At 40.7% G+C, this 72,089-nt stretch overlaps 1 protein-coding gene and 1 pseudogene across 1 annotated transcript; both read left to right on the top strand.

Moving 5' to 3' along the window:
- Positions 1-29,290: 29,290 nt before the first annotated feature.
- On the top strand, positions 29,291-29,602 carry LOC149261936 (uncharacterized). Its single transcript, XM_089372380.1, has one exon. The coding sequence runs from the start codon at positions 29,291-29,293 to the stop codon at positions 29,600-29,602; it is 312 nt and encodes a 103-aa protein (XP_089228506.1).
- Positions 29,603-34,034: 4,432 nt separating this feature from the next.
- Positions 34,035-34,559, top strand: LOC149261935 (uncharacterized; annotated as a pseudogene).
- The last annotated feature ends 37,530 nt before the right edge of the window (positions 34,560-72,089 follow it).

Genomic DNA, 72,089 nt, shown 5'->3' with positions numbered 1-72,089 from the left:
TTTTCTTAAATCTATAGGAACTTTTATAGGCCAATGATAGTTTTTGAAATGTCCAAAGATGCACCTACATCACTCTCACTCTTTTTCTCTCTCCCCTCTTTACCCCTCACTCCCTTCTCCCTTCCCTCCCCCCTCTCTCCTTCCTTCCTCTCTCTTTTGTCTCTCACTACCTTATACTCCCTCTTTCTCTCCATGTCTCCCTTATCAATCTCTCTCCCTCTCTTCCTCATTACACACACTCCATCTTTATCTCTCTCTCTCTCTCTCTTTGATCCAAGTGGATGTTGGTGGCCACCTGCCTATTCCACTTGGACCCCCACCATTGTCTCTTTCAGTTTTTCAGTTTCCTTATTTGTAGCACAATTTACTATTTTTGGCAGTTTTTCGGGTCCTGAACTTCTGGAGCCATTTTGAGGCCCTAAACGAAGTTTTTAGGGAAGCCTGAGGCCAACATGGGTCAACGACCATGTTGGCCACTTGAAAGTTGTATTTCTCGGATAGATCTTTCTAACGAGGTATTGTGTGCATCAAACGAAGATCGTATGCCAAAGTTACGACCCCCGGAAGTTGATGTACCGATTTACCCAAACGGGGCCCATAGTTTGGTGCTTCATCTCCTAGGATTAGGTTTTTGGATGTTTAGGGTTTTCCATTGTTTCTCAATAATAAATAGGACTTTGAGCCTCATTGTAACATAGTACAGAGGCATGTTTCCGCCACATCTTCTCAGAGATAAGCTACCATTGCCCGAGCTAGTCTTATTTCCATTCTGTTTGTAAGCATATTTCAGTATTTGATATTAATGAGATGAAGTGTTATTTTTGCTGCATCTTTGTATTTATGTTTATATCTATAATTTGTTGTGTTCATGTTTAAATTTGGATCAATCTCTCTCTTAGTTAGTCAGTCCCTCATCCCTCTCTCCCTCCTCTCTCCCTCTCCCCCTCATCTCTCTCTCTCTCTCGCTCACTATCTCTCTCCCCCATCATCCCTGTCTCTCTCTATCCTGCTATTCTCTCTCTTTATTCTTCCCTCTCTATCCCCCTTTAATCTCTATCTCTTTAAGCCTCCCTCTCTCCTTCTCCACCTCTCTGTCTCACCCTCCCACCTACTCTCTCTCTCTCTCTCTCTCTCTCTCTCTCTCTTCCTTACCCCATGTCTCTCCCTCAATCCCATCCCTCCTCTTCATCCTTCCCTCTCTCCCTATCCTTGTCTCTCTCTGTTTTTATGTCTCCCTTCTATATCCATTAGTTTCTCCTTTATTAAGCCCACCTCTCTCCCCTTAACCCCCCCCCTCTCTCTCCATATTTCCCTCTTATTTCTCCCCCTTTTACTATCCATTCCTTTCTCTCTCTCTAAACTCATGACTCATTTTTTCTATCTCTCTCTCTAAGCTCATGACTCATTTTTCTACCTCTCTCTCTAAACTCACGACTCATTTTTTCTATCTCTCTCCGCTTTTCCTTATTTCCTCCTCCTCCTCCTCCTCCTACTCTCTCTCTCTCTTTCTCTATCCATCCCAACATCTCTCTCTCTCTCTCTCTCTCTCTCTCTCTTCCACCTTGTATGTCTCCCTCCCATACCCCTCTTCTCCTGTCTCACTACTTGTTGTCCCCTTCCTAAATCCCTCTCTCTCTATCACTCTCTCACACACTCTCTCTTTGCCTTGCTATATGTATCCCTCCAACATCCTTATCTTTCCTTTTCTCACTCTCTCTCCATCTTTGTATATAATTATCTCCCTTAGAAAACTCTCTCTCTCTCTCTCTCTCTCTCTCTCTCTCTCCATGTATGTATCCTTCCTACATACCTCTGTTTCTCTCCCCCTCCCCTTGTATGTCTCTCTCCTACATCCTTCTCTCTCTTTATCTCCCTCCATCTCACTCCCCTTTGCCCCATCTCTTCCCATGTATCTCCCCCCTTATATGTGTCCCTTCTACATCCATCTCTTTCTCTCTCCCTCTCTCTCTCTATCTCTCTCTATATGTCCCTCCATATCTAGCCTCTCTCCCTCTATATATCTCCCTTCTACATCCCTCCCCCCCCACACACACTCCCTCTCTCTCCCCCTGTCTCTCTCTGCCCCTCCATCTCCCCATCTCTCCCTCCCTACCTCCTTCCCTCTCCCCCCCCTCTCTTCCACACCCTATTTCTCTCTCTTTCTCTCTCTCCCTCTCTCCCTCTCTCCCCATCTCCCTTTTCCTACATTCCCCCCTCTCTCTCCATCCCTCCCTCACACACTCTCTCACCCACCTTTGTCCCTCTCTCCATCCCTCTTTACCCCCTACCTCCCTCTCTCTCTCCTTCTGTCACTCTCTCCCACCTTGAAGCTCCCTCCACTCCTCTCCTCTCCTCTCCCTCTCCCTCTGCCCCTCTTCTCTCTCTCTCCCCTTCCCACACTCCCCCCAAATCTCTCTCTCCCTCCCTCCCCCTTCCTATACCCGCCCACACTCTCTCTTCCTCCCTTTCCCTTCCTGACCACTACTCTCTTTCTTGTGATCCATCACAAGCTCTCCTCTCCTCTTGGATTGTCGGCTCCAATCAAAGCTTCGATCACTATAATTAGAACCTACACAAACAAACAACACAAGCCAAAGATCTACGACATCTATGTAGCATTATCCAATCACTCTATTCAATGGATCAAAATAACATTGAAATATATGAATGTAAACATAACATAACACATATAGGAAAACAATATACTCTTTGTATTAATATGAAAGGGAGAGAGTTTACAACCAAAAGTGGAAGTTGATATTGTATAGATCCTCCCAAGTTGACTTGTCCTTCCTTGCCACAATGTACACCTTAAAGGCAACCTAATGCATGGGAACATCACAAGGAAGTAGGGGCTTGTAGGCTCAAAATTTTGGCTAAGTATTGGCCAAGGTAGGTCAGTTAGGCAGAGGATAGAAGATACAGGTGCAGGTTGAGCTCAAGCTTGAGAAAAGCATATTGTATTCATCCAGATTCCTTGATAAATGCAATACAAATATTAAGGGGTATTGAGCAATTTATTTCCCCTAGATAAATCTCTGTGTATATGTGTTGAATATTGATGCATGTTAATGATTTGTGTTCTCGATCATGAATTTACTTCCATAGATTAATAGAGTAGCTTCTAGCCCCGTGATTTAGAAAATTTCATGAGAAGTTTAGAATCTACACATTAATTTCTATAGCAGGGACTAGGAATTTTTTATATGACAATCCCTTTTCAAAAGTTTATTTATATTTTGTATACAAGCCCAACCTTTCAGGCTGAAAAGCGCAACCTTAAACTATATAAAAGTGGGCTCGAAACTTTTATAAATTGGAAATTAAAGCACACACAAGTTTGGGGTCAGATCGTCGCTAATTGGAATCATCACTAGGAATCAAGGTTTTCTGTTAGGGTAAAATAATCAAAAGTTACGGGATGAAGACCCATCAAAAATAAGAATAGCTAAATAACCCATCTCCAAATAAACGACCATGATTCATTCTGATAGGTCCCTTCCGCTTTTCACGAACCACTATGGGGGACCCCTTGGAAGTGGTTAATGTTTTTTTATGAAAACCATGCATTGGAAGTTGGTGACAACTCATGTACCCATTTGGTGAGTCATGTAAGTGAGTAGACTCTTACGCATCATCAATCCACCTCACATCTACATGTCATCTCTTGTACACCCATGTCACCCTTGGACCTTTTGGAGATTCAAAAGGACATTCTTGACCATTCTAGTGAACCATATATTTTTTTTCGAGTCATTCAATCTGACCTTTATCATGTAATTGTCCCACATACCTAAAATTTCCCTGAATTTTTCAGTTGGTTAGTGTCTTCCCTTGTCCCATAGAGGAATTTTGTTATGTCTAATTTAAGGGAGACTATTTTTGAGGTCACTTCACAACTAATACACAAAGATTTTAATTGTACTATAGTCGAGAATCCCAAGAGATTTTTAAATGAGTCCTTACACCTCACTTATAGATATCTTTCTAAAGAGAATAAGGAAGGTCTGTTTAAACTCATTTTTCCACCAAAATCCCAAATTCCTCCACCTATAGTGAATTATCCAATAACCGTATTTTCTGACGCTGCACAACATGTCATAGTTATAATTTTGTCTCTTTTGGGAGAAGATGATACTGTGATGGTAAGTGAATAAGCCCTAGGGTTTTTGAGTTTGATGTTGCAACCTGATATTGTTTAGGATATCCCTTCTTACCTAGCCAAGTCTATCAATTTTCAATTTCAAAACTATCATATTTATGGTTATTTTAGATATCCCTCTGTCCTTATCGATATGTTCTTATATGTACATGCTGATAGGTTTGGCCATCTCGATCTAAATATGTGGGTTTCAAGGAATCCAATGAACTCTGTGATTGAATGGAATAGTGTTGTTAGGAAGAAGGAAAATAATGAGGGATTTTCTTATTACTTATCATTCAAGACCACTGTATATACTATTTTGAACAATCAACAACCTCTAAGGATTTTTCCTGAAGCAAAAGTGTTGTTGCAGCTCAACAAGGACACCAAAGTGGGGACTAGTATATTTTTCAAGATTACACTGAGATAAGACTATCTGGGGTTGAAGTACCACCATATCATTTGCTAATATTTTTTCCTATGAGGATATTTTCTCTTAAATTTATAAGGCATAGTCTAAATGTTGACCAAGTTCATTTTGTTCCTGCACATAAAGGGTATATTTTTTACGTTGGAAAGACTTGTTGGGCCATACATTGTGAATAACAGACAAACACTCCTACAAGTTGAAGAAATGATGAAGGATTTTGGCTTGATCAAGGAGGGAAGTGGAAATATGACCCTTATCATGTAATTTCAAATAAAAGAGGGGAAATAATTTCTGCACCTTATATTCATGAAAGCAAGCCAGAAATTGAGAAAATGGAAAATGAAGAAACATGGTGAGGCAACAATATGCAACAAAGAGTAGATGTCCAAACCCCCACAATGAGGGAGAAGAGCTTGACTAGAAATATACCTAATAAAATTGATGTTGAGATATAAGACTCACAATTGCAAAATAGAGCAAACGTTCAAAGAGAAGAAGAAGCAAAGGTACATGTTAAGTTAATAGAGGGACCCTCAAATCAACCAGGTTTTCAAATGTAGTTGGAAAAACTATAGTGTTCTACCTCCTCCTCTATTTCCACTGATTTGGTAGCATTCTCAATTGAAGAAACTCCCTCCACCACAAAAGTGTTACAGAGGAATATTAACAAATTGAAGAAATAATTCATAAGGTGAGAAACAACATGGCAACTCAACTAGCAGCACAAACAACTCCAACTTATCAAACATGACTACTCTTTACTTTGGATTTAGAAAGGAACCAATTAAAATTCTCTCTCATGCATCCAACTATTTAGTCTCTTCCTTCAAGACCATATTTTAAAACATTACATCTATCCATAAATGTAGGTGACATCCCATTTCGTGACAAGATTAATTTGCATGACAAGCAGGGGAAATGCTCTATAGTGACCTAAGAAAAATATTTTTGATAGTAAGTAAAGAAGAAAAGCTTTTGGATAATTTTTCAAATCAGCTTAAGCAAGAAAAGGAAAATTTTGTAGCACTGCATATTCAAAATGAGGACTATAAGAAGCTAATTGTTAATTGGGAATAGATCTAGAAAATAGGGAAACTATCAAAACCCTATTGAAAACATAGAATATTAGATGCACTCACTAAGGTTGAGAAAGAGAAGGAAGTGTTGATGAGAGAGTTAGTGGACATAAACAAATAAATTGTCATTTTGTAGGAACAAGTGTATGGCTTACAACAATAAATAAAAATCCATGTTTTGCACTTTTGTGGTCCTAAGTGAGTGAAATGAACCCTCAGAGAAGCTTAAAATTTTTATGGCAAAACTCAAAATTTCAGAGGATGAACTAAAGAAAATTTAGGATGACCTAACATAGATAAAGGAACAACTTGATATCAAGGAGAGGAAACTAAATAAAACAAAAGAAAACAATGATCAATTCACCACCAAGAACAAGGAACACATGATGAGATCAAGGAGTTAATTTTTTTTTTTGAAAGGAAATATCTCTCTAATTGAAACTAGACAAATTGTTTGGGATGATATCATCCAGGAGGTCCGTTCTATATGGGAGTATATTCATATAATTCATCAACAAAAGATTATGTCGAATGGGTCTAAATTAAGCATTGATGCATGCAAAAAACTATACAGAAAGAAGTAGTGAAGGCTAAAAAGATGATCAAATATTTAAATGGAAAATATTCAACTAAACTAAGGGCATCAGATATCATAGACTAAGTTGGAGTAATTATGGAAATCAATAAAATGAATGAGAAAAACCTACTTCGTATCCAGGCTGAGAACAAATTAAAGGAGGTTCATAAGTCATTATCTTTGTTTGATTTCAAATTTGACGAGAGGACGAGCAAGGAAATCTGGTTTCTAGGAACTATATGAAAAGGAAATAGTGGTTGTTAAAGGTAGAGTAAATACAACACATGAAAAGACTGGAATTCTAAAGGGAAGAATTGTAGTGAATTATTTACAGAGGGACTTCCAACTTCTTTGGCTGATGAAGACACTATTTGTTGCAAAACTTAATTATACAAAGCTTTCAAATTTGAAAGTTTCATTCGAGAAAATGAACCAATGTAAGCTCCCAGATGAAGCACTTTAGAGGAAGTGTGAAAGGTTGATTACTCCTATTGAATCAAAGTTCAAATGGCGGAACCAAGCACTAATCCTCAAAGTCAATGTTCCACTAGTCATCAAACTTCTCAAAAATGAGAAAAAAACATTTTTTAACGTTGTAAAAGACTTTTTAGTTACATATAGTTAAGTAGTAATGGGATGTATTGACAATTACCATTGTAACTGATTTTGATGTAATATTTAAAATACATGAGAGCCACTAGAAAATGGTTCAAATTTTTGGCATTTTGAGTAATTTCATAATCATTTTGGCTTCCCTGAAGATAATAATAAAAGTCACAAGGTTGATTCTAGTATGTATGGTACATTTTAGTATGTGTTGTTTCCCTCATGTGTTTTTCATATTCATTTTCCTTCTTTGAAACACGTGTATGATCATAGTAGATTTATTTGAGCAAGTTGCAAATTTATTTTATGTATCTTTAATAGTTACAATGAATACCTGTAAGTTATATTCAAAGACATATTAATAGGCTCTCCACTGCTTCTGCACTTCCATTCTTAATGTAAATCATTCATACTTTCATCTTAGAGTTTTAAATTTGGATTCTATTAAAGGTCTCAAGTTATAAACCCTAGCCTCTTATCAGTTCTCTTTTCCAGCGAAATAATTAAAGTCTTGCTAATATAAGGCCAATTTGGGCATAAAGATTCATCTCCAAAATTAAGTTCTGTTACAAAAGGGAATGTATCACCTCTGGGCTCATTTTAATAAATGTTTAACAATATTTTAAAAGTTTTGAAATAGTTCTGTGGATGTCCTAAGAACTAGTTCCCTTTCAGCCAAGAATTGTCTCTAGGGTGACAACACAAGGTATGGTGCAAAATGTTACCCACGAAAAGTGAGTGACCCCATAGGAGAATTTTTCTTCCATCTTTGTCTTCAGCCGGGAGCCAACAACCCCTGACAACCGCTAGTGTAATCGATGTATTGTGCCACTTGATCTCCGCTCCCTGAGCTAGTTGTATGTCCCCTCACCCATCTATCAAGAGCATGTGTTTGAAGGTGGGAAATCAAATCCTAAAGGTATGTTTTTAATTGTATAATCAGGTGCTTATGCTTGTTTCTCTTTGGACACTTTGGGCATGGATTATTGGGTGACTTGGAAGAAGGAATGGTTTTGACTATAGTCTTGTTTTGTCACCCTAAATGGGGGCTTTATCTTCAATCCTAGTCCCATGGGATATCCCCTAATGGATTATAGCTTTAGGAAGGGCACAGCTTGGAAAACCCCATTTTTGGTAGCGTAGTCCTCAGATGCCTCACATAGGTGAAAGTTCATAAAGAGCAGGGGACCTTTACTAAATTGATATTGGGACATTATCCCATTGTTTTCACTTATTCTAGTAGTTGTACCTTTGGTTTTCCCTTCCTTAGGGCCCTTCTAGATTGTGTAGTAATAGGAAACATTCCATTGATATGGTGGGAAACATTTGACTGATATATTTCCCTAGGAGGATGTCATTTATCCTATCATGTTCTAACCATCTTCCAACCAATTTTACAATTAGAATGTACAACATTTTTCCTTGGCTAAATATGGAAAACAAGGGTATGTTGCCTCTACTCTAAGTTGCAAGAAATGCAAATTGACATCTAAATAAAATAATATCCAACTAACTTATTGAAAGTCAACTATTGATACCTCGTTCTCCATCAAGATAACAAATTCGATCCACTTTTTTTTTGCAACATGTCCTTTTCGAAGTTTGTTGGATGATGGCCATATTTGTCCTCTTGTCAAAACATGACACATGGACTAGTTAAACTAATTAATATGCAATCATTTAGTTTTTTCTAGGAAATAAAAAAATATCATTTCACATATTAAATATAATTATAAAGGTAGAAATCAAGGCCTGTATACCTTTTTGGCCACCGTGATGGGTGGAACTTCATTTTGAAAGCCTAGGCTTGGAGGCCTTGTCCTGAAACATATACTATTTGAATTTAACTATGAGAAAATAAAATACGACTTTTTTTAAAGAAATTTGATATAATCTTATGAGAAAATTCAATTACTTGGGTACTCTCCTCACCGGGCTTCGTTCATTCATCCAACTTCTCATACGTTTTTACAAGTTCTTTCCATACTTTTGTACTTACATCAACTGACCTTCTTTTGAGCCTTTGCTTGGGCGAGAGTTTTTTGATCTTCTTTGTTTGATTGCATCTAAATCTCTTGCAGTTATGAGACATTTTTAGTTTAAACTTTTTTATGGAACAACCTGTGCCAAATTTAGTCTCCATGTCATGAATTACTACTTTCTGTAAGTGCAACGCATCTTTGAGAATGGAAAATGGAGATGGGATTTGAACTGTTGAAGGTATGATTTCTTCAACCTATTCAAAACATATTTCCTAGCATTTGTTCTACATATTTCGCTTGAAACCACATCATATTTTATCCTTATATCATAGCTACCAATGCAAGATTCATAATGTGGCGTGGTGGAAGAAGCGATTTGTGTCTCAAGAGTGGATTGGGCATTGGAAGACTTTGTTTCCCATTCCAAATTCTTAGTGGTTATGCTTAATTATTTCCTCCTTAATCTTCTGCTCGATCCATGAGTGGTTGGGGAATCAATTGATTCCCTTTGAGTTGGTTGACATGCTAGCAATGTTTCAATGGTTTTAGTTGATCATTTGGCCCCAATATCTTGTTAACAAATTGTCGGGTTTAGATTTTTCCCTAATCTCACTTCAAGTATCATATTATATGACATTTGGACCTTGATTTCACTTATATGATGAGCTAGGAATCACATTACAACATCAATTTAAAGGAATAATTAATATGTCTCTTCTAATATAAACTTGAACTTAATTTTGAATTCGAATTGCAACTTCACATTTTCAAATTACATCATAACAACAAAATAGAAATCAACCAAATTATATGCGATTACTAAATTAAAGGTCTATACTACACATTTCTCAAACACACAAGATTTCCTACTCTAATATCACTTAACACAAGGGTGAAACTAAAAATCACCACTTGATGTAGAGGTGATAGTAAAAATTGTAGCCTATACAAAGGAACTCTGCATGCTCATGCTTTATTAAAGAAAATGAGATCATTTTTTTACATTCATGCCACTCCACTACCTCCTTTCACATTACATTATATTTTAATTTACACATATGAGGACATAGTTCTTATATCCCCTATTATTAGTGATGATAAGCTTAAATCCCAACATAAACATATTTTATCCCTAAAAATCTTCTAAATTCCTATCCAATGAATAAATTTAAAAAATTGCATTTTAATTAAGGGAACCAACTCCTTTTCTTAAATCTCTAGGAACTTTTATAGGCTAATGATAGGTTTTTACATGTCCAAAGATGCACCTACATCACTCTCAATTTTTGTCTCTCTCTCCCCTCTCTCCTCCCTCCTTCTCTCCTCTGTCTCTCACTACCTTATACTCCCTCTTTCTCTCTATCTCTCCCTTATCAATCTCTCTCCCTCTATTCCTCATTACACACACTCCCTCTCTATCTCTCCATCATCTCTCTCTCTCTCTCAGTTAATCAATCCCTCATCACTCTCTCCCTCTCCCCCTCTGTCCCCCTCATCTCTCTCTCTCTCACTCACTCACTATCTCTCTTCCCCCTCATCCCTATCTCTCTCTATCCCCATATTCTCTCTCTCTCTCTATTCTTCCCTCTATATCCCCCTTCAATCTCTATCTCTTTCACCCTCCCTCTCTCCTTCTCCGCCTCTCTGTCTCACCCACCCACCCACTCTCTTTCTCTATATACCCCTCTACCTTCTCTCTCTCTCTCTCTTCCTTACCCCATGTCTCTCCCTTAATCCGATCCTTCCTCTTCATCCTTCCCTCTCTTCCTATTCTTGTCTCTATGTGTTTTTATGTATCCCTTCTATATCCATCCATATCACCTTTATTAATCCCACCTCTCTCTCCTTAATCCCCCCACCCTTTCTCTCTCTTTCCCTATCCCTTACTCTATCTCACTCTCTCCATATTTCCCTCCTATTTCTCCCCCTTTTCCTATCCATTCCTTTCTCTCTCTCTAAACTCATGACTCCCTTTTTCTATCTCTCTCCCATTTTCCTTATTTCCTCCTCGTCCTCCTACTCTCTCTTTCTCTATCCCTCCAAACGTCTCTCTCTCTCTCTCCCTCCCAACGTCTCTCTCTCTCTCTCTCTCTCTCTCTCTCTCTCTCTCTCTCTCTCTCTCTCTCCCCCCCCAACCTTGTATGTCTCCCTCCCATACCCCTCTTCTTTTGTCTCTCTTCTTGTACGTCCCCTTCCTAAATCCCTCTCTCTCTATCTCTCTCTCACACACTCTCTCTCCGCCCTGCTATATGTATCCCTCCAACATCCTTATCTTTCCTTCCCTCACTCTCTCTCCATATTTCTCTCTCCTTATGTCACTTAGAAAATTATCTCTCTCCCTCCCTATATGTATCCCTCCTACATACCTCTGTTCCTCTCCCCCTCCTACATCCCTCCCTCTCCTTCTCTCCCTCTATCTCACTCCTCTTTTCCCTGTCTCTCCCCATGTCCCCCCCCCCTTATGTGTCCCTTCTACATCCCTCTCTTTCTCTCCCCCCCATCTCTCTCTCTCACTCTCCCTCCCTCTCTCTCTGCCCCTCCATATCCACCCTCTCTCCATCTATATGTCTCCCTTCTACATCCCTCTACCCCCCCACACTATCTCTCTCTCTCTCCATGTCTCTCTCTATCCCTCCCTCCCTCCTTTCCTGTCCCCCCCCCTCTCTCTTCCACCCCCTACTTCTCTCTCTTTCTTTCTCTTATTCTCCCCCCCTTCCCTTTTCCTTCATGCCCCACTCTCTCTCCAACCCTCCCTCACTCACTCTCTCACCCCCTTTTGTCCTTCTCTCCACCCCTCTCTATCCCCCTACCTCCATCTCTCTCTCCTTCTGTCACTCTATCCCACCTTGACTCTCCCTCCATCCACTCTCCTCTACCTCTCCCTCTGCCCCTCCTCTCTCTCTCTCCTACCCACACTCCCCCCAACCCTCTCTCTCTATCTCTATTTGCCCCCTTTCTCTCTCCCTCCCCCCCTTCCTAAATCCCCCCACATTCTCTCTTCCTCCCTTTCCCTTCCCAAACACTGCTTTCTTACTTGTGATCTGTCACAAGCTCTTCTCTCCTCTTGGTTTGTCAACTCCAATCGTAGCTTCGATCCCTATAATTAGAACCTACACAAACACACAATGCAAGCCAATGATCTACAACATCTATGTAGCATTATCCAATCACTCTCTTCAATGGATTAGCATAACATTGAAATATATGAATATAAACATAACATAAAACATATAGGAAAACAATATACTCTTTGTATTAATATGAAAGGGAGAGAGTTTACAACCAAAAGTGGAAGCTGATCTTGTATAGATCCTCCCAAGTTGACTTGTCATTCCTTACCACAATGTACACCTCAAAGCCACCCTAATGCATGGGAATGATAACTCTCTTATGATCAAAGCAACAACATAAGGGTATGATTAGTCTCAAAAATCCAACCCCTAGCTTGCGGATGACAATAAATATATAGGAGAGGATGGTAGTTTATGGATTCCTATCCATTTACAAGTCTAGGCTTGAGATCCACTCTTGATGGGAGGATGAGCTCAAGGGATAAGAGGTGAAAACTCGAAGGTAGGGAAAATAAGATTCAAAGTTCTTATCCAAGGTAAATGGTTTTAACAACTCCTGGAAGCTTCTTGAAGAGGAAGCTTCAAGATTCTTTTATTTTTCCTGAATTTTTAGAATCAGCTCACCCCTAGCAAGGGACAACCTTCCCTAATCAAAGTAGGTGTAGAATTGAGCAACCTGTTGCTGAACGCAGGTCCCTAAAGGGCCAGGATACGCTGGGCCTTAAAAGATAATAAAATGAAGCACTAAAGGTCATAAACTCAGGGATTTGAGAGAGTCATGCTTAGGGATTTGTGTAGGGATGATGACAAGGTGTCCATGGATGTTGATTGATCCAGTTTGTAGGCATATTGACCAATTGTGACAAAATGGCTTATAACACTCTCTTTCTCTCCTCCTTTCCTCCTCCTCCTCTTCCTCTTCTCTCTCTCTCTTACCCACTCCCTCCCTCTCCTTCTCTCTCTCTCTCTCTCTCTCTCTCTCTCTCTCTCTCTCTCCCTCTCCCCATCCCCTCTCCCTCTCCATCCATTGGCCCCACATGCCCCCCTCTCTCCCCCTCTATATCTTCCTCCCTCCCTACCTCCCCTTCCCTCTCTATCCCTCGCCCCTCTCCCTCTCCCTCTCTCCCCATCCCCTCTTTCTCCCTCCATATATATCTCTTTGATCCTCTCCCTCCCTCTCCTTCTCCTTATCCCCCTCTCTCCCTCTCTCTCCCTTCCTCTCCTTCTCTCTCCCTCTCCTTCTCTCTCTATCTCTCTCCCCTTCCCCCTTCTCTCCCCGCACCTCTCTCCCACCCTTTATCTCTCTCTACTCCCTCTATTGGCCCCACATGTCCCCCTCTCTTCCTCTATCTCTCTGTCTTCCTCCTCTCTCTCTCTCTCTCTCTCTCTCTCTCTCTCTCTCTCTCTCTCTCTATCGCTCACCCCCTCTCCCCCTCCCTCCATTGGCCCCACATGTCCCCTCTCTCCCTCCCTCTCTCCGTTTGTCTCTCCACCCCCTCTCTCCCTCCCTCTCTATCTCTCCCTCTCCCTCTGCCTCCCTCTCCTTCTCTCTCTCTTTCTCTCTCCCTCTCCTCTCTCTTACTCTATCTCTCTCTCTCCCCCCTTCCCCTTCTCTCTCTCCTGCTCCCTCCCTCTCCTCTCTCTTACTCTATCTCCCTCTCTCTCCTCTTCCCCGTTATCTCTCTCCTGCTCCCTCCCTCTCCTCTCTCTTACTCTATCTCTCTCTCTCTCCCCTTCCCCCTTCTCTCCTACCACCTCTCACCCACCTTTCCTATCTCTCTACTCCCTCTTCTTCTCTCTCGCTCTCCCTCGCTCCCTCTCTCATCACTCCCTCTCTAATTTCCTCCTCCTCTCTCCCTCTCCCCCTCATTCTCCCTCCCTTCCCATCTCTCCCTCCATCCTACTCCGCATCTCTATGTGTCCCTCCATCCATCCCACTTCTTCTCTCCTTATCTACCTCTTACTCCTAGTCTCTCTCTCCCTTATTCCCTCTTATGTACTCCTCTCCTCTCTTCCCCAAGACCTCTTTCTACCATGCATGCTTTTTCCCATTCGCCCTTGCCCCACCCCCTCCTCTCCTCCCCCAACTTCTCTTTCTTGCTCTCACCCAACTCTTCTTTCCCTCCCTCTCTCTTTCTTTCTCTCCCTAACACAAGCATCAAAATGTAGGTGTGTTGGTTCCACTTTGGCTAGCTCTCTCTAACCCAAGCATGACAAAAGAAGTTTGTTCATCCCTCTCTCTCTTCCCTAGTAAAAACTAAAAAAACATTGATCTAAAACTCCATGCTAAATTATTTATATAAATATTGAAAATAAAAACAAGTTATCTTTATATATATATATATATCATCACTAACTACTTAATTTAACATGATATAATAAATAATTTTAACTTAATTTTTCCTCAAATATATTTAAATAAAATAAATATGATTTCTAACCCAATAAAAAAAATATAATAAAATATAATAGAAAATAACTTTTACAAGAAGTTAATGTTGAAAATGCAACAAGATGATGGAGCTTAGTGAAAATAAGTCACCTTCACTAAGTGGGCCCGAAAGCTATTTTTGGCGCAAAGTCTATTTTTAGACTATGTCTATTTTTAGACATATGGATCATGGTATATGAGTTGCAGGATGCTATTTATGGATGATTGGTCATGTTAGTAAAAATATATGGAACTCTATTTTTAGACATATGGGCGGAGTCTATTTTTAGACTGCCAGTCAAAAAATAGAACAATTGAATATTATTAGCTCTTAATAATATTTGGACTATAAACATTATGTTATCCTCTTGCAGCACTTCAGTTGAAGCTACGGATGTGGCACATGCAACTGCCAGAAGGAAATATGCTTTTCCTATGGGTTAGTTGAGCTATTGCATGATGGACTTCAGTTAGAACTCAAGTGATTGAGTTTGGTGGAGTTGATTGAGGAGTTGATGGAGTTGTGTTCAGTTTGACTTAGTTGAACTAGTTGAATTTAGTCTAACTTCCAAATACACTAGTGATGAGTGATGTGAATTAATTATTAATTAATTCATTAATTATTAACTCATAAGTCAACTAAAGAATACATCAGTTAACTCAGTGCATCGACAGTTTAGTGGAGACAAGTGTTAGAGGTGGGTGAAAGGGTAAGACTACTATCAGTTGTGACTATAGCTGTGCATGAGATTTGCACAATCATTGATTGAGATTGCCAATGAGGATTGCGCAGTACAAGCCAAGGGAATTTTAACTTGGATCTGATCTATTCTCAACTTGGATTGTGTAGTAGAGGCAGGCAAACAGTGGAGGAGATTTGAACCCATGACTTGTTCAGATCTGAGCTAGTTTTGTGTGTAGCATGTGGAGATAGTACTGAGTACTTGTGAGGAGTATTGTACTATGTATTGTTACATGTTCTCTATCATTATAATATATAGATAATTGGGGGTTTTCAGTTGTATGCTTTCCCCATTACATATTGTGTTGATATGTGTGATTGATTTTTCAATGTGCGCATGCGATTTTTTTAATTCCTCAAATTGATGATCAATGGTAGAGGAGGTTATGTATTATGCATGCATTCCGCAAATAGTGTATAATTAGGATAATCTCTATGAATAAGTGTTATATTCTTCAAATTTCTACATGGTATCGGAGCGAAGTTGATCATCAGATCTATTATTCAGAAAGTGATTACATTTTTATTTCTTGAGGAAGAGTCTGTAATCGGGCCATGTAGCCTCTCGATTCATCCTTATTTTGGAAGGTGAGATATCCGGTAAATGCCCATATAGTCAATCTTTGTACGAGAAATACTTTGTTCTCATGAATTTTAGATCAGAAGCGGTTGAGTTTTGAGCTGGTGGAATTCGAATTTGCAGCAGTGTTTTCTTGGTGTCGAAGTTGAAATGTCTTTCAACGGATTGCGAATGGAGTATGCCCTTGAAGGTAGCTCGAATTATATTGCATGGAAAGACAGGATGGAGGTGGTGTTAGATGACAATGGGTTGAAGGAGTTCATAGAGGCTGAGGTCCCAAAGCCTATTGATGTTGCTCAAGTTGAGGCTTGGCAAAAGAAGATAGCAAAGTGTCGAAGGATTCTGTTGGAGGGCATGAAGGATCACATTGTATCTAGCCTGCATGGAAAGGATTCTCCATACTTGATGTGGAAAGCATTGACAGATTTATTCCAAAGCAAGAGCGACCAGAGGAAGTTGGCGCTCAAGGATAAAATCAGAAAAATTAAGTGTGATAAAGGAGACAGTATGCCCAAGTATCTCACGAAGTTCACCCAATGCCGGGATGAGCTAGGAAGTGTGGGGGTGATTGTCGATGATGAGGACTTGGTGAGCTTGGCTCTCCTTGGTCTTCCAAAGATTTGGCATTCCTATCAGGACTCTGTCAATGGTCGGGAGAAATCGCCAGGATGGGAGAGACTTTGGTTTGATCTTGTGCAAGAGGAGATCACGCGGAATACCAGGGACGGATCTTCATCAAAGGCATCTGATGAAGAAAATTACACTTTGGCTACTAAAGCAAAGAGGGGGAAGAACAAGAAAGCTTCTCATTCCGGTGCGAAAGGCGAGAAGTAGGACATGTCCGAGGTGAAGTGCTTTCACTGTCACCAGCACGAAAATTATGCCACAAATTGTCCGCAGAAGAAGAAAAATAAGCAAGCTACTAGATCTGCAGCGGGAGAGGCCTTAGCCTTACAGTTTGAGCTGGAATTTTCGCTAATTACATGGTTGGTATCTAGTGTGATGGGATTGGTATGGGTTTTGGATAGTGGTGCGTATTTTCACATGACAGGAGATCGAGATTTGTTTTCTGATCTGGATGAGAAAGATCTTGGAGCGCACATCGAGATGGGCGATGATGGTAGATATAGTGCGACCGGTATCGGTACCATTTCCTTTGAGAGGGAGTCTGGTAAACCCTTCATATTGAAGGAAGTGATGCATGTTCCAGGATTGAAGAAGAATCTTATCTCTGTGGCGATGTTAGAAGACAAGGGATATGATGTTGTCTTCAGCGAGGGAAAGGCTTTCCTGCGCAGTAAGACAACTGGAGAAACCCGGAAGATAGGGGTTCGAGTCAAGAACCTTTATCAATTGCATGTAGATGGTTGCGCAACAATGGCATGAAAGGTAGAAGGATTGTTGAGTGGAGATGATCGCGAGCGGTGGCACCGGAGATTGGGCCACCTTCACCATGGAGCCTTGAAGATACTGCAATAGATTTCTACTGGGCTTCCTAAAGGCACTCTTGCACAGTCAGATCAGTGCAAGGGGTGTACTTTGGAAAAATTTGTGAAAGCCACCTTTCACGAGAAGGATAGTCGCGCCACGACGATCCTTGAGAGAATTCACATAGATGTGTGTGGACCTTTCTCAGTAGCTTCGACAGTAAATCACAAGTACTATGTGATCTTTATTGATGATTTCTCTCGAAAGTGTTGTATCTTCTTCATGCAAAAGAAGAGTGAGACATACTCAAAGTTTTGTGAGTTCAAAGCACTAGTCGAGAAGGAATCGGGGAAGAAGGTGAAGGGGCTCTTAGGAGCGACAATGGTGGTGAATTCATCTCTGGTGAGTTCAAGGACTTTTTCAGCACAGAAGGGATGCGAAGAGAGCTCATAGCTCCCCATAACCCATAGCAGAACGAGCTTGCTAAGTGGAAGAACAAAATGATCGTGGGTGCTGCATGGGCGATGTTTCATGATCAGGGCCTACCCCTTCACTTGTGGGTAAAGGCATGCAATACTGCAGTATATGTGCAGAACCATTGTCCTCACAAGATATTTGGCATGAGTACACCCGAGGAGTCTTATTCTGGTAAGAGGCCTGATATTTCCCATTTGAGGATTTTTAGTTCTCTTGTTTACATGCATGTGACGAAGGATGCCACGAAGAAGTTGGAGCCGACCGCAGAGGTTGGGATATTTGTGGGGTACACCGATACGCCCCACAACTATCGTGTGTATTTGCCAGACAGTCGCAAGACTGTTGTGCGACGGGATATCAAATTTCAGAAGGTGAAAGCCATGAAGTGTTCGCTTGAGAGGGAGCCACACTTGCATGCATATGAGGAGCTATTAGTTCCTAAGGATGAGCTTCAGGATGTGGATCAGCCACAAGATGAAGTTCATGGAGTGGAAGAGACCACTCATGCAGTGCTAACCATCAGAGGGTGAAAGCGCACTACAAAAACTGAGCGACTGGATCAAGATGCAAAGAAGGTTGTAGGACCACCTACATCACAGCACAGACAGAGACAGTCACCTGATCGGTACACTGGATGCATGGTTCTTGTGAGAAAATGTGTCGTGACTGAGCCATCCTCTTTCGAGGAAGCTGTGGAGGATCCCGCATGGGTAGATGCCATGGTGGAAGAGTATGATTCGATTGTTAGAAACAGTGCATGGGAGATTTTCCCAAGACCAGAGGGGAAATCAGTGGTGGGTTCGAAATGGATCTACAAAGTGAAGCAGGCAGTTGACGGGAGTGTGGAGAAGTACAAGGCAAGATTTGTTGCCCGAGGCTTCTCACAGATAGAGGGGATCGATTATGAAGAGACCTTTGCACCTGTCACAAGGCATTCTTCCATACGGATGATTCTTGCTCTCTCAGTGCAGATGGGGTGGCACATCCATCAGATGGATGTGAAGACTGCGTTCCTCAACAGAGTCATTGAGGAGGAGGTGTACATAGAGTAGCTCAAAGGTTTCAAGATCTTCAGCAGTGAGTAGCATGTGTGCAGGCTCAAGAGAGCGCTGTATGGGTTGAAACAAGCACCTCGTGCTTGGTACACACGGATAGACAGTTATTTCACCGGACTTGGATTCTCCAAGAGTGAGGTGGATCCTAACCTATACCAGATTGTGGTGGAGGGTAAGTTGTTCATCATTGTACTTTACGTAGATGATTTGATTTTGACGGGAGAGGAGTTGATGATACTTTCATCCAAGGAGGATCTTGCTAGAGAGTTTGAGATGAAAGACTTGGGCCTCCTTCATTATTTCTTGGGATTGGAAATTTGGCAGCGCAGTGATGGACTATTTGCTTCTCAGGGTAAGTATGCCCGGGAGATACTGGAGAAGTTCAACATGCATGGATGCAAGCCTGTTGATACTCCTCTTCTTGGAGGTTGGAGGAAGGAGGATGCTACTTCAGCGGAGGTAGTGGATGCCACTGTTTATCTACAGTTGGTGGGGTCACTTATGTACCTGGTCAATACATGACCCGATATATGCTATGCTTTTAACCAGCTTTCACAAGCTATGGTTAAGCCAACCAAGCTCTTCTGGAAGGCAAGCAAGCATGTATTGCGTTATCTCAGAGGCACATCGGGATATGGATTGTGGTATAGACAGGACGATGGGGTGAAGCTATGTGGCTTCACAGATGCAGATTGGGCAGGGAGCCCAACAGACAAAAAGAGCACATCTGGAGGGATCTTCAGTATCGGGTTGACAACGGTTTCTTGGTACAACAGAAAGCAGAGATCCATGGCACTCAGTTTAGCAGAGGCCGAGTATATGGCAACAAGTTTGGCTACATGTGAGGCTATATGGATGAGGAAGATCCTGGCCGGGTTGTTTGGGTCACACTTGGAGCGTATTGTGATTTATTGTGATAACCAGAGTTGCATTAAACTCTCAGCTAATCCAGTATTTCATGATAGATCCAAGCACATCAACATCAGGTACCATCATATCAGAGATTGTGTGCAGCAGAGAATCATGTTACCTTCATACATTTCCACGAAGGATCAGGATGTTGATATCTTGACGAAGGCGATCACCAGGAGCAAATTCGAATACGACAGAGGGAGGATAGGGGTTGCAGATAGTCCATATCTTGTTGAGAGGGAGTGTTGAAAATGCAACAAGATGATGGAGCTTAGTGAAAAGAAGTCGCCTTCACTAAGTGGGCCCGCAGGCTATTTTTGGCGAAAAGTCTATTTTTGGACTATGTCTATTTTTAGACATATGGATCACGGTCTATGAGTTGCAGGATGCTATTTATGGATGATTGGTCATGTTGGTAAAAATAGATGGACCTCTATTTTTAGACATATGGGCAGAGCCTATTTTTAGACTACCAGTCAAAAAATGGAATAGTCGAATCTTATTAGCTCTTAATAATATTTGGACTATAAACATTATCTTATCCTCTTGCAGCACTTCAGTTCGAGCTACGGATGTGGCACATGCAACTGCCAGATGGAAATACGCTTTTCCTATGGGTTAGTTGAGCTATTGCATGATGTACTTTAGTTAGAACTCAAGTGATTGAGTTTGGTGGAGTTGATTGAGGAGTTGATGGAGTTGTGTTCAGTTTGACTTAGTTGAACTAGTTGTATTTAGTCTAACTTCCAAATACACTAGTGATGAGTGATGTGAATTAATTATTAATTAATTTACTAATTATTAACTCATAAATCAACTAAAGAATACATCAGTTAACTCAGTGCATGGACAGTTTAGTGGAGACAAGTGTTAGAGGTGGGTGAAAGGGTAAGACTACTATCAGTTGTGACTATAGCTATGCATGAGATGTGCACAATCATTGATTGAGATTGCCAATAAGGATTGCGGAGTACAAGCCAAGGGAATTCAAACTTGGATCTGATCTATTCTCAACTTGGATTTCACAGTAGAGGCAGGCAAACAGTAGAGGAGATTTGAACCCGTGACTTGTTCAGATCTGAGCTAGTTTTGTGTGTAGCATGTGGAGATAGTATTGAGTACTTGTGAGGAGTATTGTACTATGTATTGTTATATGTTCTCTATCATTATCATATACAGATAGTTGGGGGTTTTCAATTGTATGCTTTCCCCATTACATACTGTGTTGATATGTGTGATTAATGTTCCAATGAGCGCATGCGATTTTTTTTAATTCCGCAAATTGATGATCAATGGTAGAGGAGGTTATGTATTATGCATGCATTCCGCAAATAGTGTATAATCAGGATAATCTCTGTGAATAAGTGTTATATTATTCAAATTTCTACAGTTAAACTAATCCTAGTTTTGTAGTAATAATAATAATAATAATAAATGTTTAAAATAATAAATCTATTCTACTTTTTGCTAAAATAATAATAATAATAAATCTTTAAACTAATAAACCCTAACTAAGCTCTCAAGAATTTCCTTTTTTTAACCATGCTAGATAATTAAAATCAATTTAATAAATAACAAGAAGCTAATAATGAGCACAATGGGTATACAGATAATTAAGATCAATTTAGTATATAACAAGAAGCTAACGTATATATACTGGATAATGAAGATCAATTTAGTATATAACAAGAAGCTAATGTATATATACTGGATATTTAAGATCAGTTTAGTATATAACCAGAAGCTAAGAATGAGCACAATGTACAATAATACACTGTCTGCTTGAAACACGATGGGTGGGGTGCGTATCATAAGATCAATGCAAGAAAGAAGAAGTTTCTAAAAGGGTCTATGGAATTAACAATTTGTTCCATAAATGTCCCGAAACTTACTTGCATATACTAACTTCCCTAAGACTCATTAACTTTCTTAAGACTTATGAGACTATGGGGCATAATTTTCATTAATTTCCTTTATTAAGGATCTCTGGAGTATGTCGGAGGTGGGAATCACAATTTGTTCGTACACAAATCTGATTCCCTTCGAGCTCATACAATGACATACTTTGGTTAGCGCCCACGCAACAATATACTTCTGAATAGTGATGTGCTGTAATGTCAGAGGAAAGTGGATTTTATGTGGAGGCGAATAGATGGAGTAATACGAATCCTACTGGTAAAAAAATCGACCAAAGGTCAAAACATGCGGTAGATATGAAATTTTCTGAAAAACAAAACGCATTTTTAAATACAACGCATTTGTGGCATTTCTTGAACAGAGATACAGATCATTTTGGGAAATGGCAATATAATTTATGATCTGATTTCATATAAATCTCTGAAAGGAAATTGAAGCCCAAATAATTTGTGATAAATGTAAATAGTTATTTCATGTGTATTGTGAGCCTGAGACTCCTTATATATAACCGAAAACAGAGAGACTGTGGAGATATTGTTGTGAACGAAGGAGGCAATTGAAGTGAAGACTGATAGAGAGGGTTTTGCATTTTGTTAACATGTATAATGTACTCTGAGTCCCATGGGAGAAAAAAAAATGGGAAAAAGAAAACCAACAAAAAGTCAGTAATGCCTAAGCTTGGATGGCGGATGGTGTTGGGTAACCAAAATAGTGAAAGACACTGATAAGCTTTTACAACGAGTACTTTGCTGCTGGTTCGTTATGTGGGCAGGGTTTTTTTTCAAAATTTTATAGGTGGTTTGCGGCAGGTTTTTCTTATCTCTCGTGGTTTCTTTTAGGCCTGTTGTAAGGTTCAATGTCTATCTTTGTTTTTCTTTTTCTGGTTTTGATATCATCTAAGTATGCTTGCTGTCATGCTCTATAGGGCTGCTCTGTTTTGTTTTTTTGGATGGATTTTGGTTTTCAAGGCTCATTCTTGAGCAACACTGATGCACTGTATCTGATCCAAACAGATATAAAACCCTTCATCATTTTTAATGAAAAATAGTTTTATTTTTTTCCTAGGAAGAAAAAAAGCTTTTACAATGAGTGGACAAACGAACATAAACAAAAATATGTATTAGGCTTTGTAATTTTTGGGAGATTTTGTAATGGGTTTAAGTGCAAATTTCCACCCAATTTGAAACCTAACAAGGCAAAACAAACAAACAGTTAGAAAACAGTTTTGTCATCTATTAGACCACTGAGGCTTGGGGGCATTTCAGGACAAACAGATAGATATCTGTGAGACCATTATAAAAATAGACAGAAACCTGTTTTGTAATATTTTGGCACTACTAGGATTTCTAATGGGTTTAAAGACCAAGTGCAAATTGATGAAAAGTTTTCACAAAAATTTGCTGGATTCACCCTCAGATTTTTCCCAACATGCTACAAGGAATGTTAAACTAATTAAAATGTTCTCAGTTACTATATATGGGGCAACTTATCCAATTGTACATGTGCATATCGAACAGGAATAGCATGTTAAACTAATTAAAATGTTCTCTGTTACTATATATGGAGAAACTTATCCAATTGTACATGTGCATATCAAACAGGAATTTAAAACATTTGTGTGAATCTAATTATTAACAACATCTAGCAATTTAAAACTATAAGAGAGCGCTCCCCTTTTTCCGGTCTCTGTGTTTGTCTATTCTTATGTCTTTGAGTTTGTCTGTTCTTATGTTTCCATGTCTCCGTGTTTGTTTGTTCTTGTGTCTCTGAGTGGGTTTGCATGTATATATGTCATTATTATTTCTGTTTCTATGTATTCCTTTTGTGTGAAATTATGTCTGTGAGCCACAATGCATGAAAAAGAGAAGGAAAAATTCCTCAGCAGAGGTATTTCAGTATTATTTTATAGCTAAATCAAATCGGTCAATGCAATCTCCAAGCTACTTCTCAATGGAGGAATGAGGTGAGGTGAGGCAGATCTTGTTTTCATTTTATTTATTAAATCTCTAATCTCTTTTAGTATTAGGAATTTATTGATTTTTTGTTTTTTCTGGATTATTTCAGCTTCTTTACTCCTCATTTAGAGAGGACAAACCACGGAGTGAGCACAACTATGGAGCAAGTAGCTTTAAGGTACCTTGCAGTTACTTCTCAATACCTGCTTGATTGCGGTGTTGTTGCTTTAAATATCGATATACTTATAAGATTCAAAACTTGTGAGTTAAAAAATGTATCAGCATCCCTAATACAAAGCTGGGCTTCGCAGAATATATTGAGCGTTTTACACTTAGTTTTCCCACTGTAGAGCTCAATCCTTCGCGTAGATTTAGGAATTGGGAAAATGAAGGTGAATTACTGAAACTTAAATGGTTTAATAGATCTGATGAAAAGGTGAATTACTGAATTAGGGAAATGAAGGTGAATTACTAAAGCAGAAACGGTTTAATAGTTCTGATCAAATATAATTTAAGCAAAAAGTTTTATTTTAAGATTTTAGGTTGTTCCTTCTTTGAATCGATTTTAGTTTAGATGTTTGATTTCTGGGTAGTGGTCATACTCTTAAGACATTTTAAAATTTTACCTTCACAATTTTGTTTCTCTTTATTAACTGCCATTAAACTCTTATCATAGGATCCAATGTTTTATTTTACCTATGTGAAAAACTATTATATTTTGTCCAGAGAGATATTTTATTTTACTTATCTTAGAGAGAGCTTATCATACTCTCGATCATATGATCCAATGTTTTAGTTTGCCTATGTGAAAAAATTATTATATTTTGTTAAAAGAGAGATTCTTTATTTTACCTATGCTAAAAATTATTATATTTTGTTAAGAGAGAGATTCTTTATTTTACCTATGCGAAAAAATTATTATATTTTGTTGTGAGAGAGATATTAGTAAGAGAGAGGGGGGAGAGGGAGAGATGTTTTATTTTACCTATGTGAAAAAATTATTGTATTTTGTTATGAGAGAGAAATGTTTTATTTTACCTATGTGAAAAAATTATTGTATTTTGTTATTAGTGAGAGAGAGACATGTTTTATTTTACCTATGTGAAAAAATTATTGTATTTTTTTATTAGTGAGAGAGAGAGAATGATGGGGGGGATGGAGAGAGGGAGGGAGGAGGAAAGTGGGGGGAGATGGATGGATGTAGAGAGAGAGAGATGTGGGGTGACAGGGAGGGAGAGAGAGGGGGGACGGAGAGAGAAGGGGGGAGAGAGAGGGACGTGGGAGGAGGGAGCAAGGAGAGGCGAGAGAGAGAGAGAGAGAGAGAGAGGGAGAGGGGGAGAGTGAGGGGGAGAGAGAGAGAGAGGGAGAGTGAGAGCGAGAGTGAGAGGGATAGAGAGAGGGAGAGGGATAGAGTAGGGGAGAGGGAGAGAGAAAGAGATGGAGAGGGAGAGAGGGGGAGTGGGAGGGAGAGGGAGAGAGGGGGAGTGGGAGGGAGAGAGAGAGAGGGAGCGATAAAGGGAGAGAGATGGGGGGAGAGAGGGGGAGAGGGAGAGAGAGGGGGGATGGAGAGAGAAGGGGGAGGGGGAGAGAGCGGGGAAGGAGAGGGAGAGAGAGAGAGAGAGAGAGAGAGAGGGCGAGAGAGAGAGAGAGCATGGGAGCAAAGGGAGGGGGGAGAGGTGAGAGAGGGAGATGGAGAGGGATGGAGGGAGAGAGACGGAGACCGATAGGGGAGAGAAAGGGAGGGAGAGGGAGAGGGAGCAAGAGTGTGTGTGTGTGAGAGAGAGAGAGAGAGGGAGAGAGATAGAGAGAAGGGGGGGAGAGGGAGAGAGATAGAGAGAAGGGGGGCAGAGGGAGAGAGAAGGAAAGGGGGGGAGGGTGCGAGAGGGAGGGAGAGAGCAAGGGAGATAGAGAGCGAGAGAGAGAGAGGGAGGGAGAAAAGGGGGGTGAGATTGGGAGAGAAGGGGAGAGGGATAGAGAGGGAGGGAATGAGAGAGAGAGAAAGGGAGGGAGAGGGAGAGAGGGGGAGGTAGGCAGAGAGGGAGGGAGAGGGAGAGAGGGGGAGTGGGAGAGGGAGTCTGAGAGGGAGAGAGAGGGGGGACAGAGAGAGAAGTGGGGAGGGAGAGAGAGGGGAGAAGGAGAGGGAGATAGAGAGAGAGCGAGCGAGGAGGGGGGGAGAGAGAGCGAGGGGTAGGGGGGAGGACGGGGGCGAGAGAGAGAGCGAGGGGGGAGATGGAGAGGGATGGAGGGAGAGAGAGGGAGACCAAGAGTGAGGGAGAGAGAGGGAGACCGAGAGTGAGGGAGAGAGAGGGAGACCGAGAGGGGAGAGAAAGGGAGGGAGAGGGAGAGTGTGAGAGGGAGAGAGGGGGGGGAAGGGAGGTAGAGAGAGAGAGAGAGATAGAGAGAAGGGGGGGAGAGGGAGAGAGGGGGGCGGGAGAGGGAGGGAGAGAGAGAGAGAGAGAGAGATAGAGAGAAGGGGGGTGAGAGGGCGAGAGAGGGAAATGGGGGAGGGTGTGAGAGGAAGGGAGAGAGTGAGGGAGGTAGAGAGAGAGAGAGAGAGAGCAAACAGGGTGGGAGTGGGAGAGAAAGGGAGAGGGATAGAGAGGGAGTGAATGAGAGAGAGAGAGAGAGAGAGAGAGAGAGAGAAAGGGAGGGAGAGGGAGAGAGAGGGGGAGGTAGCGGAGAGGGAGGGAGAGGGAGGCAGAGAGAGAACGAAAGGGGGGGAAGAGGGAGAGGTAGAGAGAGAGAGATAGAGAGTGAGAGGGAGCAATGGGCAAGGGGGCAGAGAGGGAGAGGGAGAGGGATAGAGAGAGAGGGAATGAGAGAGAAGGGGAGAGAGGGGGGAGAGGGAGAGAGGAGGAGGGAGGGTGGCAGGGAGGGAGAGAAAGGGAGGGGGGCGAAGAGAGAGATGGAGAACGAGAGAAGGTGGGATGGAGAGAGAGAGAGAGAAAGGGAGAGAGGGGGAGATAGGGAGAGATAGAGGAAGAGGGCGAGGGAGATGGGAGGAAGGATCAAGGGGGGGGGGGGTTCGAGAGAGAGAGAGAGAGAAAGAGAGAAAGAGAGGGAGAGAGAGATGGGAGGAGGGATCAATGGGGGATAGAGAGGGGGAGAGAGAGGGGGAGAGAGAGAGGGAGAGGGATAAAGAGGGATAGAGAGGGAGAGGGAGAGAGAGGGGTGGGGAGGGAGAGAGGGAGAGAGAGGGGTGGGGAGGGAAAGAGAGAGGGAGAGGGTGAGAGGGAGCAAGGGGGTGAGAGGGAGAGGGTAAGAGGGAGAGGGATAGAGAGGGAGGGAATGAGAGAGAGAGAGAGGGAGGGATAGGGAGAGAGGGGCAGGGAGGGGGAGCGGGAGGGAGAGGGGGAGAGGGAGAGGGAGGGAGAGAGAGAAAGAGAGGGGGAGAGGGATAGAGAGAGAGGGAATGAGGGAGAGGGGGAGAGGGAGAGAGGAGGAGGGAGGGCAGCAGGGAGGGAGTGAAAGGGAGAGGAGGCGAAGAGAGGGAGGGAGAGGGAGAGAGGAGGAGGGAGGGCAGCAGGGAGGGAGTGAAAGGGAGAGGAGGCGAAGAGGGAGAGGGAGAGCGAGAGAGGGCGGGATGGAGAGAGAGAGAGAAAGGGTGAGAGGGGGAGATAGGGAGAGATAGAGGAAGAGGGTGATGGAGATGGGAGGAGGGATCAAGGGGAGGGTCGAGAGAGAGAGAGAGAAAGAGAGAAAGAGAGGGAGAGAGAGATGGGAGGAGGGATCAAGGGGGGGAGAGAGAGAGGGAGAGAGAAAGAGGGAGAGGGATAAAGAGGGATAGAGAGGGAGAGGGAGAGAGAGAGAGGGTGGGAGGGACAAAATGAGAGAGAGGGATAGAGAGGGAGGGAATGAGAGAGAGGGAGGGAGAGGGAGAGAGAGGGGTGGGGAGGGGGAGAGGGAGGGAGAGGGGGAGAGAGAGAGGGAGGGAGAGGGAGAGAGAGAAAGAGAGAGGGTGAGAGGGAGCAAGGGGGGCGAGAGGGAGAGGGATAGCGAGGGAGGGAATGTGAGAGAGAGAGAGAGAGAGAGGGAGGGATAGGGAGAGAGGGAGGGAGGGATAGGGAGAGAGGGAGAGGGAGAGGGAGAGGGAGAGGGAGAGAGAGGGAGAGAGAGAAAGAGAGGGGGGAAGAGGGAGAGGGGGAGAGAGAGAGAAAGGGTGAGAGGGGGAGATATGGAGAGATAGAGGAAGAGGGGGAGGGAGATGGGAGGAGGGATCAAGGGAGGAGTCAAGAGAGAGAGAGAGAGAGAGAGAGATGGGAGGAGGGAGCAAGGGGGAGAGAGAGGGAGAGGGGGAGGGAGAGAGAGAGAGAGAGGGAGAGGGATAGAGAGGGAGAGAGAGGGAGAGGGAAAGGGGGAGGGAGAGAGGGAGAGGGAAAGGGGGAGGGAGAGAGAGAGAGAGGGAACAAGGGGAGAGAGAGAGAGAGAGGGAGGGAGAGGGATAGAGAGGGAGAGAGAGGGAGAGGGAAAGGAGGAGGGAGAGAGAGAGAGATAGAGAGAGATGGGAGGAAGGAGCAAGGGGGAGAGAGAGAGAGAGAGAACAAGGTGGGAGAGAGAGAGAGATAGAGAGAGATGGGAGGAAGGAGCAAGGGGGAGAGAGAGAGAGAGAGAGAGAAAGAGAGATGGGAGGAGGGAGTAAGGGAGCTCAGAGAGAGATAGGTAAGGAGAGAGAGGGAGGGAGAGAGGGAGATGGAAGGAAGGAGCAAGAGGGGAAATAGAGAGAGCAAGGGGGAAGTAAAGAGAGAGGGAGGGAGAGAGGGGGAGAGGGGGGGGAGATAGGGGGAGAGGGGGGGGAGAGAGGGAGGGATGGGGAGAGGGAGAGAGAGGTAGTGATGGAGGGAAAGAGGGAGAGGGAGGGAGAGAGAGATGGGAGGAGGGAGCAGGGTGTAGAGAGATAGAGAGACGGGAGGAGGGAGCAAGGGGGAGAGAGAGAGAGAGAGAGGAGGAGGAGGAGAGAGCAAAGCAAGGGCGGAGAGAGAGAGAGATAGATGGGAGGAAGGAGCATGGGGGGGAGAGAGAGGGAGAGGGATAGAGCAGGGCAGGAGAGGGAGAGGGAGAGGGATAGAGGGAGCAAGGGGGGCAAGAGAGAGAGAGAGAGGAGGCGGAGGAGGAGAGAGTAAAGGGGAGGGAGAGAGAGAGAGAGAGGGTTAAATTGGAAACTAGGGCCAAACTCCATGTGGGTCGGCTTATTTATGGTAGCTGATATTTTTATTGGATCCCTCTCGTCGAGAGGTGTAGGATTGATCCAAAGATCATCCGATTCCGATAAGTATTTATGGAGATATGAATTTATTTTGTTTATGTAATTATTATCAAGCCGACTAGCTCTTATGTAGGCTCTAGAAGCCCAACCGACGTGTCTATTCATCACCCTCATTTTAGTATAAATATAAGAGGATTTGATGTCATTTAGACACACTCTTTAAGTGATGTCCTCTCCACGTCTTGGGTTTTTGGAGAAGGAGAAACGTTAAAGAGTACGCTGGGCCAAGTATGATGCCCTAGCTTATATACGGATGATACCCTAGCCTACATGCTATTCAAGAAGCCCTAACACTTCTGAACGCTGTCCTATAAAGGAGTCTCCTAACCGAAGTAAGGGAAGACATTCTTACGCTATTCATGGAAACCTATTACGGAACGTGGAGATCTCTCCCATCTGTATATATTCGTTTAGAGTCTGATCAAAAGGGAAAAGATACCTGAAAGAGCTCGTCATATTGGTGATCTAAAAACTCTTGCAATTCAATTCAATCAGGGGTTAAGTATTTACAGGCGAGTATGGAAACAAGTATGGAGATTGAGGAGCATCGGTGGAAAGATGTAAATCTGCCAGCCCCCTTTAAGAAGTAGCTAGAGACAGAACTAGAAAGAGAGACAGGAGAAAGAAGACGAGGGCGTAACATTATGGTCAGCGTAGATCACGGGCCTCTTAGCAAACATGCATTTGATTGGGCCATTGTACATCTCTGTCGCATGGCTGATACACTCCATCTTGTTCACGTTGTTTCCCATGCAGATGACGAGGTGCTGTTTTCAGCCACACAATCTCTAATGGAAAGACTTGCAATAGAAGCATATGAAGTTGCCATGGTACAAACAGAAGCTAGGATTATGGAGGGTGACGTAGGCAAGGCAATTTGCCGTGAAGCTAAAAGAATCAAGCCCGCTGCACTTGTACTGGGAAGAAGAGGCAAGGGAATAATTAAGAGATCATGAAGACTTCTTATATGCAAATCATAAAGATAGTTATACGCAGTCTCTTTATAGTCAACATCTGCCACTACTACAGCGCAGGTCCATACGCAGTCATCGAGAACACTGTAAAGACAGTTATACGTAGTCTCTTTATAGTCAACATCTGCCACTACTACAGCGCAGGTCCATAAGTAGTCATCAAGAAGACTATTCATGAACACACCTACATGCAGATCATAAAGACAGTGTTACGCAGTCTCTTTATAATGGTCATGAAGTTTTTGCCTCCTCACTGTCTGGTTATAGTCTCAGATCTTTGTCATCACTGAAGCAGCATTACAATCTTGGCATGCCATTAATGAAGATCCAAGTGGTATCTTGTAGTTGTCTCAGCATAATGGCCAGCAGTGGTTAGGGTTTGAAACAACAGGGCAGATCACTATGATTTCATAATATATCTCGTTGCAGTCTTATGACAGTTATAGGATCATTACTTGATCTCGATATAACTCTCATATCTCAGTGAATGTGCAGCATGATGATCTCAGCGGAAGGCATGATGAATGATGCACATTAGTAAGGGCAGATGATGATGCATGAATGATGCACATTAGTAAGGGCAGATGATGATGCATGAATGATGCACATTAGCAAGGGCAGCATGATGATGCATGATGGGCACATTAGCAAGGGCAGCATACTGATGAATGAAACAATGGGCATGATAAATAATGAGCAGCATGATGAGCTCAGTCATCAAGGTTCAACACATGTGACAGTACAGGATGGTGTCACACAGTTATGTGCAGCAAATGGACGAAAGGCAGCACTACGATAGGTGAAGCCGTCACCTTGGAGAATCAGTTGAAGCGGAATGTCTTCAACTGATCTCATCGTTATAGAAGATGATCTATGCTCAGATCTAGACAAGTCAAAGTGTTGACTTATGTTGGAAATGTACTCTCTCTCTCTTTCTCTGTTGAACTTTGAAGATAAAAGAAGAATTGATCAAGGGTTTCCCCACACATTGTGGGGTTTGTCCCTGGCTCGCGCCATATCTTGTGTCCTCTTGTCTTGGCTTGTCTTCTGCGATTTTATATTTATGTTCTATCTGCAGTTTATTGTAATGTTGATGTGATTGCTAACTGTGAAAATTTAAATAAATTGCTCTAGCATAGAACATACCTAAACTTAACATGGTATCAAAGCTGAGGTGAAGACAATGCCCAAGAAAGAGTGAAAGAGCAATCACCGAAGACAGTTGGGACAAGACAGAAGGATCAATGGGTTCCTCATAATTCACCTAGGGTGAAGTCAAAGCAGAGAATGTTATCAGAATGGCACAGCGGAAGATTATGATGGTCCATCTTAAGATCACTTCATTGGGAAGTTCGGATCTAAGGGTGGAAGGAAAGGCGGATGCCTTGTTGAAATAAGTTCGGCCGTTATGCGAAGGAGTGTTCGAATGGCAGAGACACATCTCTTGATGAAGATAACAATCATTCTTGGACATCTTCAATGATCAAAAGAATGACTGGTAATGCAGGTCATCAAGGAAATGGTCGACTCTTCCAGGAAAGCAAGGAACCCCAAAATCTCTTTTATGTACCTGATCGAACCTGATGTCCATCTCGGAAATGGGAGTCAAAGGTTACAGGGTGGCACTTATTGATGAAAGGTATGTGTTTGAAAATAGTTTTTTTTAAAGATGTTTTTGAGTTCAGGGTTGTATCAAGTTGCAGGAAGTCCACTGGGGACCATGTCCATTGACTTAGCACCGGAGGTCTGTGAGACAGATGGTGACTAGGATGCCTGAATTCAAAAAGAAGCATGAAGGTACATGTCTGAAATGTACCGAAGGAAAATATTATAAGGGGACCATTCCCCTCATGCAGAAAGTTCACATGTTTGGAACAACCCGAGGAGTTTGAGAATCATGATCAAGGAATCTCATGTATACAGGTGGAAGAAAGCCCTCTATGGCTTGAAGAAAAACACCTCGGGCATAGTATGAGAGGATTGATAGCTGTCTAAGGCAGCTAAGATTCACTAGGAGTGAAACCGATCCAAACCATTACTCGAAGGTTGTGGATGATAAACCTCTCATACCAGCACCTATGTCTGACAGGTGCAAACCCTCTCATTTATAGGAGACAGAGGGAGTTGGATTCAGAATGTGGGAAGATAAGCTGCAAGCTTGTGACTGCCTTGACGATCTTACCTTTCAGTAGTTATATGGTAATGATGTCGGACCAAAGTTGGGAAATGCCTTTGAGTTTCATAAACTCATTCGCATTGATGTTCTTGGAGAACCTCCGTTCGAACATATGTGTTGCAGTTATCATGGTGAGCTCATATTTGGTTGAGCCTCACTGGATTGGTACCAAGAAACTTCTGAGATATCTTCAGGGGCACAATCTCTCATGGATTGAGTTACACTGGCGGAAATATGAAACGACATGATTATTTGAATGATGAGTGGGCAGGCAGTATGGAGGATCACTAGAGCACTTCCCAGTGTTGTTTCTCTTTGGAATCTGCCTCGATATCCTGGATGAGCAGGAAGCAGAAGTCGGTGACTCTGAGCAGAATACATTGCTGATAGCATGGCCTTCTGTGAGGCAGTCTAGTTGTTGAAACTCTTCAGTGAGCTGTTTGTACACATGATGAATACCACTGTGATTCTCTGTGACAACTAGAGGTGGGATTCGATTATTGAGGAATCTCATATTCAACAATTGCTCCAACAGATAGACATCAAATACTGCCTTATCTGGAATATGGTAAGTCAATGATCAAGGAGGCTCCATCACACTAAGATGATGTACAGGACAAAGCCCTAAGGAAAGATCAAATTTGTGATTTTCCCGAACGACTTGGAGTCATCGAGAGACCTTTGTAAAAGGGTCCTGCATGTTGCATACATTGAGCTCTGGGAGCTCTGGGGGGCTTGCAGTTCTATTGGAGCAACATACGACCACAGGGTGACTCACCCTCCCTTGGTGGTGCGTACTGGAACAAGATGATTCGCTCTCTTGTGGGACAAGATGATATGCTCTCTTGTGTAGCAGGATGATTAGTTCTCCTGTGAGGCCTGGATTGATGTGTTCTCCATGGCGATTGTAGCAGGATTGATGTGTTCTCCTCTGAGGCCTGGATTGATGTGTTCTCCATGGCGATTGTAGCAAGATTGATGTGTTCTCCTGTGAGGACAGGATTGATTAAGTTCTCCTGTCGAGGCATCCTACCCATGCAGTCTGGGACTCATGGGAAGTACCTCTCATCTGATCAATGAGCAGGGAAATGAAGTTAGGGACCATAGTAGTACCGATGGATGCATCGTTGTATCTACCATACTTCCTACGCTAGGATGTCCTCCATTGATCTGGGATCAATAGTACTGGTATGGGACCAGTGGTAGGAGTTGTACATACTATGACGCTGACTTCGGGTCGGCTGAGACTGGTCTGGGACCAGTGGTACATACTCCGATTCTGACTTCGTGTCATTGCAGGACTGGTCTAGAACCAGTGAGAGTGGTACATACTATGACGCTGACTTTGGGTCAGTTGAGACTGGTTTGGGACCAGTGGTACGCACTCTGAGTCTGACTTCGGATCAGTGGAGAATGGTATGAGACATTCTCGATCAATTCTTCTTCTTCATAATTCAGCAGAGCCAGCAGAGTAGAGCTAGCAGAACCAGCAGTGCTGAGCAGAGCTGAGCAGAGCAGAGCTAGCAGAGCTAGCAGAGCTGAGCAGAGCAGAGCTACCAGAGCCATCAGAGTAGAGCAGAGCCAACAGGGCTATGCAGAGTTGGGCAGAACAGTGCAAGGCACTGATGGCAGAGATAGTACAATCAGACTTATGGATCAATGGATGGAGTTCTCCCTAGTTGGGAGGGAGTGTTAAATTGGCAACTAGGGCCAAACTCCATGTGGGTCGGCTTATTTATGGAAACTGATATTTTTATTGGATCCCTCTCGTCGAGAGGTGTAGGATTGATCCAAAGATCATTCGATTCCGATAAGTATTTATGGAGATATGAATTTATTTTGTTTATGTAATTATTATCAAGCTGACCAGCTCTTATGTAGGCTCTAGAAGCCCAACCAACATGTCTATTCATCACCCTCGTTTTAGTATAAATATAAGAGGATTTGATGTCATTTAGACACACTCTTTAAGTGATGTCCTCTCCACGTCTTGGGTTTTTGGAGAAGGAGAAACGTTAAAGAGTACGTTGGGCCATGTATGGTGCCCTAGCTTATATGCAGATGATGCCCTAGCCTACATGTTGTTCAAGAAGCCCTAACACTTCTGAACGTTGTCCTATAATGGAGTCTCCTAACCACAGTAAGGGAAGACATTCTTACGCTGTTCATGGAAACCTATTACGGAACGTGGAGATCTCTCCCATCTGTATATATTTGTTTAGAGTCTGATCAAAAGGGAAAAGATACCTGAAAGAGCTCGTCATATCGGTGATCTAAAAACTCTTGCAATTCAATTCAATCAGGGGTGAAGTATTTACAGGCGAGTATGGAAACAAGTATGGAGATTGAGGAGCATCGATGGAAAGATGTAAATCTGCCAGCCCCCTTTAAGAAGCAGCTGGAGCCAGAACTAGAAAGAGAGACAGGAGAAAGAAGACAAGGCATAACATTATGGTCAGTGTAGATCACGGGCCTCTTAGCAAACATGCATTTGATTGGGCCATTGTACATCTCTGTCGCATGGCTGATACACTCCATCTTGTTCACGTTGTTTCCAATGCGGATGACGAGGTGCTGTTTGCAGCCACACAAGCTCTAATGGAAAGACTTGCAATAGAAGCATATGAAGTTGCCATGGTACAAACAGAAGCTAGGATTATGGAGGGTGACGTAGGCAAGGCAATTTGCCGTGAAGCTGAAAGAATCAAGCCCGCTGCACTTGTACTGGGAACAAGAGGCAGGGGAATAATTAAGAGATCATGAAGACTTCTTATATGCAAATCATAAAGACAGTTATACGCAGTCTCTTTATAGTCAACATCTGCCACTACTACAGCACAGGTCCATACGCAGTCATCGAGAACACTGTAAAGACAGTTATACGCAGTCTCTTTATAGTCAACATCTGCCACTACTACAGCGCAGGTCCATACGCAGTCATCGAGAACACTGTTCATGAACGCACCTACACGCAGATCATAAAGACAGTTATACGCAGTCTCTTTATAATGGTCATGAAGTTTTGGCCTCCTCACTGTCTGGTTATAGTCTCAGATCTTTGTCATCACTGAAGCAGCGTTACAATCTTGGCATGCCATTAATGAAGATCCAAGTGGTATCTTGTAGTTGTCTCAACATAATGGCCAGCAGTGGTTAGGGTTTGAAACAACATGGTAGATCACTATAATTTCATAATATATCTCGTTGCAGTCTTATGACAGTTATAGGATCATTAGTTGATCTTGATATAACTCTCATATCTTAGTGAATGTGCAGCATGATGATCTCAGCGGAAGGCGTGATGAATGATGCACATTAGTAAGGGCAGATGATGATGCATGAATGATGCACATTAGTAAGGGCAGATGATGATGCATGAATGATGCACATTAGTAAGGGCAGATTATGATGCATGAATGATGCACATTAGCAAGGGCATCATGATGATGCATGATGGGCACATTAGCAAGGGCAACATACTGATGAATGAAACAATGGGCATGATAAATAATGAGCAGCATGATGAGCTCAGTCATCAAGGTTCAACACATGTGACAGTACAGGATGGTGTCACACAGTTATGTGGAGCAAATGGACGAAAGGCAGCATTACGATAGGTGAAGTTGTCACCTTGGAGAATCAGTTGAAGTGGAATGTCTTCAACTGATCTCATCATTATAGAAGATGATCTATGCTCAGATCTAGACCAGTCAAAGTGTTGACTTATGTTGGAAATGTAGTCTCTCTCTCTTTCTCTACTGAACTTTGAAGATAAAAGAAGAATTGATCAAGGGTTTCCCCACACATTGTGGGGTTTGTCCCTGGCTCGCGCCATATCTTGTGTCCTCTTGTCTTGGCTTGTCTTCTGCGATTTTATATTTATGTTCTATCTGCAGTTTATTGTAATGTTGATGTGATTGCTAACTGTGAAAATTTAAATAAATTGCTCTAGCATAGAACATACCTAAACTTAACAGAGAGAGATAGATGGGAGGAAGGAGCAAGGGGGAGAGAGAGAGAGGGAGAGGGATAGAGGGGGCGGAGAGGGAGAGGGAGAGGGATAGAGGGAGCAAGGGGGGCGAGAGAGAGGGTGAGAGGGAGCAAGGGGGGAAAGAGAGAGAGGGATAGAGAGGGAGGGAATGAGAGAGAGAGAGAGAGAGAGAGAGAGAGAGAGAGAGAGAAGGAAGCATAGGGAGAGAGGGGCAGGGAGAGGCAGAGAGAGGGAGCTGGAGGGAGAGGGGGAGAGGGAGAGGGAGGGAGAGAGAGAAAGAGAGGGGGGGGGGGCGAAGAGGGAGAGGGAGAGAGAGAGAAAGGGTGAGAGGGGGAGATAGGGAGAGATAGAGGAAGAGGGCGAGGGAGATGGGAGGAGGGATCAAGGGGTGGTTGAGAGAGAGAGAGAGAGAAACAACAAGGAGAGAGAGAGAGAGGGAGAGAGAGAGAGAGAGAGAGAGAGAGAGAGAGAGAGAGAGAGAGAGAGAGAGAGGGAGGAGAGGAAGAGGGAGAGGGGGAGGGAGAGAGAGATGGCGAGAGGGAGGGAGAGAGAGAGAGAGAGATGGGAGGAAGGAGCAAGGGAGAGAGAGAGAGAGAGATGGGATGAAGAAGCAAGGGGGAGAGAGAGAGAGAGAGAGAGAGATGGGAGGAGGGAGTAAGGGAGCTCAGAGAGAGAGAGGTAAGGAGAGAGAGGGTGGGAGAGAGGGAGATGGAAGGAAGGAGCAAGGGGGAGAGGGAGCAAAGGGGAAGTAGAGAGAGAGAGATGGGAGGAGGGAGCAAGGGAGAGAGAGAGAGAGGAACGGAGGGTGAGAGGGGGGTGGGGGGGAAAGAGAGGGAGGGAGGGATGGAGGGAAAGAGGGAGAGGGAGGGAGAGAGAGATGGGAGGAGGGAGCAAGGTGTAGAGAGATAGAGATATGGGAGGAGGGAGCAAGGGGGAGATAGAGAGAGATGGGAGGGAGCAAAGGGGTGAGAGAGAGAGAGAGAGAGAAAGAGGAGGAGGAGGAGGAGGAGGGAGAAAAGGGGAGGGAGAGAGAGAGATAGATGGGAGAAAGGAGCAAGGGGGAGAGGAAGCAAGGGGCGGGAGGGGGGAGAGAGAGAGAGATATGGGAGGAGGGAGCAAGGGAGGAAGAGAGAGAGAGATATGGGAGGAGAGAGAGAGAGAGAGAGAGAGAGAGAGAGAGAGAGAGAGAGAGGATGACTCAGAAAGAGAAAAGAGGAGAGGAGGGAGGGAGGTATGGAGGGGGAGAGGAGGGGAGATGGAGGAAGGGGGAGAAAGAGAAAGAGGGAGGGAGTGGAGATAGAAATATGGAGGGAACAAGTGAGAGAGGGGGTATAGAGGGAGAGAGGGAGAGAGGTACAAAGGGGGGATAGGGAGTGGCATCGAGGGAGCGAGTGATGGGGGGATGGGGAGAGGGAGGGAGGGGGCGAGGGATGAAAAATTCAAGAGAAATAATCACATAGTTGAGCCTATGGTTGGGTAGAAAATGGCTAACCCTTGATTAGTTGCAAGCCAATTTTGGATGAAATCAGATGAACACTTTTGGTGAAATAATTTTGCAATTTTTACATGAAATAGAAATGGTGTTTATGGTTGTGTAACATCTATTTGATTTCCTATTGGAATTTAAATGTGTTCTTGTGATGCATAGGTGTGGTTGTATCCATAGATTTAATGAGCATAAGACTCATAGAAAATATTTAATATTAGATATATTTGATGGCAAGGTTGGAATAAGCCTCATGAAAGGAAATTTTGTGTTTAGAAGTGTAGGGGAAGACTACCCCTAAGCCGTTTGAACAACCATGATTGGTTGGCTTGAAAAGGAAGACTCCTAGTAAGTCTTAATCATGAAGGTTTTGCTTGAACTAGTTAGGCAAAGGAAGCCTTGCACATCTCTCATGGGAAAGCTATCTAATTGGAAATATGAACTTAATGCAAGAGAAATAGCCATGTTTTTAAGATGAATTTTAAGTGAGGAAATTCCTCACAAAACATATGAAATAAATGAATGAATTACATCACTAAGGAACTTGAGGAATTGTAAAATTCTTTGGATGACCTAATTGGGATTTTTACAACCTTCCAAATAACATATTATTTGTCATTCATGTTGGGAAGATGTATCTCTTGACCAGAGATCCATTTAGAATATGGATAATAAGACATAGAGGTCTACCTTGTAATTGTATCACGAGGACGACTAGGGACTATAACTAGTGTTGGAGCTACTATGAAGAAGAACTCATAATTATCAAAGGAATAGAAGAATGTATTTGAGTTGTCATAACTTAAAGATATATGTGATATTTTATCAATTGATAATAAATTTTATGAATTATGTGTTATTTGAGATGTAGGACTTAAATATGCCCTCATTACCTTATTTTTAATGGGTTTGAAGCCCGTATATTTATCAAAATTCCAATGAGTGATGTGTCTCACCCATGTTTTGCCAATTATGGAGCAGTTGGACTTCTTGGCTCACTTGAAATCCCTTGAGGAGGAGTAGTTATTTCTATAATTAGGAAAATGTAAATCATGTTGTGAAATGCATACAAAATTCTATGCAATATAATGCCCAGTAAGACTCTATTCAACTAGTCCCTATGTGTTAAATAAGAATTTTAATGATACAAAGAGAACCTTGAGATGTTAACCCTTAATGAAAATTAAAAACCCAATTGTAATGGAATTTAATAAGGAAAGGGAAATTGAACTTCTTGGAAATTATTATTGTGTGAGTGGTTATACCTAGGTTGTATGCCTTAGGATATGCCACTAGTTAATGTGAGGAATTGTTTACAATTAATTGGGTTTAGGCCTTTGCTATATCTATGGAATGGGATTTTGAATATTAGTTTTCTCTATGGATATGGTTTCCAAGCCATATTTTCCTTGATTGTCAGATGAGTAATAGGAGGGCCATACATACATACATACGTACATACATACATACATGCAGAGGGAAAAGAATGATGTGTGGGGACATGAAGAGAGTGTGTGTTACACAGGAATGGGTGGGGAGACCAAATATGGATGAAATTTTGTGCCAAACATTTTTGGGGGATGATAAAATGTAAGGGGTCCTTAAATCAATTATTGAAATGAGGAAATAAAACACAAGTGCCCTAAATCCAAGCTACAATACAGAGCTACGTTTTTGGGTGGTTGTTGGAAAAATCACTAAGGAATTGAGAAGGGATGTCATTGATGGATTGCTAGGTGAGCGAAGGGAATCCCTTATGCTATGAAAGTCAATTGAGAAACCACCCATATATGTGTAGATGACTTTTTCTCAAAGTGATTGAAGGGAAATCTTGTTGTTTTTCTAATTATGAAGGAGAGTACCTTTTATACTTCTACCTTTGATTGAATAAGTGAAAGTTTCCCTTATGACTTCATGGTCTAGCTAGGGAGTGACCAATTGAAAGAGACATAATCACATAGTTAAGCCTATGGGTTGGGTGGAAAATGTCTCACCATTTATTGGTTTCAAGAAACATTGAATTAAATAAGATAAGTGATTTTGGGGAATAATTTTTCAATGTAAATTTTATTACATGAAATAGTAATGATGCTTATGAATGTGTAACATCTATTTGATTTCCTATTGAGATTTAAATGTTTTCTTGTGATGCATAGTTATGATGGTAAGAGTGAGGCTTTATTTCTTCCTGAACCTAATCCATCCTCTCGAAAAACCCGTTTCAAGATGCACTTACCCTAATCTGTCGTCTTGAAAAGCCCCGTTTCAATATCCAGTCACGAGAGTGATTCTATTCAGTTGGATGTTACATAATTGGCTGGGAGCATGACAACTCAGCTAGGTTGGTGGATTCTATTCAGTTGGATGTTACATAATGATTTTAGTATTTCCATCTCCACACCATTCCGTGAATTTGGTGATGTAATGATTTTAGTATTTCCATCTCCACACCGTTCTGTGAATTTGCTGTTGTACGGGAGCATGACAGCTTAGCTAACTAGCTGGCTTGTGTTTTGTTGGATTGTACGCAAAAATTACCAATTGTTGCGGTTATGTGTTATTGGACGAAGCATGGGAAGGTCAATTATAAAATTATTATAGTTAATTTTTTTAAATTTTTTTTTAATATTATATGTATTTTTCAATGTTCTTTTTACACGCGGAAAACGTATTTTTCAGAATTCCATTAAAAATATTTGCATCATTATTATTTTTATTACATTCTTTTCAATAATCTAAAAAAATAATGTTTTTATGACTTTTATAAATTATTGAAAAAAATGTAATAAAAATAATAATTATACAAATAGTTTTAATGGAATTTTGAAAAATATGTTTCCCACTTGTAAAAAGAACATTGAAAAATACATATAATATTGAAAAAAATGTTATAAAAAAACAAATTATAGTAATTTTTCACCCAAGTAAAATAAAACATAAAATATGAGATCCTATGATCCGAGTATAATTGGCTTTGTTCGTCTAATTATATATATATATATATATATATATATATATATATATATATATATATATATATATATATATATATATATATATATATATATAATTTTTTTCTCTTATCTAAAAATATTTAAAATATCAATTTTTTTAAATTTATAAAATTTTAATCATTTAATTTCTTGTTAATATGGATTATATATATATATATATATATATATATATATATATATATAATCCATATATATATAGATATATATAGATATATATATATATATATATATATATATATATATATATATATATATATATATATATATATATATAGATATATATATATATATTGTTGTTATAGACATTTTTGTGCCTTACAGCATTGAGCATGAAATGTCCATAATCTAAGGGATCCAAAGTCCATAAACATGTTGTTCCTACCCCTAGAGGAACAAGGCTAACAAACCACAGCAATTCACAGAAGTTCTCCACCTGAAACTGCTCAAAAACAAGTCAATTCAGGATCATGTCAACTGCTCCACTGACCATCTGCACTGAATGTCAATGGCTACACTGACTACCTGCGCTGAATGTCAACTCCAACACTCGCTACCTGCGCTGAGCGAGATTGGACATGTGGCAGGCTCATTCCTCAAGGTGTCAAAACCCAGGAAGCTTCCAAAATGACACTTGCCTCAGGGAATTCGACTAGTGATGAGTAAGAGGTTCCAAATCTCCAAGTGGAAGCAAGAACCTCCAAGTGGACTCAAGAACTAACAGAGGGAGAGGACACTAGTCAGATCTCAAGCTGACTCATCCTCTCTCCAAACATCTATATATGGATCTCTCCTCCATGAGATCCAGAGGCTGGAATTTTGTTATTGCAAAGAATTGCTGTTGGTTTGAGATTGGAATCATTGGGTGCTTAATGCTTTGAAGGGAGGTGAAGATAGGAATTCCATTCTGCTGGGAAGGAGATGTTGGATTGGAGCCCTCTGGGTTGTATCTCTTCCTGAACCTTGTTATTTATCAATAAAGCTATCTTGGTTCTCTCCTATATACTGATGTATCTTTGATGTATGATTGCATTAGTGTATTTGATTTACTTCTAATCCTCAATCATTTATGAATATGAATATTTGCCTTTGTGTTGTGTTCTTCTCTTGTCACAAGTAGCTGTTCTCTTGTCACAAGTAGTTGTTCTCTTGTTATCTCGCAGGAATCAAGTAGCTGTTCTCTTGGACGAGCGAGAAGGCAAGTAGCTGTGAACACCCAAAGAGAAGAGGATCTGGATCGAGGGACAAATAGAAGACACCGGTAAGTCCATTGATCTCTCCTCTTTCACATTTCATAAAGGAAGAAACCAGAATAGCTGTCTCTGTTTGTTGCTAAGGCACTGTCACACCTTAGGTGGATAGGATCGTCCTGCATAGGCATTTTTCCCCACAACAAATTGGCGACTCCACTGGGGACATTTGTTTTAGTCATTTTATTTGTGTTTCTATCATTGTTTACCTCATAGACTCAACAACAACAATCGAACTGCTTCTGCTATTCTCAGTTGCAAAGTAGACAGTTGCTGCCTTGATCCTTCACTGGATTTTGTCTATGATCTGAACAATGGACTCACAAATGATTTGATGATCCTTTGTGATAGATCTTAGTACCCTCTCAAAGCATCCCTTTGATTATACCTTGCTTGTGTTTCTGATTTGGCCTGAAACCGTTGATTATTGAGCAATCTGTGACCCAGAACCTGTGAGAAACGAGAGTTTCTCCTTCAGTGCAACTGCTGTGAAGGCATTCTGCATTTCAACGCAGTTCCCGTGAAGGCTACCTGCGTTGAATGTCAAAACCACAGTGTTGAGGTTGCGCTGAACCAGTCTTGCCTTGTGTAGCTGGGGTTCTCTGCTCTCTGTTGCCCTGTTTTGATCTCTGTTTTTTGTAGCCTGTAACCAGCATAGGTACCAGTCTGATAACTCCTTTTCTCTGCTTAAATTCCGCCTCCTTTTGTACAAAAAGACTGTGAGTGTTTTTATGTGTTTGTGGCATCATTTACAGTTTTCCTTTGCATGAGTGAAATAATCATCCTGTAGCCCTTGATTCAGATCTGTTGATTGTGATCTTAGGAGAGAGTTCATTGGCTGTTTACAGTTGATTATACATTTACTTTTGCTTATTGGTTTGAGTTTGTCTCTTTTAAGTGTCGAAACAAGCTGTTCATTTCGAAAATTGCAAAGTGTTGTAATCTCTTCTACCCTTGTTGATTTCGAAAAAAGTAAACTTGTTTATATCTGTCATCTAAAAGCAAATTCAAAGTTGTACAAAAAGCTTTCTTTGTAGGCATCAATACTAAGAAAGCGGAAAACAAACACCTGCATTGTGCATTTGCATTTTGATAAGTTTGCATGCTTGATTTAGGAACAGTGCATTAGAGTGTGCTGATTGCTCTTTGAGAAAAGATGGTGTCTTTCTTTTCCCTTAGTAGCTAGGATTTTCAAAGTTGAAAAGATATAAAGCTTGCTTATCATCTTTAGACTGCATTTAGGAATTTGTATCATACATCTCATGGTGAACCTTGAAAGGCAAACTTCTAAAAAGATCAACTTAAAATAAACTAAATGAACCTAACAATGCTTTGCAACATAACGCACAACATAGAGGTCTAGGCTAGAGATGTGTTCCGGCGTCGTTAAGCCTAGTGACTGTCGATCTCGTGGAAGGTGGGTGATTCCTCCTGAGGGACGATAGCGCTAGTACGGATTGTGCTCCCACGTACCGTCGCGTATATATTGGGAGACCCCTATAGGCATATATCCTTTATCCTTAGGAAGTCGTGTCGGCCGCCCTACTGATCGCAATGCAGTGAACACAACATTCACGAAGATCGACCGCCCGTACCTTAAAAAGTATTCTGCGGTTTTGCGAAAAGTTTGGCACACCCTCTGCCTAGAACTCCAGAGCAGTTTCTTTTGGCCTTTTTCAGACTCTATAACAGAAAAATTCCATCCGAGCATTTGTCACTTCGGGCTCGTTAAAACATCGAAGGAGACTAGAGTCATCTTTAGCTTTTTCTCGACTCTTTAAAACTGAAAAAGCAAGTTGTGTCTAAAGCATCGTTAAAAATTTATTTTAAACGGAACAATCACCCTTTATTCCCATGTTGATCTTTGGGTTGAAAAGATGGAGCACACTAACCAAGGAATTCCCCTTGATGGAAATCCTAGTCCTTTCTCCTCTTGAGGAGATGTTGGTGCGCCCCACATGGCCACATTGTCGCTTCCAGGACTGACAATTGGCCTACCAGTCTGGCTCTTTTCAACCAATGTCATTCAGAACACCACCATTCCTGAATAGTCGAGTCAACAGTTAGACCAGACCAGAGTTGCCCACCAGCCTTCGACTTCTAATTCCTCCTCTCCTCCTTCCTCTTCGCTTGACAGAACTGGTGAAGCAAAAAACCGAGTTCCTAAGGATAAGAAGGAGAAGAAGAAGAAAGAAAAGAAGAAGAAGGAGCCAAAGGCGACTGGGGGCAAACAAGTGTCGTCTGACAAAAATCCACACACAGCACTGGCAAGTCCTAAATCGCCATGCGTCATATGCAAGGGAGACCACTTCCACAGAGATTGTCCCTGTATCCCTCGGATACTAAGGGACTGGTCTCCCCGTTTGCACAATTCGGTAGCATCGACCTCTGATAGCCATGTTGACTGCTCACCGTCAACTAGTGGAAGTGAAGCCACTAGACAAAGAGGGAACGCTAGATTTCCCTGCAAACTGTGTGAAGGCGATCACGCCATCCACCGTTGTCCCTTCTTAGACGAGGCAAAAAGAGTTCTGGAAGATCGCCCGATTTTACGAGCGCAACTTCCTCCTGGATATCAAAAACTCCTGCCAAATCCTTCGCTAGTTGAGAACCCGGCTGGCCTGCTCAAGTGGTCAGCCGAAGCGCCAGTCATTGAAGGTGAACCGTCTGAATCCATACCTGATGAAAGTCTAAAGGTTGAAACGGCAGTTGACCCGGTTTTGCCTTCAGAGGCTCTATCTTCGAATGACACCATCACAGAGGAGAATAAAGACGACACCGTCCAAATTCTCTTCATCAGCACTGAATCTGATGATCAAGGGGGCAATGCCACCATTCCTTTATCACAGGAAGGAAGTTCATCAGAGCGATATCCGGCCGTCTATTCGGTCCCACCACCAAGCAACCTGGTTGTGTCCTTTGACTGGAACCAACTAGGTAGACCCCGCTTGCCAGCTAGCATACCATTCAGAATTATTGTCCAAATATACAGAATGGTAATGGCTTGCACAGTTATTGATGAAGGGGCATCTGTGAGTATCCTTTCCTCTATTGCTTGGAAAGCGCTTGGTTCGCCAGCGCTTTTGCCTGAAATGAGAAATCTATCAGGCTTTGATAAAGGAACCAGTCGACCTTTAGGGATCCTCCCCAATGTGCCCATAACATTGAAAGGGAAGACCGTTCAAATGAACGTGATGGTCGTTCAAGGACCCTTGGATTATAACCTACTCCTTGGACGAGACTATATATATTGCATGGGAGCCATCGTCTCATCACTCTTTAGAGTAATGTGTTTTCCGCATGAAGGAAGAATGGTCAAGCTCGTGGACCAACTTTCATTCCCCGGATCACGCATCGCAAATAGTCATGAACCATCCCTAAATGGTCTATTCACACAAGAAGTGTCTCAACCCATGGTCCGTCCTCCTGATGAGCGCGAGTAATCCGGGAGGATATGACTGGAACCCAGGGGGCATGCGTCCTGGTCTGCTTCGGCAGAGAACTTTGGGTATAGGGTAGGTTTCCGCGGGAGAATATGACTAGTCCGTACCCCGTCCGTCTAGGAAGAGGGTTGTTCTAGAATAAGATTCTTTTGTCAAAGTTATGTGAGTGAAATAAACTATTTTTCACTCACCTTTGTCTATTTCGGTAGATATTGCCGGGGAAGTGTTTTGTTTAAACTACTAACGAGACAATCATTGGGTAACCTGAAAGAGGTAAGCCTCTCTCGTTAAAACAAATGTTTTGACGGAAAAGAAGTAGAGGTAACTTTGAAATCGTACTTTATGCCTGGGGGCATGCAAACCTTTTGGAATGCAAGCAAGGGGTGGCTATTTATTTTTTAAATTTTTAGGTCCTCCCTTTAAACCTGTAGGTCTAACCCTTTAAACTCGTAGGATTAGTCATTTCCGAACTTGCATAACGAAAGGATCCAGGGAAAAGCTTATGTGAGATGAAGCTCCATAAAAAATAGCATCTCCAATGAGACACTCTTATCATATGACTGGTATAATCGAGCAGTTTTAGCGCATAGTTCATGCTCGTTAAAAAATAAACATAAGAACGAGCAGTTTTAGCATAAAGTTCATGCTCGTTAAAAAATAAACGCAAGATCCGAGCAGTTTTAACGCAGAATTCATGCTCGTTAAAAAATAAACATAAGCGCCACCCGGTAAATAACCACTGTGAATGTAACCTTATCAGCCATTAAAGCCTTGGTCGTGTTTGCACCATCACCTCCACTTTTCATTTGGCCGATCGTTCACCTCCATATGATTGTTTACCCATTTTGAGGAACAGCTGCGAAGAGTGATTTCACCTAGCCATCCTTGTGACACTGTCGTGATTGGAAAATTCCAACCTATACCTGGAATCAACTGCTAACCCTGTTTATCACTCGTTCCTCAAAAGACGAGTCTTCTTTAAACTCTTTTCAACTGACTCGTAAAATATGAAAAGATTGCCGAGTCCTTGGCCTTCCAGCTCGTTAAAGGGACAGGAAGAGCTATCCCTCTTCTAGATTTTAATCTTTTTGGACCTGAGGGATTATTGCACAAAAAGATCGAGCGCTTGTTTTATTCGGCTCGTTAAAACTATCGAAAACTCATCCCTTCTGTATTATTTTATACTTTTTCAGACCTAAGGGATTAGATGACGAAAAAGGAATTTTGGAGTTAACTTTATGTACCTTTTCAGACTCTCTAAAAATGAAAAGGACCGAGTTATCCTTGTCGTTAGACTAGTTAAAATCATTAAATAGCGACAAACTTGTCTTTAGACAAGAACGAGTTTCACTATCGCTAGGCTCGTTAAAACATAGCGATGGGCTTGCCCAAAGGGCAGGTTATAGAACAAGCATATGTTATCCTCCTCAAGCTTGACAAAAATAAAGAGGTACTGGTCAGTAATGACTGGGGAAAAATTGGGAGAAACTAAAGAAAACTTTGATGGTAGCAAGTCGCTCTTGTACATGACACTTTTCATCCGTACCACAATCGGGTTGGGTTTTTTCATTCACCGGTCACATCACCATGGTCTCGCCATACCATCCATATTTGGGGTAATGCTACCAATCCATCGCATCAGTGTCGCCATATGTTCAAGAGAAGTCGTTCAGAAAGAGTCAACCGGGTCCCATCCACTACCATACATTATCCTTCATCCATTCATAACCGCCACCCTGAATCATGTGTCACAAATCGTTTTCACCTCCATCAAAATCATTAGCTCCGTTCCGTGTCACTGATGTAGGATTCATTAAGGCCTCCTTTGACGGATCGCTTCTTGTCGACATCAGCTCATTATCCAAGAAGTTGATCTAGGAACAACCCCTTCAGTACTTTGAAGCTTGCATGCCTCAATGGCAAGTTTCTCACTTCCGGCGACAGGTATACATCAATGACCTTCGACCAGAAGATTTTGCGTGGTGTTCGACGCCAAGTCCTTTATTCGCACCACGTGAATTGTACTGCAGTACCTTGAGGGTCATTATCATTATCGGTGATTCCTCTCGCGCTTGTTAACGGTTTACATCATTGACCGGTAATCAAGCGATGTCTTTCCATGTTCGACTTCAGAACAATTCTCACATGTATCGACTTGTACCTAGAGTGAAGATCGAACGAGTTTGAAGACCCCGGATCTAGTTTCATCCATCCAGGCTGCGATATATATTCAGGAAAAATAAAGACATTTGACATGTACATCATTGCAGCAGATGATCATCCTACTCAAAGGATGATAATTTCACCGAAATTATCAGTCTACCATCAGACGATTGTCTGTTCTATGTACAGAAATGAATTTATAAAGCTGAGCATGGGAATGCCCGCCTCAGCTAGATCATGAAAGCAGTATGAAAAATAATGTATTGTATTGTATCTTATTACAGGTCTCCTCCCAGCAAATGGATGAACTTCGGACCCTCCTGGATAAAGCATTTCACCCGATAAACGGCCTCATACTTTAGGGGGCAACTGTTATAGACATTTTTGTGCCTTACAGCATTGAGCATGAAATGTCCATAATCTAAGGGATCCAAAGTCCCTAAACATGTTGTTCCTACCCCTAGAGGAACAAGGCTAACAAACCACAGCAATTCACAGAAGTTCTCCACCTGAAACTGCTAAAAAACAAGTCAATTCAGGATCATGTCAACTGCTCCACTGACCATCTGCGCTGAATGTCAATGGCTACACTGACTACCTACGCTGAATGTCAACTCCAACACTGGCTACCTGCGCTGAGCGAGATTGGACATGTGGCAGGCTCATTCCTCAATGTGTCAAAACCCAGGAAGCTTCCAAAATGACACTTGCCTCAGGGAATTCGACTGGTGATGAGTAAGAGGTTCCAAATCTCCAAGTGGAAGCAAGAACCTCCAAGTGGACTCAAGAACTAACAGAGGGAGAGGACACTAGTCAGATCTCAAGCTGACTCATCCTCTCTCCAAACATCTATATATGGATCTCTCCTCCATGAGATCCAGAGGCTGGAATTTTGTTATTGCAAAGAATTGCTGTTGGTTTGAGACTGGAATCATTGGGTGCTTAATGCTTTGAAGGGAGGTGAAGATAGGAATTCCATTCTGCTGGGAAGGAGATGCTGGATTGGAGCCCTCTGGGTTGTATCTCTTCCTGAACCTTGTTATTTATCAATAAAGCTATCTTGGTTCTCTCCTATATACTGATGTATCTTTGATGTATGATTGCATTAGTGTATTTGATTTACTTCTAATCCTGAATCATTTATGAATATGAATATTTGCCTTTGTGTTGTGTTCTTCTCTTGTCACAAGTAGCTGTTCTCTTGTCGCAAGTAGCTGTTCTCTTGTGATCTCGCAGGAATCAAGTAGCTGTTCTCTTGGACGAGCGAGGAGGCAAGTAGCTGTGAACACCCAAAGAGAAGAGGATCTGGATCGAGGGACAAACGGAAGACACCGGTAAGTCCATTGATCTCTCCTCTTTCACATTTCATAAAGGAAGAAACCAGAATAGCTGTCTCTGTTTGTTGCTAAGGCACTGTCACACCTTAGGTGGATAGGATCGTCCTGCATAGGCATTTTTCCCCACAACAATTGTTTAATATTTTCATATATATTTATCTATATGTTGTGTATTTTTTTTTCAAATATTAGTGTAAACACTTATCCATTATACCAAATTATAAAACATCTCACTACTCTTGAAATAATTATTTACTATTTTTATTTATTATTTTAATAAATGATATGACAAATTAAGTTAGTATACAGTTGATCATGAAAATTAGAGAGAGAAAGGGAGAGTGAGATAGGAGAGGGGAGGATGGAGGGATAGGAAGAGAGGGAGTGAGTAGAGTGGGAGGCAGGGGGACAACAAGGGAGTGAGTGCGGAAGATGGAGGGAGGAGAGAGATGGAGGGATAGAGGCAAAGGGGGTAGGGAACGAGGAGGGACAAAGAGGAAGAGAGGGAGTGAGTTGTGAGGGGGATGGAGAGAGGGAGGGAGGAGAGAGATAGAGAGAGGTGGGAAAAGGGAGAGATGAGAGAGACAAAGGAGGGAAGAAGGAGGATAGAGGAGAGGGAATGAAGGATATAGAGAGTGGGAGAGGAAGGGGGAAGGAGAGGGAGCTAGTAATGGGGAAGGCGAAGGAGCGGGGGAGGAGGGGAGGAGCAGACATGAAGGTATGGAGAGAGGGAAAGAGAGGAGAGACGTAGGGAGGGAGAGAGAGAGATGGGGGAGGGAGAGAGAGAGGAGGGAGAGAGATGGAGGGAGGGAGGCCGAGGGGTTAGGGGGATAGGGCCAGAGAGGGGTTGTGGAGGTGGGGAACGAGGAGGGACAAAGAGGAAGAGAGGGAGTGAGTGTTGGGGGGATGAAGAGAGGGAGGAGGAGAGAGATGGAGGGAGGTAGGCAGGGGAATAGAGGAGAGCGAGAGAAGGATATAAAAAGGGGGAAAGGAGGTGGGAGGAATAGGGAGGGAGAGGAAGATAGGGAGTGAGTAATGGCGGAGGGAGAAGGATAGAGGAGGGAGATCGGGTGGTGGGGGGAGAGGGACAGAGAGGAAGAGAGGTAGCACGTGGTGAGGGGTATGCAGAGAGGGAGGGGGAGAGAGACAGAGGGAGGGAGGCAAGGGGAGAGAGGAGAGAGAGAGGAGGGAGGCTGGGGGGGGTGGAGGGAGAGGGAGAGAGATGAGTGATGGTGAAGGAGGAGGGATAGAGAGGAAAAGACGGAGGGGGGTCTAGAGTGAAAAGAAGGGAGGGAGAGAGCACGAGAGGGGAGAGAGATGTAGGGAGGGAGAGAGGGAGAGATGGGCGGTGGCGAAGGAGGAGGGATAGAGAGGAAGAGACGGAGGGGGTGGAGAGCAACAAGAAGGGAGGGAGAGAGATGTAGGAAGGGAGAGAGGGAGGAGGAGGGGGATGGAGGATGGGAGAGAGAGAGGAGGAGAGAGATGGAGGGAGGGATGAAGGGAGGGGAAGAGAGGGGGAGATAGAGGGAGGAAGGGAGAAGGAGAGAAGAGGGAGGCAGAGCGGGTAGGCGGTAGGTGGGGGGATAGGGAGAGAGAGGGCTGGTGGAGGTGGGGAAGGAGGAGGGACATAGAAGAAGAGATGGAGTTAGTGTTGGGGGGATGAAGAGAGGGAGTAGGAGAGAGATGGAGGGAGGGAGGGAGGGGGGCAAAGGAGAGTGAGAGGAAATGGGGCAAAGGAGAGGAGGGGTGAGGACAAGGGAGGGAGAGGTAGAGAGGGAGCAAGTAATGGGGAGGGAGAAGGAGAGAGGAGAGAGGTCAGGTGGGTGAGGGGAGAGGGAGAGAGAGGGAGGGAAGTGGTGAAGGAGGAGGGACAGAGAGGAACAGAGGGAGCGAGTGGTGGGGGGTATGTAGAGAGGGAGGGGGAGAGAGAGGGGGGGAGGCGGTGAAGGGGGAGGGACAGAGAGGAAGAGAGGGAGCGCTTGGTGGGGGGTATGCAGAGTGGGATGGGGAGAGAGACGGAGGGAGGGAGGCAAGGGGAGAGAGGAGAGAGAGAGGAGGGAGGCTGAGGGGATGGAGGGAGAGGGTGAGGGGGGGTGGCGGCAACGAAGGAGGAGGGATAGAGAGGAAGAGATGAAGGGGGTTGGAGGGTGACAAGAATGGAGGGAGAGAGCACGAGAGAGGAGAGAGATGTAGGGAGGGAGAGAGAGAGGAGGAGAGAGATGGATGATGGGAGAGAGAGAGGAGGAGAGAGATGGAGGGAGGGATGAAGGGAGGGCAAGAGAGGGGGAGATGGAGGGAGGGAGGGAGAAGGAGAGAAGAGGGAGGCAGAGGGGGTAGGTGGTAGGTGGGGGGATAGGGAGAGAGAGGGGTGGTGGAGGTGGGGAAGGAGGAGGGACAAAGAGGAAGAGAGGGAGGAGGAGAGAGATGGAGGGAGGGAGGCAGAGGGCGAGAGGAGAGTGAGATAAGGATATAGAGAGCAGGGGAGGGGGGGAGGATGAGGGAGGGAGAGGAAGAGAGGGAGTGATTAATGAGGAGGGAGAAGGAGAGAGGAGGGAGGCAGGGTGGGTCAGGGGAGAGGGAGAGAGAGGTGGGGAAGTGGTGAAGGAGGAGGGATAGAGAGGAACAGAGGGAGTGAGTGGTGGGGATTATGCAGAGAGGGAGGGGGAGAGAGACGAAGAGAGGGAGGCAAGGGGGGAGAGGAGAGAGATGGAGGGAGGGTTGGAGGGAGGGTGAGAGAGGAGAGGGAGATAATGATAGAGAGACGGGGGCAAGAGGGGGGAAGGAAGAGGGAGTGGAAGGAAGAGAGGCAGTGAGTAGTGGGGGAGGGAGAAGGAGAGAGGAGGAGGAGAGGGGGGTAGCAGTGGTAGGGGATACGTGGGGGGGTAAGGGGAGAGGGGTGGCGATGTGGGGAAGGAGGAGGGACTAAGAGGAACAGAGGGAGAGAGTGGTGGGCAGGATGGAGAGGAAGGAGGAGACAGACGAAGTGAGGGAGGTAGGGGGAAGTGGAGAAAGATGAAGGGAGGGAGTAGGGGAGAGGTGAAAGTGAGTAGTGGGTGAGCGAGGGGAGGCACAGGGAGATAGGAGAGAGATGGAGGTAGGGAGTCAGGGGATAGAAGAGAGAGAGAGAGAGAGAGAGAGAGAGGGAGAGAGAGGTAGGGGGAGATAGGAGATAGAGAGAAGGATAGAGAGAGGGGGAGAGTAGGGGAGGGGAAGAGGAAGGGAAAGGAAGAGAGGGATTCAGTAGTGGGCGAGAGAGAAGGAAAGAGGAAGGAGGCCGGGGGTAGGAAGTAGGTGTGGGGACAGGGAGGGGGGGTTGAGGTGGGGAGGTGGGGAAGGAGGAGGGACAGAGAGGAAGAGAGGGAGAAAGTCATGGGGTAGATGGAGAGAGGGAGGAGGAGAGAGACAAAGGGAGGGAGGTAGGGGGAGATAATGGGTGAGGGTGCTCAGATAGGAAGGGAGCATGTGGGGGAGATGGAGAGAGGGAGAGAGAGCAGGAGAGAGGATAGAGATGGAGGGAGGGAGGAAGGGGAGAGAGGAGAGATATGGAGGGAGGGAGAGAGGGAGGGATAGAGAGATGGAGGGAGGGAGACAGGGGGGAGAGAGGAGACAGAGAGAAGGATAGAGAGAGGGGGAGAGTAGGTGTGAGGAAGAGGGAGGGAAAGGAAGAGAGAGAGAGAGAGTAGTGGGGGAGAGAGAAGGAGATTGGAGGGACGTCGAGGGGGTGAGGAGTGGGTAGGAAGTAGGATGGGGGATAGGGAGAGAGGGAGGGAAATGTGGGGAGGTGGGAAAGGAGGAGGGATAGAGAGGAAGAGAGGGAGCGAGTGGTGGGGGGGATGGAGAGAGGGAGAGGGAGGGAGCGAGAGAGAGGAGAGAGACAAAAGAAGGTAGGTAGGGGAGAGACGAGGGATATGGAGGGAGGGAGACAGGGAGGAGGAGAGAGGAGAGAGATGGAGGGAGGGAGGAAGAGAGAAGAAGAGAGGGTGAGATGGAGTGATGGAGGGAGAAGGAAAGAGGATGGACGTCGAGGTGGTGGGGGGATAGAGAGAGAGAGGTGAGAGGGAGGGTGGAGGTGTGGAAGGTGGAAGGACAGAAAGGAAAAGAGGGAGCAAGTGGTGGGGGGATGAAGAGAGAGAGGAAGAGAGAGATAGAGGGAGGGAGGTAGGGGAGAGAGGAGAGAGACCAAGGGAGGGAGGGAGGAGGAGAGAGGGTAGAGATAGAGGGAGCGAGGTAGGGGGAGAGAGGAGAGGGAGAGAAAGATAGAGAGAGTGGAAGAGAAGGGGGGAGGAAGAAGGAAAGAGAGGAAGGGAGTTAGAGGAAAGATAACAAATTCAAAAATGATGACCCTAGAAGAAGAAGAACAAAGCAAGTTAGAAATAATGGGCAATACAGGTACATTTATGCTAAGTAATGATACTTATAAAAAATGGAAAGAAGAAATGAAGTCTAAGTTAATGAATGTAGGATCTAATGTTTGGAATTTTATGTAATGGTTAAACCAAAGCTCCTCCATCAGGTGAATAATTACAAAAGAATAATGTAGCATTAAATGAGATCTTTGGTAACATACCTAATTCAGCATTAGGAAATATTATGCACTATGGAACTGCAAATGAAGTATGGGATAATATTTCGGAAATTCATGAAGGAAGAACAAAGGAATATTGTTCATCAGAAGAACCAACAAGTAACCTTATTGCTAAACAAAATAATGATGTAACAAAAGATAAGTATGTTATGTCAGATCAAGTTACTGATTCAGAAGAAGACATATTAGAGGAAGTTATTCATCTAAGAAGAATACTCAATCTTTCTTTGAAAAGGATTATTAATCTTAAGAATAAGTTGCAGGCATATGATAACAAGGATCATGTTACAGTAGAATCTAAACAATATTTTGAAGGACTTGAAGCTAAGATCTTCTCTCTAAGAGCAGTTCTAGAAAATGCAAACAAACAAAAAGAAGAGTTACTTGAAGTATTTGAAGAATAAGATAATGGGTTGAAGAAAGAGATCATCAAATTAAAGGAGCAATTAGAAGAAGGAAGAAAGGTTGAAGAAGGAATGAGGAAGTAGTATTAGGTAAAGGAAGAACAATACGAAAGAATGGAGGTTGAGGTAAACATTCTAAAAGTTAAATTAGAAGAAAAGGATAAACACCTAAGATTTCAAGATAGTGCTAATATTTTGGATAACATTCTTAGTAGTCAAAGGTCTCCTGCCATTAAACCTAGGCTTGGGTTTCATGAAACTATAAAAGGAGAATCTAGTTCACAGGATTGTAAAAGGATCGTGAAGGATAACAATATGAAATATGAAATTCCTTTGAAAAAGATAAGAAGTCAACCAGATCAACATCCAAGGAAGATGAATTTTCAAAAGAAATCATTTTCTCCCAATAATAGAAAGATTAATCAATTCTCTCCTCTCATCAATAATGTTGAATGTTTTATATGTCATAAGTATAGACATGTTGTAGACAATTGCAGGGGAAAATTGTTTCGGTCTCAAGAAAATAATCACTTCATAAGATTCAGATCATCAGTTAGTAGGTACTCAAGTTTCTTTAAGGGATAGTGTTTTACTTGAAACATATTTCATCACAAATATATTGATTGCAATAGAGGGAATATGAAACAAAAATATTATGATTCCTATGCTCCCTTTTCTGGTCATATAAGATGTTATGCTTGTAGCAAATTTTGGAATGTAGCAAACTAATGTAGGAAAAAATAAATAGATCGCCACATACAACATGGAAAACAATCATATAATAATATTGATGTCAAAAGACCTCAGAAAGATGGATCCACCAAAATTTCTCATAATAAGCAGAAAGAAGAAGAACAGATAAGATTTAGTCTTGCCCTCTATTGGTTAGAAGATGAAGATGAATGATACATAGACAATGGATTCTCTCATCACATGATATGAGATAAGAATAAGTTTGAGTCTCCCAGGAATAATGAAGATGCTAAAGTTATTCTAGGAAATAATTCTGTAGCAAAAGTTTTGGGAAAAGGTAGAACAAAAATTAAAAGGTATAAAAGAGTAGTTGACACTTTATTTGTTCAAGGGCTAAACAAGAATATTTTATATGTAGGTCAAATGGAAAATAAAGGAAATGTAATTGTGTTTACTTCATCCAAATGCAAGGATATAGATGAAGAAACTAGATAGGTCATAGCAAGAGGATACATAAATCTAGACAAATTATGCGTGTTTAAATAAATGAATTCTAGTGGAAATGAGGAGGATACTTCCTCTTCTTCAGACTCAAAATAAAAGAATATGGTCATTACTACAGTACATTTTTCTTAAATTAATACTCCTCATAGTAACTGCAAAAGTGATGTCAGCTACATGACCTTAAGAAGAGAAGGAGAAGATTATCAAGATCACTGATATATGATCTCAGGGGGAGCTATACATATGTATATCTTGATGATGATTCCCATGGTTTTTTTATATTCATGTTGCTTATATTACTGGCAGTACATCTGATGTAGTAACAGCAAAGAGGAACATACAATATAGGCTCAGAGGAAGCTATGGTTATGAAAATTCAATATTTTACATTTTGTACATTGCTCTTATGAATGATAGTTGTGTATATATGTGAATTTTGATCTATACAGTCACGCATCTTTCTCTGACATGAAGAAATAGTGGGACAAACTAAGTTCTCAAGAGGAGCATTTTATATAATAGTGCATTTTTGGAATTATGAATTCATGCCCATTCCATGTTGCATGATGATGTTCATGATAAGTATATAGATTATTAATGACATATGGTTGTTACTACTAAAGACACATAGGTTTTTGTTAGTGATTATGAATTCTTGGATGTTGGTTAAAGTTGCACATAGTGAAGTTAAATTTAAATAAAGGGATATGTTGTTGTGCTTCAAAATATTTATATGTCTTTGATGTATGGGGATTATGGCTCTTCCTACAAATGGAAAGAGCATGTTGATCTTGATGAAATGAGGTCAATAGGATGAGTTGATAATTGATTGATATTCTTGTTGCAGGTTCCTTTATGGTGTATGGTGGTTATTGATGACTATCATGGTCTTGCTACCTCACTATTGAGGTGTTTGGTTTTGGTTATAAATGTAATATTTGTCTCTTTATTTAAAGGTCATCTAAATACCCATGATGTAATAATTGTAAAATTCAATAATGTTTGGACTATTGTGGTCAAGTCAATTATGTATGTAATCCCATTATTTTGAGCATTTTACGTAATGTTGAGTCAAATATGTAACCCCACTGTGATGGGTGATTGATGTAAGCATGAGTCCTTGGTGATAGGAAAGGCCATATTTGGTTGAGTCAGAGAGTCATGTACCTTCAAAGATTCAACATATGCTCCGGGGGAGCATGGTTAGTATATAGTATTCATATTCAACATATTAGGTCTACAATGCTTATCTCTACAAAGGGAGTGTGAAGGCTTCATTAAGCTTTGGTAATCCCTTTTCCCTTGATCTCAAACAAGGAGAGAATCTTGGTGACTTGGGAGAGAAACTTTGTATGTTTACAAGTATTTACAGGTGGTGGTGACTAAACACCAAAGTGGTTTCCATCAAGTCCAAAGGGGAAGATTGTTGGAATTATGACTAAAGTGTTGTCCTTGATGGAGACCTACTTGATTAAGATGTCAACATGATGGTAGAATTATGATTATACAGGTTGGTACAAATGTGACAGAGAGAATGGACAACAGAATATGAATTCAGAGACATAGGAATGATAAAGGCAAAGTTTGGGAAAGTATACGCAGGTCCTATGAAGAAAGGTCGCATACATATGTAGGTATGGTGAATAAGTGTCATGTACATATTCCACACCATGGTAATTGGAATACCAGGGGTGTTTGCAATGGTATTAGGCCATAGTATTGAATTCAATAATGGATATTTGAACCCATCAAAGAATACCATTGATATTACTAAAGGATTGGCCTAAGGTATTGGCTAAGGCATAAGATATATAAGGAGATGGAGGTCAAGTGTTAGTGTGTGAAAGTTGTGGTTTATTGATGAATTCATTCATTTGAAATAGTTGTTCACCATGGAGCAGGGAAAAGGTTTAGATCTGATAGGTCTAAAAGAATAGTAGAGACTAATGAATATGCTTGCTTCATCTTTTATGATTATGACTAACAATGATAGATTTTTCATGGTAATGATACTTTGACATGAATGTGTGATAGTAAGGCTTGCAAAGTGTGTGTTGTGATTTCACCAAAGCAACGATTTAGTGATTATAAATATATATGCATGTTTGTCTCTGAGAAGTCACATACATACATGGATTTGCTTCTGGGTAGTCATGTATACATTCTGTGAAACTTTAGAATCTGTACGCAGGTGTCAAACATGAGAAGTGCGTACATACGTAGATGTTCTTTGTAATATTCATGTATAAATATTAGGGTTTGTAGTATGAGCTGATAATGATGGTTGATTTATTTTGTTATGTTTTTTGTTATGTGTCAATGAAGTCTTTAATGATAATATATGTTTAACAATGTTGGTTGGGTTGAATTGTTTATGGAGTGGCATGTTGACTGGAGATGATGCCACTGTGTGGTGATAGGTATTTGGTTTTGTGATATGTGATGGTCTCGGTATGTGATTTATTGATTGATTCAATGTGATAATGATTTAGACTTAGTTTTTCAGTATTTTGAGATTTGTATGTAGGTAGTCTTCATGAGAAGTGCGTACATACAAAGGTATGATTCATAAGAGTAACTTATACCTTCTCACATATGATTGATCAGGATTTGTAGTGACATGATCTAATTTATGTGATGTGAATGGTTATGCACTGATATGATATGTTATGAATTAGTTTGATCTAGTTCCATTGGTTGATTAAGATTCAGTTACTTCTTTGATGATTCAATTGGTATCGCGATTGAGTGATTTGATATAGTGATTTATTTCGTAAGTGTTATTTGATATTGAGCTTAAACGATGGAAGTGCATCTAGTCTAAAAATATGATGAAAATTGGCCTACAAGTTTAATGTTTTGAGTTAGTTTAATCCAGTATGAAACATTATGAATCATGGTTCACAAAAGAGCTGAGGGTTGGAGCCTTGAGTTAGGGAGTCAAGGCTTTCTTCTAGTGGTAGCTGGTAAATCTATTCAGTGGTACAAGATCCCTTCCAATGGGTGTTAGTAAATGAGATTAGGGTTTTGCAACTCCCTTCCAATGGGTGTTGGAGAATGAGAGAATGTTGTAGCCTTCTGCAAGTTGCTTCCTGCATAGTGGTATAAGTCTGCGCCAGTACAATATTGTAATTTGTTTTCCCCTATAATAAAAGAAGAAGATATATACAATGACAGTTGTGGTTTTCTCCCATTTTGGATTTCCACCTAAAATCCTAGTGTCCTCACATGTTGTTGTGTTTCTTATGTGTGATGGTTTATTCTACTCGTACTGTTCATGGTTAATGTTTAATTAATGCCTAATGAATTAATGATGCACTAGTTCAAGTTAAATATATTGTGAAATAAATAACAAGTTAGTTAAATGGGTGTATGATGTTTGTCTTCATCGTAGTTGTGTGCATACGTTATTGTACTTAATGACAGTAGCATACAGAAATTTGAATAAGAAATTGAAAGGTTTATGTGAGTTTTAAAATATTGATTCACCGGCCCCCAGTATTTTTTCCAACATCCATCGATTCTCTAGAATGTATATTTTGTAGGCCTTTGATGATTCGTTATAACAAAAAAATATGATTTCTTTCCTAAAGGATCAAGATTGTTCCTCTTATATTTAGGAACATGAATATATATAGGAGAACCAAACATTCTCATGTGTCCAACCTGTGGCTTCCTTTCAGAGAATGTTTCTTCAAGATCCATACCTACTAGAACTTTATGAGGGCTTCTATTTTGAATGTACATGGTTTTCAGTGATGCTTCACCCCGTAAAAAAATGGCAATTCCAAATCATGCATGATGTCCTTGACAGACTCTTCAATGGACCTATTCTTTCATTTTTCTACACCATTCTAATATGGATTATAGGGTACAATTAGCTCCCTTGTAATCTTATTATGCATATAGACTTGTGTGTGGTATAGATCGAAGTGCCATGTAACCCTTAGTATGCGGTATTTAATAGTTGGTAAATTCATCACTCACTAACACCCTGTGTAATGGACTAAACCACTAGGAAACCCTCATTTCATTAACTTAGTACAAAGTTTTTATAGTTGAGCATAATTTAGTGTGGAATTATGCAACAAATATTTATTTTACTATGTTGCTTTTAGTAATTATTTAATGGGAAACCAATAATAATATAAATTCCATTTAACCAAAAAGAGGTTCTATGACAATACTATGCAAATACCTAGCTTAAAGTTTGGTACTAAGAAAATAACAATAATCTCACAATAATGATTAGCTAGATGTAACATCATTATTTAATTAATTACATTTAGTCTCATCTCATGTATAGGTCCATACCTTTACAATACATATAGCACAATATATTTATGGAGAATGTAACTTAGTTCAATTCAGTTTATGAAAGTATTTGAGTGTAAGTATGGAGGTAACTTAGTGATCTCTTTACAATATATAATCTAATATAGATTATATATATAAAGAGAAATTTAAATTAATTGGGTTTGTTTTGAATATTTTGGAGTAATGATTATTATTCTCTCCCCTCAAATTTCATTTTTGAAAGTGATTTATAAAAATGATATGATAAAATTTTTCATAATAGATTTTAACATTATTGTTGAGTTTAATTCTTTTACTATTTAGATAGAAAAATCAAGTAAACTCATATTAATGGTAATGAAATCCCATCATGCTTGAATGGTATTTTTTTCTTTTTAAAATATTTTTGCATTTAATAATTATATAGAATGGCCTAAATAGGATAATTGACATAACTCGGGTAGCTCAATTGGAAGCCATGGGATCTAAGAGTGCTTGTAATAGTAGTAGTTGTTGAAACTTCACTAGTCATATCTTCCTAATCATTATATTCAATTTAAAAAATCCAATCTCATATGATTAACATGAATAAACACTTACCACTAGAGACAGGTGACTAGTATTTTGATGGTCAAAAGCACAAAGAGGAGTTATGGAGGCGAGCTTCATTGAAATAATCTATAAAAAAAATGTTTCCAAATATTAATATAATAAAAGTGAAGAAATGAAATCCGATTACAAATTTAGATATGTTATTTCCAACCATTTTAACTAAATTAATTATACCTTTACCTAGCTTTTCAAGGACTACACATAGTTGATGATTTCCTCTAACACAAGTGTAAGCTAGTATATAACATGCAACGTAATAATAATTTTCAATTCAATGGCTCAAACAACATTAATGATTAATTCAACAATCTTTAAAAAAATCATCGACTCAAAAAACAAAACCATATTGATCCATCATTAATTTAGCAATCATATGTAAGTCATCAATTCAACAAATATGAAAAGAGAGAAGATTTTTTTAAGCTCTCACTAGACTTTCTAAGATTTAAATGACAACATAAGAAAATATTCCTTTTACAAAATTGTGTCACAATAAATATTTTTTACCTTAATGAACCTACTTCCTTTTCTATATATGCATTTTAATGATACTTCAACTTTTTTAGTTTTGTGAAAGAAACTATGTAAAAGGAGCAGCAATATTATACTTTTGAGCAACCAATAATAAGGTTTTGTAGAACATTCATGCGATCACTAGTCTATGGCCTTTTGACTTACATTTCATTGAAATTTAATGGACATAAATCTATTATGCGTCGAACTAATAAATTATTAATGTTTTATACGTATATATACCCTTTCCTTCTAGTTATGATTGTCTATAAACTGTCCTCTTCTTGATCTCATGTGGATATAACCCTTCTGAGAATACAATGTTGCATTTGACCTCTACTTCTTCTTTGCTATTGTTGATGATCTCAAAAGCCTCAGGATCGTGTATGAGAATTGGTGGAGTTTCATGTTCACTTAGGTCACGAGATGTTCTAGTCAACAAGATCGATGCATGGAAACACTATACAAGATTAACAACCGATGTTAGAAAAGTGTGAAAACGCTGAAAAAATTCAATCGAGTGAAACATCATACAAGGTAAAGAATGAATAAATAGAGCTCATATGCACAAAGAAGTCATGGAAATGATGTTGCATGAGTGGATCCATAAAAGCATTAATTAATTGTAGACAAGTTTTCCTCACTCCGTTGCAAATACGAAGATAAATTAGTGTTGAAAATCGGGTACCTGTGGGATCCATAAAGGCATCATGCATTGCTCGCAGATATATTGTTGTATGCAGAACACCTAATATAGGATATCCCACTGAATAAACCCATTTTCCAATTCCAATAAAGGCATTAGTTGTTTGTGCATTCCATGAAAGGATAAGATGTATGGATATGACAATTGCTCGAAAAAATGGTTTGGTTAATCGTAGTACGCCATTATTCAAATCTGAGGAACCCTGAGGTATTATGTCATACAGCTCACCCAACACACACATCATCATAGCAACATTAATAATCTAGTGGTCGTGGTGTACTAGAGTTGCACATAATGACGTATCTTTGCAGATAATGGTGATTGTATCCCCAGATGCATAGTCAAGGTGGAGGATGAGGCCAATGTGGTAAAGGAAAGTGTGGTTGTTAATGGAATCTTTGATACTTGAAGGAAAATGTTACCTATTGGCAAGTCTTTTCATGTGCACATCATATTACGTTCGAATGTTTTTTACTTTAGGGAAATGTTGTTCTAAAAATTAGGTGTGACAAAGCAAATTCACCAGCCCCAATTTGTCAGTTTTAATGATGAATATTGCATCCTTGCATTTAATTCTTAATTGAGTTCAAGTTTTATGACAAAGATTCACTTTATTCTGTGCATGATACTTTGGATATAGGCTTCGGTCTTATAGTGTACTCCACTTGAAGATGATGAAATAACCAAATATAAGTAGTGAAGTCTATGTTTCGACATTAAATTCCACCTGTACTTCAGACATGAGGTTTTAATCTTACACTATGCCCCACCCATAAGTAAAGAGAGTGGAACATTATTATTGTGCAAGATTTGGTTGATATTGAATTGTTCCTTTCTTAGCTTATTTCTCTTTAATGAGATTAAAACCTAATAGCTTATCTTAATTAACGCGTTAAAATAATGAGATTATATTTTACAAAAATTAATTAATCTAAAAAAATTTAAAACCATTACTAATTAAACCTCTAAATATTATGTTTAAAAAAAATATATTTTTAATGTATTAAAATAAAAGTGTTTAAGGTTTGTTGTAATCTTCTGATTGTTGTTTTAGAATTGAATTAGTGATGTCAATTACAAGTGGAAATTATATGCAAGTGGAAATTTTATTGAGTAACACCCCTTGGAATAAGATTTCTCTAAAGTATCAAATGGAAATGTCTCTACGGAGGCAGAATGGTCAAAGAATGCACATGAATGTTGGCTGAGCAGAAAGAATAAATAAAATGAATATATTTTAGATTAAAAATTCCACTCAATGTTTTCAAGATATTATTAAACAAACTTCAATATTACGGGTGAGGCCAATATTCTATAAAGTTTAACCTCTAACCATTGGTTGGGCCACTAACCATAAATAAAAAAATAAATCATGTATGAATAGTGAAGTCTTTAATGAATTTTTCCTACTTACATCAATATTGCTCACTTAATGCTCAAACAAAATGATTTTGTAACACCCCCCAGCTAATTATCCATGTAAAAAAAATATAAGATGAAGGTAATAGGACACATATTCTAAGATGAATGGTGGGAAAAAGATCGTAGTAGGTGTCACTTTCGGTTTATTTATGGCTAAGGAAATTGGCAAAGAAAAAAAGGCATTAATTGGCATTTATTTATGAAAATAATGGAAAATAGGAGAAAAGGAAGGTTAAAGGTCATAAAATTGTCTGAGGAGGAAATTGAAAGTAAATGGAGAAAAATAAGGAAAATAGAGGCCTTAATGATGAAAAGGCTTCTGAGAATCACTTGACAGTCTTTCGTCAGTTCAATTTTGGGGCTCTATTCTATTGTCTCATTCTCTCACACTTAGATTATTCTTGGAAAATTCTTAGAGCACTCTAGTATTCACTTGGATTGGAGAAAGAAGGCAATGGAAAGCGAGAAAACACAAGGGAATATTTGGATCAGTAACTACAGTTGGATTTCTTTGCAATTATTGAGTTGCGTGTATGACTTCCTTGCTAGTTTTGGAATTCATGGGACATGCATCTGGTTTCTTAGTTATGTGTTGTCATTGGCATGGAGGATTCCCTGGATTGACAGTGGTTTGAGCCTTGTCATTTCCTCGATATCCATGGTGTTGTGGGTTTCCCACTTGATTGTTTTATTATTGTTGCTCATGCACTTATGGTTGTGCTTTGAGTTACTAGTTCTTGGAGCCTTGGTTTGACAAACACTCTGGAAGTCCTAGAATAGCTTGGGTTGAGTTACTAATCCTAGAGCCTTGGTTGGAAAAATGATCTGGAGCCCTTGGTGGGTTAAGTTACTAGTCAGAGAACCTTGGCTGGATAAATTCTCTATAGCCTTGTGGCAGTTGTGGGTTGAGTTACTAGTCCTAGAGACTGGTTGGAACAAACACTATAGAGCCCTCGACACCTTGGGTAGAGACCGATCTAGTTGGTGTTGGTGATGTATGAGAATGAGATGGAATCACTGGATGACGGTTGAGGTGGTTTGGCATTTGGAAGACCTGGTTTGGTTTTGGTTGGTTTATTCCATATGATCATACATTCATGGTTGGAATATGGCAAGGGGGTGATTGGCTGAAAGAGAGATTTGGTTCAACCCAATCTATGGTCAGGTGGTACGTGGAAGTCCCTGACTTGGTTGGATTTTTCATATGTTAATAAGAAATATTTTTCTCTTTTATTTCATGAGTATTTACACTTGCTATTATGTGGCTTTGAAGGTTTTTCCATCATTGTTATTATTCTGGTTATATGTTGGTTATAAGCATGGTTTTATAACAAGTTCTCGCTATAGCTCTTCATATGTTTGAAATTTTTATGAATAGTTAGTGAATGCATCAGATAATAGATATTATTGGAGCTATTATGAGAGTTCATTAGACCTTCTTGGTGAATCTCAGATAAGTTCCAAGCCCCTATGTTCAGATATGCATTCTTTACTTGTAGATTTCATGTTCACCATATGTTTGACAAAATGATTGTCACGGTTAGGCTTGGTTAGATAAATTTATTGACTAAGTTTTTTATGAATGGATTTGTCTTGATGTTATATATCATTCTAGAAAGTCTCACTAAGTTTTGGGCAGTGTTTGGGAGACAAGCCCTGAAAAGGTGGAAATTATTTTGGGGACGCAGGCTTAGAACTAAGGAATTAGGACTACATTAGCTACCTTGTAAGCTTATGCATGTGACTGCAGGCTTACATTCACATGGAGGCCTTTTTATGCATGCGATTGTGGCCTAGATCATTGAAAGGGAAAGTAAGCTTAGGGTTTGGGCATTTGGAGTGGTTATTTAGCTCTGAAGGTTCTTGTAGCTCTCGAGGGAGGTAAACGAGGTTTTAGTTTGTTGATTCCACTTCCTCAATCATACTTAGGAGGTTGATTCATATCATTGTAACTCTTCATCACATGTTTACCCGATAGTCTGGAGAAGTTGGGTAAATGTGGAAGGAGGGTGCTAGAGAGTGGTATCAGAGCATGGTTCAAACACTTGGACTAGATATGGTTATGGATATTCCATTCAACCCATTTGGCTAGATGCATTTTGTTATGTATGAATTCATGTTCATGGTTATGGTTATGAATGCATAGTAGGTTAGACCTATATCATGGTGGTCATTATGCAGTTTCTGTTATCATGATGTTGTTGGTATGTTATGATGTTTATATGTTGGGTGAGATTGATGTTGATGCTACTTTGGATTGGTTTGTGCATATTGTTATGGTTATGATATTCATGTATGATTTGATATAATTGTGATATTGTGTCATATTAATATGGATTGACTTGTGCAGATGTGATAGCCTCCCCTGAGATACATTGAGGTATGAGTGTGATTATGTCATATGTTTGGTTTATCTAACATGATATGTTTACAGTTTGTCTCAATGTTTGATTAATTGCATTATATGTGTATGTGTCTATAATATTGCATGAAGGAATTATCTTGTTTTAAGATTATTTTACTATCACAATATGCGTTGGGACAACTAATATGCACTTGAGTGTAAGTCAGTGCTAGTTGTAGTATTATGATTAATGACTGCGAGTTGATTATGGCATGACTATCAATCTTGGTAAAGGTTGATTTCAAATTAATATACATTATGTCTTGATCTTTGGAACATGTGATTGACATGTGTGAATAGTTGCAAGGTAACATGCTTAGTATTAGCATGACAAGGTAATAGTTGATTTGTTTATATGAATAACAGTAGGGTGATCTGATAGTACATATAAAGACTCCATTGTAGTAAGGAAAAATATAAAGGAAAGGAATTTGGTGAAAACTCATTTGGCTATGTTTGGAGACCTTTTTTTCCAAATGAATGAGTGCTTTGCATGAATACATGAAGTCTTCCTATCCTTTATTTTGCCTGACATTGCGTGGACATATGTTATTCTCATGAACATGTATTTGACAGGTGTAACATTTGGTTTCATGTTATGGGGGATTCATCAAGGAATTGGAGTCCCTTGAGAGATAACATATGTATGTGTTCAGTTACAAGGAAGTGTGCTCAACACAACAAGGTAAGGTAACAAGTATATTGTTACATTTATGTGTGCACTAATAGCTACATGTTTATGGAAGTATGATGTAGGGGATTGCATGGAAAAAGAGATGGCCATGGAATCTTGGAGAAGGGTGAGGTTGATATTTCCCTTGGAGGCATTGGGAACCCATGGGGTTGAGTCCTGGTTATTTTTTACTAGTCTTGTGATTTCGATGCTTTGTGATCTATTTGCACTTGATTTGCAGTTTATTTTATGTCTGGTACATGGCCATGCCACTTTGTTTGTGGTATTATAATGTTTTTGGTTTTTCATGGTTTTCTTCATGTTTCTTCTTGTTCTTTCCTTTTATGTTTTGGGGGACTTGGGAATTCATTGGGGAAAGAGGGAAGTTAATGGAACTTGGGAAGCATTAAATGAAACCCAACAGGTAATGTAAGACCCAAATGAAGCTTCGTGCATGAGTAAATGATAGTTGAAGGAAATAATATGATAGTCAGCTGGATTGGTTGGGTCCATTGGGATAAATGGATGGTGGTAGGACATTCATGAGAAAGGTGACAGGAAAGGTAAAGTGAATGAATCTAAGGCATTAGATGTGTTGGCTATGTCGAGAATTGTCCTTCTGAATGTTGTTCATGACATGGGGGGTAAAGAGAGTTATCTTAACCTTGATCTTACAATATTAGGTAATGATGTTCTGATCTAGATTATGTTGATGTCTATATATGTATACATGTATGTGTGTATGTCATTGTCTGACAGGGTTGTTAGGGATCATGATTATTTTATGCTAACGATTATATATATGTAAGTATGTATGTCATTGTCTGACAAGATTGCCAAGGATCATGCTTTTGGAGGAACAATTTCTTATGCAGGTGAATGGCATGAAGAGGTTCTTGGATTTATGAGGAATCAAGTGGGAAGAATAACCTGGAAGATCCATGAGGTTAATAGTGCATGGATGAAATTTGATAATATATGCTTGTACTATGCCTATGTTGTTTTATGGATAGGTAACGATAAAGGATACATCGGCTAAATCAAATCAGTGTGATCGGCGACATGCTGGAACATGAATGGATAGTGGAAAGACCCTAGAAGCTAGGTTGCCTGCTAGAGAGAGTGTGGTCTCTCCATGTGAAGTACTACTGTTGTGTATATGTTGTACATGTTGTACCTGTGGTGTTGTGTACATGTATTATATGCAGTGATGTGTCGATGTTGTATATCTGGTGTTGTGTATAAACGGTGCTATGTACATAACATCGGTTGTGATTTTATAAGCTATTAAAATATTTTTTGAAATACTATTATAAAATAAAAAAATACAATTATATAATTATATACAATTTTTTGAAAATTAATTTAAATTAAAAATATAAAATATAATTAAGAAATTATTCAAAATAATTTAAATTAAAAATATAAAACATAAATTAAAAAATAAAAAGATAACATTTTATCTAACCTTTTTAGAAATAAATTAATGAATAATAACCTCTAACTTATAAATAAAAATGGAGTTGTCTATAATGTGACTTTTTGGAGATTCCGGTGACGGAATCCGGCGGAAGAAATTGAGGTTAAATCTTGATTTGTTGCACTTAAAATGGTTTTTTAACTGCATATTTGGATTCAGAGCCCTGGAAAACCCCTGGGACGCTTTCATTGTGCAGAAACTAGCTATCAAACTTGCGATTCCAATAAATTCCTGCCGGATTTCGACCTGCCGGATTTCGACCAGAAAAACCAGCCGGAAAAGCTTTCAAAAAATCGCGTTATAGACAACTCCAATAAAAATTAAATTAAAAAATTTCATATGGATGGAAAACCTCCGCCAATATTTAAAAAAAAAATCACTTTACTTGGCAAAACCCTGCCAATATTTTAAATACCGTAAGTATTAAAAAGCATTAAAAAGCAATAACGAATGGAAATCTCATAAATATCACTCATAGGAAATCTCATAAATATAACTCATAGAAGCGCTTTTAACGAAACTGAACCATATAAACTATACATATTAAATGATAGGGGGATTTGGTGTATCATTGTATTGTATAAAGTGGATTTCCCAAAGACTGGAAGATCCGGAATGCGTTCAGTGATCATCGTTGACATTGTGGTTTAAATCTCTTTGCATGCTATATTGAATTGGATGCAATCTTCCAATGTGAAGTTGACGAAGAATACGAGAGAAGTTAGCCTTAATGACCGATAATTAATATGTCAATTAATTAATTATCATTTTCTAATTTATTTATATATAGGATTTCAAAAACCCTAACCGTTATCTCTATATTTAAAATAAAATTTGACAACCTGGAAAAAGCAGGGCACACCAACTGCAAACCCCGAAAAAGCAGGATACACGAAGAGGAAAAGCCGAAAAATCCGGACATACGTTATCTTCGAATTTTATTTTCGCTCCTCTTGACGTGGTGGTAGTATGAGACAACGCTCACCTCTTTCATCTAGTCACGAGAGCGTTATGCTAATATTCTATTGGCTGGCAACATGACAACTCAACTAGGTTATTGGATTTTATTCAATTGGATGCTACATAATGATTTTAGTATTTCCATCTCCACACCGTTCCGTGAATTTGCTGGCTGTTGTAGGGGAGCATGACAGCGTAGCTAACTAGTTGGCTTGTGTCTTGTTGGATTGTACGCACAAATTACCATATCTACGTCATCAATTGTTGCGGTTATGTGTTATTGGATGAAGCATGCTAGTTAAATTTTTTTATAACTTTTTTTAATATTATATGTATTTTTCAATGTTCTTTTTACAAGCGAAAACCATATTTTTCAGAATTTCATTAAAAATATTTGCATTATTATTATTTTTATTACATTCTTTTCAATAATCTATAAAAAAAATAATGTTTTTATGACTTTTATAAATTATTGAAAAAAATGTAATAAAAATAATAATCATACAAATATTTTTAAAGGAATTTGAAAAATACGTTTCCGCTTGTAAAAAGAACATTGAAAAATACATATAATATTGAAAAAAATATTATAAAAAACAAACTATAGTAATGTTTTCACCCAAGTAAAATAAAACATAAAACATGAGATCCTATGATCCGAGTATAATTGTTCGTCTAATTATATATATATATATATATATATAAATTTTTTCTCTTATCTAAAAATATTTAAAATATCAATTTTTTTAAATTTATAAAATTTTTAATAATTTAATTTATTGTTAATATGGATTAATTATATATATATAGATACATTGTTTAAGATTTTCATATATATATTTATCTATATGTTTTGTATTTTTTTTTCAAATATTAGTGTAAACACTTTTCCCTTATACCAAATTATAAAACATCTCACTACTCTTGAAATAATTATTTACTATTTTTTATTTATTATTTTAATAAATGATATGACAAATTAGGTTAGTATGCAGTTGATCATGAAAATTAGAGAGAGAAAGGGAGAGTAAGATAGGAGAGGGGAGAATGGAGGGACAAGAAGAGAGGGAGTGAGTGGGAGGCAGGGGGACAACAAGGGAGCGAGTATGCAAGATGGAGAGAGGAGAGAGATGGAGGGATAGAGGCAAATGGGGCGGCGAAGGAGGAGGGACAAAGAGGAAGAGAGGGAGTGAGTCGTGGGGGGGATGGAGAGAGGGAGGGAGGAGAGAGACGGAGAGGGGGGAAAAGGGAGAGATGAGAGGGACAAAGGAGGGAGGAAAGGGGATAGGGGAGAGGGAAAGAAGGATATAGAGAGTGGGAGATGAAGGGGGAGGAAGAGGGAGCTAGTGGTGAGGGAGGCGAAGGAGCAGGTGTTGAGTCCCTATAATACTAGTGATTACCCCATTACTTTTGTAGTTATACCACTTATTTATATTGTTGTGCCCCCATTGCCCCCATATTGTTATTAATGTGCCCATAGAATCCCTCTATTGTTATTTTTATGGCTTTATATTATTATTGTTAGGTCGACTAGATTATATTGTGACTCCTTAGACTCCTATATATAGAAAGGATGTTTTGTCATTTGAATCATCGAAGAATTTTTCATTTATGTAATGTAAATGAGGTTTCCCCCTCGAAGAGGCTGAATTCTAAGGCATTGATCTATCTTTTCTATCTTTTCTTGAGCTGGTTTCATAACATTTGGTATCAGAGATTTGGATTCTAGGGTTTCGCTGCTCCAAACAGGTCATCCTGGCATTTTCGCTATAACTTTTTTTTTGTGATGTTTCAGAAGTTCCAAAAAAAACCTATTTGAGAAGAAATTGCATTGAACCTTGGGTCCGAATTTCAAAGCTTTTCGCGTGATATTTTCGGAGATATGATCTGAGGAAGTTGGTATTTTTGCGGACTCCTGAATTACGTTCAAAACAGGTGACCTGGGGAAAATCGTCATAACTTTCTCTCTGAGGATCGGATTGAAATTTCATAAGAAGGTACAGAAAGAGGACAGACTATAGTTTCTTGTATGCATTTTTCGGATCCATAGGTCGAAACAATGACTCGTGGCACGTCGTACAAGTTTGCTCTACTGAACTAGTCTATAAGCAAGTCACTGTGGGAGATTTCGTATAACTCTTCCTTGGAGAAACCAATTTGGGTCATACTTGTGGCATTGTAAAGAGGACTTAGAAGGCTACTACAGATCAAAATTTTAGGACTGGATGATCCGAAATTACAGAGATACATCAGATTCAATATCAGGCTTCTACAAAGTGAAAAAATGTGTGTAGTTTTTTTTTAAATTTTTGCATAAGCTTGGTTTGAAGGAATTCAAAGCGCATAGTAAAGCATTATTATCGGTAACTGATGCCCCGAGGAAAGAAAATGAAAACACCTAGTAAAGAACCTGAAAGCTCTAGCATGACTCATGAAGAAGAGGAAGAAATGCTACATGATATATCAAAATTAAAAGAACAAGTGCAACAAATGTCACGCTCACAAAAGCTAACAGAAGCTAAAATAAATGGCGTGGAATCTAAGATAGATGGCATGGAATCTAAGATAAAGGGCATGGAAGCTAAGATGGATGATTTGAACACAGATTTGAGGACAGATTTGAAGACAAACATGGCAGATTTGAAGACAGATTTGATAAATTTTCTACAAGAAATACTTACTAATGGTGAAAAGGTTGTAAAGGAAACTCATGATGTGAACAAAAGAAATGTTAATCATGATTCCATAGACTCTAATGTTGGATCAAAGACCCACCATATTCCAAAAATCGATATGAGGAAGTTTGATGGCAAGGATCCCGCCACATGGATATTACAGATGGAGCAGTTCTTCGATCTCAATAATGTGCAAAACACACAAAAGGTACGTATGGCAACTTTATATTTGGAACCAAATCAGTTTGTATGGTATCAATGGCTTTGCTCTCGTAAACAATTTATCACTTGGGCAATTTTTATGGAAGAATTGATAGCACATTATGAGGATACAAAAAGCAACACTTTTTTTAGCCAATTGATAAGTCTCAAACAAAAGGGTTCAATAATGGAGCACATTGAGGAGTTCCAAAAATTGAACATAAGGGTAAAAGATATTCCAGAGGAGCATAGGATTGATGTGTTCATAGGGTCTTTAAAGGATAATATCCAACATGATGTTCGCCTTTGGGAACCTGATTCATTAGAGAAGGCATTCAGGTTAGCAAGAAAAATGGAAAGCAAAATTCCAGGAAGCATACCACTCACAACTATAAAGACGGAAGTGCAGTTGCCCCTAGTCTTCCACAACCTATAAGGTTGACACCACAACAATTGGAAGAAAAAAGAGCAAAAGGGCTTTGTTATAGTTGTGATAGCAAATACACTAAAGGTCATAAGTGTGCTAAGAAGAAATTATTCTACATAGATTGTGAAGAGGAAGAAGAAAAGGAGCAAGAAAGGTCAAAAGAAGAGGATATGCTCCAGGAACAAAGCCTAGATGAAGAATAAATAAATCTGACCATATCTTGTAATGCATTGGCGGGAATTACCACTCCTCAAACCATCAAGATAGAAGGACAAATCAAGAAGAAAAAGGTAATAGTGTTGATTGATTCAGGAAGCACCCACAATTTTATTCATTGTAGGGTAGCAAAAGAATTGAATTGCTTCTTATATCCAGCACCAGAGTGTCAAGTGATGATTGCAAATGGAGGAACAATAAATTGCTCTGGAAAGTGCCATAATATCAAGCTATCCATGGGAGAATATGTATTGACTAGCCCAATGCTTTCCATTCCAATGGGAGGTGCTGATGTTGTACTAGGAGTCCAATGGCTACAATCCTTGGGTACAATAGCTTTTAATTTTCAAGAACTTTTCATCAAATTTTCTATGGAAGGGAAGGAAGTTGAATTAAGGGGTATTGCAAGGAAACCAGGAAAGATAATCAGCTCTAATGGTATGACAAAGCTTCTAAAAAAGGAGCAAAGGGGTGTAATTGCACAATTATGTTCACTAGATGTTTCCACATTAGAATCATCTATTTCTCTAGATCTCCAAAAAGTCCTGGACAATCATTCCAAGGTATTTGAGACTCCCAAAGGTCTCCCACCTATGCGTGATCATGATCATGCTATTCATCTGATTCCAGGAAGTGTTCCTCCAAACATCAGGCCGTACAGATATCCCTATGTCCAAAAAAGTGAAATTGAACGTATGGTTGCAGAAATGCTAGAGGTTGGTATAATTCAACCGAGTCAAAGTTCTTTCTCTGCTCCAGTAGTATTGGTGCACAAGAAGGATGGATCATGGCGCATGTGTCCGGATTATAGGGAGCTCAACAAGCTCACTATTAAAGATAA

The sequence above is a fragment of the Pinus tabuliformis genome, chromosome 6, assembly GCF_031772625.1.
Source record: "Pinus tabuliformis cultivar Carrire ecotype Pingquan chromosome 6, CPIR1, whole genome shotgun sequence".
Classification (NCBI taxonomy): Eukaryota; Viridiplantae; Streptophyta; class Pinopsida; order Pinales; family Pinaceae; genus Pinus; species Pinus tabuliformis.
The sequence above is the reverse complement of the archived record's forward strand: the minus strand, read 5'-3'. Positions and strand labels throughout refer to the sequence as shown.

Coding starts and splice junctions, on each gene's coding strand:
- LOC149261936 (XM_089372380.1), top strand. CDS start 29,291: ATGGTCAGCGTAGATCACGGGCCTCTTAGCAAACATGCATTTGATTGG.